This window comes from Peromyscus maniculatus, chromosome 2 (genome assembly GCF_049852395.1).
Source record: "Peromyscus maniculatus bairdii isolate BWxNUB_F1_BW_parent chromosome 2, HU_Pman_BW_mat_3.1, whole genome shotgun sequence".
Taxonomy (NCBI): Eukaryota; Metazoa; Chordata; class Mammalia; order Rodentia; family Cricetidae; genus Peromyscus; species Peromyscus maniculatus.
Window position 1 is genome coordinate 109,992,728 of NC_134853.1, and position 72,089 is coordinate 110,064,816.

The 72,089-nt window shown below is 40.1% G+C and overlaps 1 long non-coding RNA gene across 2 annotated transcripts; it reads right to left on the reverse strand.

Moving 5' to 3' along the window:
* Window positions 1-22,004: 22,004 nt before the first annotated feature.
* On the reverse strand, window positions 22,005-49,456 carry LOC121827285 (uncharacterized). 2 transcript variants are annotated; one of them, XR_006069485.2, is made up of 5 exons: window positions 49,373-49,456; window positions 38,141-38,248; window positions 26,521-26,648; window positions 23,708-23,878; window positions 22,005-22,880 (listed from the first exon to the last, which is right to left on the reverse strand). It is a non-coding gene; the product is annotated as an uncharacterized LOC121827285 (long non-coding RNA). The 2 variants fall into 2 exon arrangements; XR_013049185.1 differs by lacking the exon at window positions 26,521-26,648.
* Window positions 49,457-72,089: the final 22,633 nt, after the last annotated feature.

Genomic DNA, 72,089 nt, shown 5'->3' on the forward strand with positions numbered 1-72,089 from the left:
ATAAGTCCCAGGATTCAAACAGCCAACTCATGCAACGAGCCCAGGACCTGGCACCAATGCACAGCTGCCTCCCAAACAGATCAAGCCAACTGACTGTCTCACCCGTTCAGGTGGCCTGATCCAGTTGGGGGCCCCTCAGCCTTTGGTTCATAGATCCTGTGCTTCCATTCATTTGGTTATTTGTCCCGGTGCTTTATCCAACCTTGGCTTCAACAATTCTCGCTCATATAAATCCTCTTCATACTCACTAATTAGACTCCCAGTGCTCCACCAGGGGCCCAGCCGTGGATGTCTGCCTTCAGATTCCTCAGTCCTTGGATGGGGTTTATGGCATCACTATTTGGGTGTCTGGCCATTCCATCACCAGAGTAGGTCAGTTCCTGCCGTCTCGCGACCATTGCCAGCAGTCTTTTGAGGGGGTATCTTTGTGGATCTCCGTGGGCCTCCCTAGCTCTCTGCTTCCTCCCCTTCTCACCTTCTCATGTGGTCTTCATTTACCATGGTCTCCTATTCCTTGTTCTCCCTCTCTTTTCTTGATCCAGCTAGGATCTCCCACTCTTTCCCTCGACTGTCGCCCTTCATTGTTCCCACTCATGACCAGGCTATTCATGTAGATCTTGTCCATTTCTCCGTGTCTTTTTTGGGGTCCCGTTTTCCAGGTAGCCTCACTGGTGATGTGAGTAGCAGTCTAGTCACCCTTGTTCCACATCTAGCATCTTCCTATGAGTGAGTACATACCATATTTGTCTTTCTGAGTCTGGGTTACCTCACTCAGGATGATTTTTTCTAGATCCATCCATTTGCCTGCAAACCGTGTGATGTCGTTGTTTTTCTCTGCTGAGTAGTATTCCATTGTGTATATGTGCCACAATTTATTTATCCATTCTTCAGTTGAAGGGCATCTAGGTTGTTTCCAGGTTTTGGCTATTACAAACAATGCTGATATGAACATAGCTGAGCAAGTGCTCTTGTGGTATGATTGAGCATTTCTTGGGTATATGCCCAGGAGTGGTATAGCTGGATCTTGGGGGAGATTGATTCCCAATTTTCTAAGAAAGCGCCATATTGATTTCCAAAGTGGTTGTACAAGCTTGCATTCCCACCAGCAGTGGAGGAGAGTTCCCCTAGTTCCACATCCTCTCCAGCATAAAGTGTCTTCAGTGTTTTTGATCTTAGCCACTCTGACAGGCGTAAGGTGGTATCTCAGAGTTGTCTTGATTTGCATTTCCCTGATGATTAGGGAAGTTGAGCAATTCCTTAAATGTCTTTCAGCCATTTGGGATTCCTCTGTTGAGAATTCTCTGTTTAGTTCTAAAGCTCCCTAAAATGGGATTTAATTAGATTAGACTGGACAGAGGGTAGAAACAGTAAAAAATAAGCAAATAATATAGCATATTAAAATTAAAATATTCCAGAATAGTTGACAGCACTTTTTCTTAAAAAAAATATTTAAAATTCTTTTTCATTTACATACCAACCACGGTTTCTCCTCCCATCCCTCCTCCTGTTCCCCTCTAACCTGCCTCCCCCTCACCTACCCCTTATCTACTCCTCCAAAAGGGTAAGGCCTCCCATGGGGAGTCAACAAAGCCTGGTACATTTAGTTGAGTCAGGACCAAGACCTCCACCCCCCTGCATCAAGGTTGAGCAAGGCATCCCATCATAGGGATTGGGCTCCAAAAAGCCAGGGGAGCACCTTTTCTTTCCAAAGTCATGAGCTCCTGTCTGTGAAATTCCCACACATGGAATGAGAAGTAGAAATAGCCTATGAGGAGCACCAGGAAGCAGCATTACTCAATGACCAAGTAGAAGAGCATAATGTGAAACAGAGAGTCCAACTGAGAGGGAGGAAGGTAGCTACTAAGAATGGAGGGAACATGGGCAGAAGTGCTTAGAAACACTTTAGAGCTAATAACATGGACATTATTAGTGATGCTGATGAATAGAATTTTCAAGACTACTAAGGGTAGAAGTCACATTTCTATGTTTACAGAAAAGAATCAGAAAAGACAGGCTAGGTAAATAAAAATTTGATCACTACACAGAGGGAAAAAGTCAAATGGAAGCAAGATTAGAAAGTTTTGCTTTTCTTTTAAAAATTATTTATTTATTTTTATTTTACGTGCATTCATATTTTGCCTGCATGTATGTCTGTGTGAGGATGCTGGATCCTCTGGAACTAGAGTTACAGACAGTTGTGAGCTGCCATGTGGGTGGTGAGAATTTAACCTGGGTCCTCTGGAAGAGCAATCAGTGCTCTTAACTGCTTAGCCATCTCTCCAGCTCCTGATTTTCATTTTTTATAGTAATCAATATTTTGTTTGAAGAAAGGAGACAAAACATTGATATGATTTTTTGCTTTCCAACACACATATTTTCAAATAAAAATAAGAAAATAATAGCCAAAATTGAGAACATATTACCTATTAGACACTCCTTTATGCCTCTGGTCTGTCACTTCTTTTATTCTCCTTATAGTCATTAGAATTCTTTAGTTGAATACAGTGACACAATACAGACTCTATTAACATATCTGAGTTATGTTGGAAGTAGCCCAGATATCAAGGAAAATATTTATTCTACAGATGCTCTATTCTAGAAAAATTAAAGACCCTAGTTTTTCAAAGACAACTGTTAAAAGACATATAAATACTAAGTGATGTAGGCAAACAAGTCCATCATGATCTGAGCATACATCATCACACGGCCAGAAGTAAAACAGGAGGCCAGGCACAGAAAGACAGATTGAGACAGTGTGAAATGAGGTAAAGGAAATGAGAGATATGAGACCTTGGGCACCACTTAAGATGGATTCTCAATGGATTGAAAAATATCTCATTGTGAACAGTTAAGTAGTTTGCATGCTCTCAAAGATCAGCTGCATTCTGTGTTTAATGATGATTGTCTCCTTTTTCATAGTAGACAATACATCTTGACTAACCAGAATGATTTAAGCAACACTTACTACTTCTTGTAAACATAAAAGAATCATAAGTTTTCATTCCTGGCATCCACACTACTACCCTGTGAACTACTACTGTCACCCCTATGCATAAATACAGAAATTCAGATGCAAGCATATTAAATCCAAATATTGTGTGCATTACTAACAGAATACATATACTGTTATTTTTAATCCTTATAATGCTATTGGCAGACAGACCTTATGAAAATATGATTGCTTTTTAATATGAAAATGTAAACATCCATACACTGATTAGAAAAGCTAAATACTGGTTTCAAATAGCCAGCTGGTTCTTCTATCTCATTCTGGGCATGAGGGCCGACAGGGTCAAAAATTATACTCCCACTCTAAACAATTGGAGACCTAGACAAAATATAGGACATATCTATTTTCAGCGATTGGATAATAGCCAGGGTAAGAGAGAAAGCCCGAGAGGTGGAAGCCAGTGAGGCTTTCTGCCTGGGGAAATTTCTGTGGTGCCAGGAGAAACCTCCCTCTGCAGAGAGGAGGAGTTTGGAAAGTGAAACATTTAAACTTGCAAGGCAGACTACCCAATGAGAGGGAGCTTTCAGAAGCGTTCCTAACACCTTCCTGAATGCCTCCCTGGTTCTCTGATGGATGGTAATGTGTCAGGGAAGGCTCACAAAGCCCAGCAAATGTAATCTTCAAAGAAAAAAAATTCCAGGGGAACTTTAAGACAAACCTAGTCAATCTGGAGTTTTCTCAAATTTCACCAGCCACAGGGAAGAAATCTAACTGATTACATTGAGCATTCTGTAAAGATTCCCCAAACAAAATGTTAATTGTGGGACTAAAGACCACTCTAAAGCTGTCCTAAAAAGGCTTACAACCAATACTTTATAGAATTAATGATACATAGCTAATATAGCTGCCTACCAGAACAAGAGCCAACATTTTATTACAACATAAAATTTAGCACACAAAACATCAAACTATAGTTTATTAAATGCCTGGCATAATAAAGACTACTGTAGATGTGATAAAATAAAATACGACCTGTAATCGTAAGAGTTTCTTAATAGACTGTGAGCAAGAAATGATGAACTTAGCAGACTGCAATGTCAAAATAGCTTTTATATATATACTCCATATGTTCAAGGACGGAGAAGAAATCAGATATAGGCACAATGAAAAGAGGAATGGAAATTAGCTAGTCAGAACCAAAGAGAGGGGCTGGAGAGAGGGCTCAGTGGTTAAGACCACTTGCTGCTCTTCCAGAGGATCTGGATTGGTTTCCCAGCACCCACATAACAGCTGACAACCATCTGTAACTCCAGTTTCAGAAGATCTGATACACCCTTCTGACTTCCAAGGTCATGTGGTACACATACGTACATACATACAGGCAAGACACTAATACACATAAAAAAATAAAAATAATCTTTATCAAAGAACCAAAGGTTTAGAAAATGGAATATCTGAACATGTTGCTAGATAGGATTAATAGCCAAATACATCAGAGACAATCGGACCATAGGTAAAATGAAAATCCATGGACTCTAAAGTCTTCATTTTCCCACAGGCCTTCATACTTTATAGGGTTGTTTAAAACCCTATAGTTACCAATAAGGTCGTATTTATTCAGCCAATCAGAGGGGCTAGGAGTAGAGGGGCAAATGTAAACTGATAAAAGGAAAAGTGCTTTTAGACTCAAAACAGTGAATAAGTGAATGTGCACAAATCTGAAAAGCAAAGAAGAAAGAGAAAGGCCTACCTCACACCCAGTGCGATAATGGAGAGCGCAGGTAAGAAAGTACTATTGTTATATTTGGTAATACTGCCATTAGTCTTTTTCAATTGCTGACGGGAGAAAAGCCAGAAATTATCAAATAGAAATCAAGGAACCAAGTGTGTATCACTGACTAGAAGGCTTAGGGAGACTTGTAGTGCCTTGTGGAGGAAGAAGGTGGTCCTAGCTGCCAAGAGGGCTTTTGAACTAAGTATCAGGGCAAGTCGTTTATAAGCCAGCAGACTGGATGACCCAAGGATGGTATCCATGGATGAATACTACTCTTCTGACCTACAAAAGCTGGCAGGCATTCTAGGTGGGAGTCACATAGATTATGCCAGTTTACCTGAGGAAAAATAGATAGCCAACTTTAAACTGGGATGGATACTTTTTATTTTTCTTTTGAAACATAATGATGCTTCAAAGATCTTGGCTTTTACACTGAAACAAAATGCAGTCTGAAATCTACTTGGAAAATCCATACACTTTAGTAGGCTTTGTTTTTGTAAAAAGAAGCATTCTCATAATGATTTTGCAGAATAATCATAAGGAGGCGGTAACATCTACACATTACCTAGTATTAGTAATTTAATGTTTACTTCACCCGTTTGGGACCCCGTCATTCCTCCTTCTGTGGGGGAACTAAACAAAATCCCCACTGGCCTCTGGTGATTTTCTGGTGTCACTTCTTCCTTTCCTGAAAAATCACTTGAGGGATTAAACGAGACAACCACAGAGAAATTACTGGAACCTCTGAGGACTGTGTCACATTTGGGATTCATTAATGTGAGTTTTGAGAAAGAACTCAGTTGTCTGCATTTGTTGGTAGAACAAAGATAAAAAATAACCCATTGAAGATTATAAAATATTAAAAAACTCTGACCTTTGCTCCTTGCCTTCTTAATCAAGGCTACATTTTCCAAAGTTCTAAGCAATTACCAAGTGACAGAGTCATCCAAAAATCAATATTGCATACCTTGTGTAAGCACTAGAAAGCAGATTGCAAGACCAGTACCCTGACCTGGCCCAGAGATTAATGAGTTTGCTGAGCAACGAAGTCTGACTACTTGGTCACACCTTTTTCTTGGCACAATCAGCAGCCAGGATGAAGGCTCACTAGTGTGGAGGCTATGACCTAAAATGGTCAACGAAAATGCTGAGATCACGTGTATGTTATCAAAAGACCAGATGGGAAGCTGTCCAAATGACCTTTCGACCGCCACACCAGGAGCCCAAGTTCATGTGGATACCAGGTACTTTCATGAGCTCACAGAATTTCTGTCTCATCTACACAAGTCACTCTTCCACACAAACAAAAAGGAATAGAACTAAGACAAGGCGTTGCTACTTAAAAACTCACAAAGAACTTAGTAAGAGAGCATCATGCTGATCTGTAGACGTCTTAGCGACCACTACAGATCTGTGCCTGAAGTTTGCAGAGGGAATTGTGGAACATAGTTATTTAAACTTGTTTATTTTTATACTGGGCTTAATTACATTTATTGACATCAGGCCAACTTATCTTCATGATCTACTTCCTGAGAGCATCCTTGCTCGATGCCATCTGTCAGAGTCAGATTCACTTCGACTAGCGTAGGAAGCCGCGAAACTCAATCCACACACATCTAGTCACATAGAAAGGCAAAAAAAGAGAGAGAGCATTCTAAAGACTGCTGTTCAGAGTGGCCCCTCTTGAAATTCAAGAGATGATGGCATAGAAATGGTAAGACACAGCCAATAACAGGCAGTAATTGGGACACAGGTAGAGTAAGCTGGGAAGCTGTAGTGTCATTGATAAGCATCTTGTATGGTAATAGTTCTACTCTGTGGAGCAAGAATAAAGGTTCTTAACAAAATCTTACACACAGAAACAAATGTCCTCTTTGTCACCGTGACTGTGTAGACGATACAGGTAAGCCCCATAATGAAACCATTCATATGCCTTGGGAATATAAATGAACTGGTTCTTATTCATCCCATCCATCCTGAAGGTCAGAACAAGATTAAGATCACTCTGAAATAAACCAACTCCTAACTGGAGGTATACTGATAACTTTCATGATTGTTTGGTCATAATTGCTCTTCTTCAGTCCTCAGGATTATTTTTTTTTCATTTTGGAATCATCAGTATAAATACTGATACACAAAGAAGAAAATGGAATTGTCAAAGAGAATAATTTGTGGAAGTAGAAGCTGGGCATGGAGGCACAAACCTTTTAAACAGCACTTGGAAGGCTGAGACGGGAAAATCTTAAATTCAAGGTCAGCCTAGAGTGGTCAGTACACACACACACACACACACACACACACACACACACACACACACACACACAAATGTGCGCGTGAAATGAAGTAATTCGGGAAGTAGATACTCTGCAATGGATTAAGTACTGGGATAGAAAGTATTATAGACTTCATTTTGAGGGTTGTCACGTGGACTTTTCAGATGGTATAATTAATGTAATTTATGGCCATATCCTTTGGACATTCACATTACCTTTCCACCTGACAAAAGAAAGACGTTTCTTGTATGTTTGGGGGGTGGGGTGTTGGGATAGGCATGTGTACATGTATGCAAACATGTGGAGGTCAGAAGCAGACACTGAGAGCCTGTATCATGTTTTTTGAGAGACACTACCTGTAGTTCATCAATTAGCTAGACTGTCTTGCCACAAAGTTCCAGGAATCCTCCTGTCTCTGCTTCCCCAGCACAGGGATTATAGTTCCCACTGCCACATCAGGCTTCTTACATGGGTGCCAGGGATCTAAACACAGGTGCACATGCTTAGGCAGCAAGTGCTTTACCAGCTGAGGCGACTTTCTAGCCCCAGTGGTTACTTTTTGTTGTTCTTTTCTTTTCTCTCCCTCCCTTTTTCTTTTCCTCCCACTCTTCTCTTCTCCTTTCCTCCCCGCCCCCCATCTTTTGAGACAAAGTCTCATGTAGCCCAGGATGGCCTCCAAGTCACCATGTAGCTGAGGTAGGCCTTAAATAGCTAATATCCCTGCCTCTACCTAAGACTGTAGCCATCTGTTACCACCCCCTTCTCTTCCTTTAATGGAACACACTCACATACCTGTTCGTATTTAGAAATCCATACACCAGTGAGAAAAGACACTTGTGTATGTGAGAGAGGAGATGGGGCTAGAAAGGGAGGGGCTGAGATGGTAAGATACCTGCCTGGCATGTATGATGCACTGGGTCCCATCCCTAGTACCACTAAAGCCAAAGGCGATAGGTACAAAGTAGTTTGCCATTTATTGAAGTATAGGACAATCGCTTTTCAAAAGAAAGGCACTGATAACTATCCTGAGCGTCTAAAACTTTTACATTGGACTTTAGATGACTTGTCATTTTATTTGTTAAATGATATATCATTAAGGCCATTGGCTCAGATCCAGGGGGACAAAGGTTTTATAAGTTGAAGCTAGGTGCTTTTCTGCTAACATTAAATAATGGGCTTTTCCTAGATCATGTACAAATAAGCTAATGGAAAGAGCTTTCCAAGTTGTTAGCATTCCCCAACATAAAATTTTCTCAAACCACCGGTATGAACAATGGCTTGTTAATCTTGGCGTCTCAAGGTGATATCTGATTTGTGTAGAACAGGTAATTAAAGTTGTCACAGCAATAATTCATGATGTTCAGTTTACAGTCCATGACTGCTAGATATGTTCTTTCCCTTAAAGAAGTCAGAAAACAATAGACTAGCAAATTGATTTATTGGCAGGTGTGCAGTGTAAGGGCTCTGGAAGAAAAATCAAGGTAACCAGGCTTGCTTTTTCACTGAGGACTTAAACGAATTGAGGGCACTGGATATAATCCATGGAGGAGAAGACCACTGTACTTAGGCAAGGTGGCTATCTTTGGCAGTCTTTTCTTCCTTTTATATTTATTTATTATGTCATTAATATTATTATTATGTTTACTATTGAAAGGGAGGTCATGGTATGTGGGGTTGTGTAGGTTATGTGTGGGAGTGTGTATGTTACGACACACACGTGGAAGTCAGAGGACAACTGGTTTTCTCCACCTACCTTCATGTGGGTTCCCAGGATCGAACTCAGGTTGCCAGGACTGCATAGCTGAGCCATCTTGCTGCTCAAGTATGAAGCTCCAGCTTTAGTGTGTGATACACAATTAATTTTGAGACTTTTCTGGAAAGCAGCGTTGCCATTAATTATTCTCTGTGTTCTTCCCCAAAGAAGTATGCTTTGTTTTCAGCTTACTATATTAAAACCTTGTTTGTGAGAATTATTTTCAAAGGCCATAAACCTTTGTTCCACTTAATGAAAATCCTGGCAGTCATTTCAACCACTGTGTTGTAGATGAATTTCTAAACAGTCTTATTAAATAAGAAACACAGAGCCAGTTACAGGGATGCAAGCCATAGAGATCAAGGCAATAGCCACCAACTAACCTTAGCTTACCACCTCGCCGTAGCTTCCCAAGAGAGCCTCTTCCTGTCTGACCTGCGCCTTTATTGCCTTCCTGTTCTGCCTTCTCATTGGCTCTGAGCCCAGCCACCTCATTTCCTCATCACTGCCTGTCTATACAGACCTCTAGGGCTCTATGGTTGGTACTGGGATTAAAGGGTGTGTCACCACACTTGGTTGTGTCCTTGACCACACAGAGACTCTGTCTGCCATGTGATCAGATTAAGGGTGTGTGCTACCACCGCCTGACTTCTGTTTATGGCTGGCTATGACCTCTGATCACCAGGCAAAATTTTATTAACATACAAGTAAAATATCATATTTCAGCACAAATAAAATATCATCACATTTCCCCTTTTTTCTAATAAAAATAAAAAGGATAAAAAATTATAACTAATATAAGAAAAACTATATACAGTAAGTACAATAACTATATATAACATATACAAGCAATAAATACCTAAACAATGTCTAGTCCATTTGCATTTGACAAACTCAGAGAAAATATTCCATTATCTATCCTATTTTGGTAAGTACAAAATGTACCTGAATCACTTTCTATCCTAACTTATATTACTCACAGAGAACTATCTTATAATGTCTTTCAAATTTATACACTTTACACCTCTTAGTGAGTTTCTTTTTTGAAATTCTTAACAAGGAAAACTATGACTATAACTATCTAATCTTCAACCAACTATAACTATCTAATCTTCAACTCCCTCAGAGACCCAAGAAGGAAATGATCTTCCAGCTACACCTTGTGTTGAGAGCAGAGACATCATTCCTTAGGAGCCAGTTTTAAGGTGACATTACATCGCTTCCCTGAGTTGTCACTCCTCTCGGTCTTGCTGAGAGGAAGAGCAAGTCATTAACTTTTAGATTCTTTTATAATTTTTATTATGTCCTAAAAGGAGCTAGGAATAAATCCACATCCCAGAACACACTAGCGAGGGCTTACAAAACAATAGTTAGAGGCCAGGGAAATGCCAAAGGAAATGCTGCTGCTCACCACTGCTTTCTAGAACTCAGCCAACTGAGGTTTAAAAAGTAAAGACAGCCAAAAGTAAGGGAATGCTTAGATCTGGTTCTCAGGACAGTCACCGTGCGCACGGTGGGACTTAATGAGGTGTTCAGCGTTGCACAACCAGGAGTTGGACCAAAACTGTAAAATCTTGGAAACCTCAGAGTACTAGAGTTAATCAGGCCCGTTGACTAGAAAAGCCCCTCCGTCTTTATAGCCTCTTCAATGTGTTCCCTCAGTAAATCGCAGAACAAAACTCCACCTGCAGCTTGAGTCTAAAGAACATGCCCTACTGATCGGGCATGAAATGAAATGTCGCAATGTTACATTTTCTTCTAATACAATTTATCAACAGTGTAAGTAATCAGGAAAAGGATGGTAAAAGGAATGGTAAGCATATGAAGTTGGGAAATCACGTGGGATGTTTTAGGGAAATGTAAGAAAGACAAACAATGACTATAAGATTTGAGGCTCTGCATCATCAGCGATTCTAAGTCTTACAAGTGGGACATTTAGGTGATAAAACACAGTAAGACTAGAGTAGATAAAAGAGGAAGACAAGAATTAGGGGGTTTGATTTTATCAAGAAAACCAGGTGAGAGTTTGTGGAAGTCACATTAGGATATTTAATTGGAGGATTATAATTCTAAAATGTTAAGTGTACATAGATATGTAACTATTTATACTCAGCGGTGGCATTTGGTAAGGGAGGACAGCCAGAACTCACGGCCCTATGAGGCAGACATTCCCTGCCATAATTCTTATGACCTCAGCAATCAAGATTCATTGTAGGTTGACATACATAGACCAGAGGTACTGCATGATCAAAGGTCATGCTCGTTCAAGACATCTCTGATGTGTTCAGCCCCCCGAAGAGGATAGGCACCATCAAGTTACCACACTGAAAAAAGGGTCTGCTGCAATCCACAGCGAGGAATGTAGATGAGAAGAGGTGATACACAGAGTCTGGAAGTGTATGGTGATCTATATCCATCCCTTCTAAGCTAAGGCTACAGTAAGAAACAAGAACAAGAAAGGAAAAGCACAGAGGACAATAAAGTAGGTAGATTCTCCAAGGGGAGGGGTTAGAGACGCAGTAAGTCATAGTCACACAGAAAGTGAAGGGTGGAGAGAAGACTGTGTCCTTAAAGATGTCACCTTTGGTTCTTGATGCCTTCTGCTTGCATGTCCTGTAACATCTTACGCTTAAGGTAGCCTGAGACAGTATCTGATCCTTAAACTATGTAGACATAACCAAAACAGCTTATGTAAGAAGGTACTCTTGGAGAGCCTGGTCAGGGAGGTGGCTGCAGCATGTATGTTCATATTGGAAGTATTTTTTTTGAGACAGGGTCTTATTATGTGGCCCTGGCTGGCCTGAGACTTGCTCTGTAGACCAGAATGGCCTCAAAAGCATAGATATCTGCCTGCCTCTGCATTCCCAGTACTGGAATTAAAGGTGTGTACTACCATGTCCAGTCTTGGAGGGTACTTTATATATTAAACAGAATGTTTGGTTATCAGATACTGACTAAATATATTATAATGCAAGCCTTCATTCTGGGTATTCTAAAGATTCATAACCCACACACCACCATTTTAAAGCACTTTCAAAAATCTCTCCCTTTCTTATAAAACAAGCTGAATTATATACATCTATTCATACATGATGCTGTTTTATAGAAATGTATGGTTTATAGGATTGAGTTACATAGAAAAAAATAGATGTTATTTGGAAAGCTCAGGGAAGATTTCAATGAGGAAAAGTCAATTTTGGTACAGATAGTTTCCCATCAAAAAGGAACATGGAAAGATAATACACAAAGAAAAGATAGTATGAGTAAATATGAGACTTTGAGAATAGTTGGTAAGCCGCAGGTATCTGGAAGATGAAAGGGAAAAACAGTGTGATGGTTAATTTCCATTGTCAGTCAGTTTGACTGTTCTTAGAATCACCACGTGAACACACCTCAGAGTGTGTCTATGAGGGAGCCTCCGGAGAGGTTTAACTGAAGAAAGACCCGTCCTCAACAGGGGCAGCACCACTCTGTGGGCTCTGGTGCTGGACTGAATAAAAAGGAGAAAGCAACAGAGTACTGGCATCCCCCCTCCCTGCTCCTCCCGGCTTCCTGACTAAAGATACATTGTGACAAACTGTCCCTACTCTTGCGGCATGTCTTTCCTGCCATGATGGGTGTCACCCAAACTGTAAACTAAAGTAAAGAATTCCCTCCTGAAGTTGCCTCTTGTCAGGTATTTGATTGCAGCAAAGAAGAAAGCAACAGATACAGAGAACTGGTTCCAAGAAACGCGGTTGTCGCTGTGGAAGACCGCACTGTGGTTTGTATGCCTCTGGGGCCGATTTACAGAGGTAAGTTGAAGAATTTGGAGCTGTGGGCTGGAGGAGACCTAGTCAATAGATCTCAGGGGGCCGTTCTTGTGGGGTTTCGGAAGAGCAGGATGCTGAGAGAAAAGTAAACAGTGGAGGGACAGCTCGTGAGGTGGAGAGAACAAGGAATCATTTGGGGACTGGGCTAGAGGCCATTTGTGTTACATTCTGCCATGGAACCTGCTTTTATTCTGTGTGTATCCTAAGAACTTGAGTTGGCGCTGAATTTAAAAGTAATGGACTAATTTGTTTTGCTTAGAAATTTTCAAGACAGGAAAACACGCAGGCTGTATTCTGGTTATTGAAAACTTTTGCATTTTTCATTTTTATACTATCTTCAAAAGTCTTAAATACAATATCTCCATTAATTCTCTGAGAATTTCACGCAATGTATTTTGATCACATTTACCCCTATTCCTTCCCTTAACTACTGATGCACCCCTTCCAACCTGTTTTGTGTCCTCTTTGTTTTTATTTTATAATCCATGGAGTCCAACCCATCAGTGCTCATATCCAAGTCCGCAGTGAAAGTGAGCAAGGGGGGCAGAAAGACCAGGAAAACTCACGGTTTAAGCATCTTCTCTCTCATGTGTGGACCCTAGCTCCCCACTTTAGATTTGTGTGTTCAACTTGGAGTGGCTGTAGAGGTCAGTAAGCAAGAAAGTGCCTTAAGAGGAAGAGGAGGAGAGGCCTTCAGTGGTGGAGGAGATGGTAGATTGTGCAATATGAAATGTAGTAAGAGAGAACACTGGGAGTTAAAAGGTTAATCCGGGAGGGAGTAGGAGGAAAAAAGAAAGTGTGTGTGTATGTGTGTGTGTGTGTTTAATCTAAACTAAGGATTTATGAAAAAAAATCTTATAAACATTCAATACTTTGTAAGCCAATTAGAATTATAATTAAAAAAAAAAAGAATTCAAACAGCTATTTTGCATGGGTGAATAATGCTGCTCCCAAAAGACCAGCTGATTAAATGAAAACCTCAGTGCCAGGCACAGGATACCTCCTGATGAGTGATTAGTCATAAAGGCCCCAGAGGCCGTAAAGCAAAGTAGGCTGTCATGGCTCTTGGTTGCTCATAGGCCTAGATTGTCAGACTCTATTATGGAAGGTCCAATGCTATGCTCCTGTTCTTCAATTTGGGAATGGGGATGTTTATTTAATGTCATTGTATATTGGGAATAGATATCTTGTTTTTGATGCTATATGAGCCACACGTTAATAGATTGTGATCCTCATAAGCCTGGGAATTTTGAACAACATGGGAACTTCTAAGACTTTGAGGAATTTCAGATATGGACTAGGGCTAAGTGGATTTTGTACTGAGATAAAAATGAGACTTTAGGGGCAAGGGATAGAATGGAATGATTTAAAGTGTTTTATTTGACAAGGGGGTGGGGTCGTGATGTTGTCTTGTTGGCTTTCTATCTTTGTGATAAACACCATGACCAAAAGCAACTTGGGGAGGAAAGGGTTTATTTCAGCCTATAGCTTATAGTCCATCTTAAAGGGAAGTCATGGCAGAAACTCAAGCAGGAACCTGGAGGCAGTAACTGAAGCAGAAACAGTGGAGGAATGGTGCTTACTGGCTTGCTATTCATGGCTTGATCAGCCTGCTATTTAATAATGCCTGGGACTGCCACTGCCCTTAGTGAGCTGAGCCTGCTTACATCAACTATTAATCAAGAATATGCCTCACAGACTTGCCAACTGTCTAATCTGATGGGAGAATTTTATCAATTGACGTTAACTCTTCCCAGATGATCTGAGGTTGTGTTAAGTTGGCAAAAACAAAACAAAACGAAAAACCTAATCATAAATGGTAAATCTTCATGGTCGATTCGACTAGATTTATAATCACTATGGAAATGCACCTGTAGTGTTGTTATGAAGCTATCCCTAGAAAGGATTAACAGAGGTAGGAAGACCCACCCTGGATGTGGGCAGCACTATCCCATGGACTGGGATCCTGGACTGAACAAAAAAGGAGAAAGAGATCTGGGTACCTGTATTTTCCTCTCTCTCTCCTTCCTAGCTGCAGATGCCACACAATCAGACCTCATACTCATGCATCCATGCTTTCCCCAACATCATGGATTGTGTTGTCTTAAACTTCAAGCCAGACTAAGCTTCCTCTCTTGAGTGGCTTGTCAGAAGTTCAGGTACAGCAATGAGAAAAGTAAAAGTAACCAACACAAGAGTTTTTTCAACCAGGCTAAATCAGCGATGCATTAAGACAACCAACTATACGTTTTAGGAGGACACTTTTAGCAGGGTTGTGAGGTAGATTTGAGTTGTGTGGAGGGTGGAATAAAAGCAGGAAGAACTGGAAGACTTTATAGTGTGTAATTGGAAGCTGGGTATGAATGCAGGCAATGTCAATAGGAATGGGAATCGCCGAGTATACGTAAGGGAGACTGTTGATATGGAACTTATGGGATGTGGCACTTACTAGATGGAAAGAGGCAGTTGAGGACTGGTAAGAAAAAAAGCAAGATGACATTTGGTTCCCAAGGTATGTTAGTGATGAAGTGTTTCATCAAGATCAAAGAGGATGTCATTTGGGTGGCTGAGTTTCTGGTTTTCTACAAGTTGTGCTGGTGGCACTGTCTGCATGGCCCTGTATAGTGACATAAAAGGTGTAAAAGCCATACAGACTCCATCTTAGGGTAGGACCACCATCTTAGACCATCTGCTGTACTCAGCTCCAGGAAGGACCTCAGGAACATGCCATGACAACTCGAACCGATACAGAGCAGTATGCTTCTGCAGACATTTTGTCTGCAGGTTATGGCCCTTGAAGATATCTAGATAATCCCACTAAGAAGTCCAGAGAATCCTGCTCAGCTAGTTGTGGTTCCCCACCAAAAAGTCTAACCCAATGGGTTCAAATGCAGTTTTGCACCCAAAGTCTAGACCAATAGTTTCAAAAAAATCACCTTGCTCCATATCCCTTCTACCCATTCCCAAATTGCCAAAGCATGTAATTCCCGACTTGTGGTTCTTCCCTATAAAAACTCTACACCTGGGCTTGTGACTGCTGTCACATTTCCCTCCATCTGCCATTGCGGTGGCCCAGGTTTGAACGTGACAATAAAAGGTCCCTTATGTGCTTGCACTGGAAACCGGTGCCTTGGTGGTCTCTGGAGGTTTCTTGAAATGGGTACAACAAAGGCAATTCGAAATGCAAAACAGAAATAAAACAGGTCTTGGCTACAAAGATGTGTTTAGTGTATGCAATAGCGGAAAACCATGATGCAGATACAGAGGAAAAAAAAATGAGAAATCAAGAGGCAAAAAAAAAAAAAAAAAGGAGAAGTAATTTAAAAGATGCCTGAAGAGGAAAGGAAGGAGAGGCCAGGGGGAGACAAACACTATAGTTAGATGTCGTATATATGAAGCACAGTGTTTCAGAGGTCCAAAATGTGGGGCTCAAGGAATCTGGGGGACAACACCAGAATGACTGCTGGACTCAAGACTATTAAGTCACGAGCCGCTAGGAAAGTAAACTTTCATCTACTTGGGGGGAACAGACTACAGATTGCAAAGGGCCAAGTTCGTAACAGATCATGAAGAAGCTGAGCCAGGATTTGTTCTTTTTGCTGGAATTTAGCAAACTAAGAGAAGAATGGCCCAAAGCAGAGAAGAAGGAGTTCCAGCTCCAAGAAGAGTTTAAATTTTAGGATATGTGAGAGGGAAGAAGTGAATGAGCCTATGGAGAGAATATGAGTATTCAAGAAAAAAACCTCACAGGGCATGGTGGTACAGGCCAAGAACTTGGGATGTAGAGGTGGGCAGACCTGTGAGTGTGAGGCCAGCTTGGTCTACATTGCAAATTCCAGGCCAACCAGGGCTACATAGTGAGACCTTCTCTCAAAATCAAAGCAAAACAATAACCAATTATAAACCTCTTCATTTTTTATGGACAGTGACTTTAGATACTTCTGCAGCTCACCCCATTCATAAAAGCTATGCTCTTTCATAGGGATGAAAAGACCTGTGTGGTCCTTGCTTGTATATCTTAAGCTGTTCTTTCCCTCATTACCATGAACGTTCCAGACACTTGTTCCTGATGTACTGAAACCTGCAGCTTCAGGGATCTCACGAATGCCCTCTGCCTTATGACGATACTCATCACCCATCTCTAATTTTAACCTTAACAAATACCTCTTCCTTGGACTGTACTTCCCATATTGTTTCCATACATTATGTCACTCAAACTCCTCATATAGCTTGTTTATCTGTTTTCTTAGACTGAAAGTAGTGGGAAGGTGCTATGTACCTGACACAATGAGAATGGATCAATAACTTTTGGATGAATGAGTGAAAAATTCTATCTAATAACAGAGGAAGTTAGGTAAAGGTTTTCTTTCTGTATGTATTCGTGTGGGTGAAGGTGTGCATGGAGGCAATTAGTTAACATCAAGAACCTTTCTCAGTTGTTCGTGCTCCACCTTATTTTGTGAGATAGGGTCTCGCTCAACCTGGAGTTCATACATTAGTAGGCCAGCAATCCCTAGTGACCTCCCCCCACCCCCCACCCCATTTTTGCTTCTCCAATGCTGGGATTCAAGGCTGGCACTGTTGTGTCTGGCTTTTGTGTGTGTGCACACGTGTTGGGGGAGGGGTAAACTCAGATCCTCAAGCTTGAACTGTAAGCATTTTCCCAACTGAGACATCTTCCCAGCCCCAGGTGAGGGGTTTTTCACACTTCCCAAAACACTACTAGAATTATACTATACTATATTATACTAGTTCAATTATTGAGGCAATTATATATAATTTATACAGTTGAAAACAATTATAAGCACATGATTATTTGGAATGTGTTCAGAGAAATGTTTAAAAAATAGACACCTAAAGATTGATCATTTTAAAGTGGAATTTCTTTTCTTCCCCAGCTTGAGACTATCATCACACTTTATCACTGCACTTGCTCCCTTTGCTTTTTTTTAAAGCCTTGTCAAGGGTAATCTTTCCTTCCAGTAAACTAGAATTGGGTATCTACAACTATCCCTGCCTCCCAGCCGAGCCACAGATGAAACTGCAGATTGTTAATGCTAAATCTCTAAAGTCCATTATGTGGAATTAATTTGGAACCAGCAAATCGAGTCACTCATTTTTCTGCAAAGTTAAGCAATCAGACAGGACATTTCAAAGTATGCAAACCATTAAGCTAAAGCATGGCTCATTTCCCAGTCACTCAATTTCTCGGTTTTATTTCCTTCATTCTTCTCCCTGTAGGTATTTCTAGACTTCTTCTCTAAGTTTTGGCAAACTGTCTTTGATGATACCTTTCTAACTCATGGGTCTCATGGCACGTACATAGGCACCATAAAGCAAATGCTTTACTGTTTTTTGTTTGTTTGTTTGTTTTTCATGTAAACTAAGATGTTCCAAGTTTTCTAGACTACACAGAAAGGGTTTCTGCTTTTGTTGCATATCGCAGCTCATGCGCCTCTGTGGATGTAAAAGACCCATCTTATCTTTATGAAAGTACAAATACCCAGTGACCTGCTCAAACTCTTAAACTGACTTCTCAGCTTCTAAATGAACTTATCACAATGCTTTGGCTTAGATACCTCCCTTATTATCTGAGAAGTGGTATTAACCCTTAATATCAACCCTGTGTGTGTGGGGGAGTGCTGAGTGTGTGTATAATTTTGGGGGTGAAGTACATTAATCCTCATTTGAAAAGTTCTTCATGAATAAATAATACACATATGTCACAATGAACCACACACTGGAGAAACTTCAGGTAAAAATCTAGCATATTCTTCATGAGGCTTTCACGAACTGTTCCTCTGCATGATTTTACCTAAACTTCAGTTTTCCAAAGTTTGAGTGATGTTTTCCTAATATCTGTGATATTCACTGCCCATACATTTTCTTAATGTTTTATTTAACTTTCAATACATTAAAGCAAAGTTGCATTTTAAAAGGAAACTGGTGTGTATTTTCCTGCTATGAAATCCATTCAGGTAGTCTAACAGGAATGAAAACATTGTCTATGCCTCAGCAAAAACCAAAAGCAGGACACTGATTTTCTTGTGGTTTGGAAAATGTTTATTCTTTAGGAGATGCACCACTATGGTGGACACCCCAATCTTCTCCTCTATGTCTACTCCATACCCCTCAAGGACACAGATGAGACAAGATGAGCTTCCTATACAAATATATCTGACCTTCCTGTTACACACCGAAAGGAAGCAATTAGGATCTCCTGTAGGCAGGATTAAAGTAGAGTCATTTTGTTAAAATGTCAACTATTTCCAAAGCAAAGTTTTGTAGGAGTGTAGAACAGAGTTGGAGGAGTTTATAAAGGATATAAAATTATAAACAATTTAATCTTGTTTCTAGTTACAGCATTTGACACTTTGCAACGCCAATCAGTTAAGTGTGGGCGATGAGTCATTAATCAAGGTACTCTTGATTTCTATTTATTTGTCATATAGCCAGGGACTGGACCCATAGCCTTGAACATTAGGGAAGTGCTCTGTCACTGAGCTACACTCCCTGTCTACCTTTGACCTCTTTATGTAGTCCATACTGACCTCTCAAATAATGATCCTCCTGCCTCTCCCTCATGAGTACTGGCCTTATAGGCATGTGTGACCACACCCCACTTCAAAATTTTTTTGTTTGTTGCTTGTTTTTATTTGTTTGCAGAGCAGGGGGTGGGGACTGAACCCCTGGCACTCTACTACTGAGCTACATCTTATTCCCTAGTTCCATGGTTTTCAACAGCATATAAGTGTTAGGAGTTTTCCTTGGGACAAAGTTAAGTAGAAAAGAAGTACTTCATATTGGATGAGAACAAAAGTTATTTGCCTTTGACTCAGAATACTATATTTTTTCTTACTGAATTGGACAATAGTACAAAGCAATAAGACATTGAAAAAAAAATCTAATGACATTTATTTGTGTATATACATCAGTGGGAATGTGGAGGTCAGAGGACAACCAGGGGGAATTGGTTCTCTCCTTCCACCTCGAGAGTCCTGGAGATCAAACACAGGTTGTCAAGCTTGGCAGAAAGGGCCCTTATGTGCTGAGTCTTTTTGATGGCTTTGAAAAATTTTAAATAAAGTTAATTCCTACTAAAATCCACAGCTAGTCTCTTTTTATAGATTATTTTCCATCTTGAATATATAGTTTTTACTGCTGTTATTTTTCTTTTATCCCCTTTCTTTCTAATAATTCACATAATATTTCCTACCATTATCTGTTTTACAATTAAGAGTCAATTAAATGATCTGCCCCGAATCATGACTAGTACAGGAAAATGACAGGTCTTGGGGGCCTGCCCAAATCTTTTTGCCTTTTCATCTGAAGCTTTTTTATTACACAACACTGTCTCCAAATGAAAAGATGTCCTAATTTATAAAAATATCTACCAAAACATAAACTTAAGAAATGGATCAATTAAGACATGACCCTTTGGGTTACAGAAAGATTTACAACTCTTAAGAGTCCTATAAATCTTGGAAATTCCCCTTCTGCACAAGTAGACCTCATCGTTAGCCCGCAGGAACTTGTGTATCATTTACATTTTGACAGAAATCCTACAGAAGAGTGACTATTTAGAGGTGAAAGATTTGGGTCAACATTATGTCAATCAGTAAAGAAAATAAAGCAGCTTGGAAGTTGTAATGTGAACCCCTGGAGAAAAGATGATAGAAGTTAAAAAACAACCCGCAGTGGCAGGCCAGGGTGCAGTGCTCCTGAGTGCAGTTATATGGGCTGTTTATGTAAGTGACCTCGGAGGACAGAACATGATCACAAAACATTGTTCCAGTTTCCCTAAGCATAGACACAGTGGGAAAGCAGACTCTTTTTCATGGCTGTGGCCAACTTCCATACTGAAAACTGTGTACGAGGTTTTAAATACTTGCCCTCTGACTTAGGACTTGGGTTGAATGTTTTCAAAGTATGGCACCTTCTCAAACAGAATCCAGATCAACAGGGTGCTCATCAAAAATGAAGATGCTTAAGGCATTGTTTGGGAATCTACATTTTAAAACAGACTGAAAATACAGCATCATTCAAAAATTCAGAACACGTAAAGGTTGCCGGTAACATCAGAATCCTGACTTGTTAGCATCTCCCCTTGATGTTTCTTTGTGCTCAGCCCCCTCCATGACTGTTCACTTGACGTAAAAAGGAGAGGGCAGGTGTTTATAAATTACAATCAAGCCCTTTCAGAGGAGGAGGGCTTATCTACGCTTCAAGCTCATTTCCACACTCGGAACCCAGCTTATCAGCTGCGCTGAGGTCAAGGGGGCAATGGATATCTCTATCATTGAATGCAGTCAGAACTCTGGAAAAAGGAAAAGTTACCCAAGCTCCAGCAACTTCTAAAAACTAAGGATAGGCGGAAATAAATCTTCAAAGTCTCAGTTTTTACAATAAGCTGTAAGTTCTGGCCTATTGATTCCTTGACATTTTTTTCACCATCAAAATAATGAATGAACAAAGCAACATGGCTACCAGGTTCCAGCTGTTAATTGGGTTTCTCAAAGTCTTCATGGAAAGTGCTGCATTTATAAGGACCTCCCAGGGTTAGTGTCTATTGTTCTTTATTTCTGGCTAATAACTTCTAGAAGTGAAAGAACAAAACAAGCTGATAAATTCACAAAGTACCAAGAGAATCAAATCTGTAGATACCTAAGATCAAAAAAGTACCTAACATTTTTGAAGTCACTTAATTATCATATTGCATTGTAAATGATAATTACCCTTGTATAAACAGAACATTTATGTATAGAAAAAACAGTAGTCCAAATTGCCACACCTTTGTGCTGCCCACCTGTTAAATTAAGGGCTTTGTTCAGTAGACTCTCAAAGGCATGAGCAAGACATAATGAGTGTTTTCTGGATGCAGTAGTTACAACACCCAGCCAAGAGTGATTGTTACTTTCCCCCTTGGAAAAGCATCAAGTTAATATAACATTTAGTGCATTAAAAGCAAAACTTCCTACTAAAACTTCAATGCTTTAAAATATGAATATCAAATAGTCAAGTATTCTTACGCTAATGAGACAGTGGATAAGTAAAAGCTACAGTCTGATAGACAATGAATAACTCCAGAAATAAAGGACAGTGACCAGTATGAAGGAACCAGAAGAAACATTTGAGATCTGAGATAATTAACTGTTTGGTCTCAGCTTTTCTGTGTCTTGATGGAGAATTTTACATGCGCTATAGGTCTGGAATTTCCACTTAAGATCACTTGCTTCAAGGTAAGGACTTATGGGTAATAAAATAATTAAAACTCATGACATTTTTACCAGTATGAACACATCATAAATTTTCTAGATAAGAACTTTTCCACATGATTAAGACTAATCTCACTAACGTTACCTCAAGGATCCTGTGGAGTCAGTATTATCTTGCAACAGAAAAAATTATAGTTTAACTAAGAATACAGACGTGACAGCCATGGTGAGACTGGAGAATAACTTTTATTTCAAATATGATGTCTTTTCAATACAATATGTTGTCTTCTGAGTTGGTATCCTCGAAGATAACATATTGTGGCTCCTTTAAGATGGGTTTGTGGGCCCAGAAATCAATACTACTTATTTAGTTTTTTGTTACTTATAAACCAGTGTTTCATCAGAACCATTCATGACACAATAAAATCTAATTATTTGACACCTCTATTGCACAATAAGTTCAGGGTAGAGTTTCAAAAACATGAATTGAGGACTTACAAGTGTCAGGGTCTAGGTATACAGTGAATAAATAAGTCAAGATCGGTATTCCTTCAAAGACTCACAATCTGGTACAGGAAATAAGGTAGCAACTAAGCAAGCAAACATGTTCAGGTAGTGACCAATGTTTTTGAAAAGACAAAGCAGGATCATGAGATAAGCAGTGGCTGGGCACATGGAAGCTTTTATAGGCAAGGCCCCTATGAAAGAGTTCCCCAAGAACGTGATGTCTTCACTGAGACTCAAATGATGAGGCAGAGGCAGATGAATGAAGAGGCAGGAACATCCCTGATATGTCCAATAACAGCCCCAAAAGCCAGTGTGGCTAGAAAAGTGAGTGATTCAGTACATGATTGGAGAGAAGTTGGGATAAGCCAGACCAAGTGACAAAACCCCTACATGTCATGTATTGGTTGTAGCAAGATATGTTGGAACGTCACGGAGGCGGCCAAGCTGCAGTTAGACGGGAAAGATGGCAATATGTTGGCATAGCAGGTTCTCAGTTCAACAGCTATGCCAGCATCTTGCCTCCTCTCCGGTTCCAAGTTAGAGGAGCAGTACCACGTCTCTGGGTCGTTCTACTTTTCCACCATCTCTCCTTCCACCTGAGGGAGGGAAAACACACTGGTGAGTCGAAAGTAACAACACAGTCTTCCTTAGACTGTCCAACTTTGAAGACAGTTACGCAGAGGGAGGTCATGGTTCATTCCTCTTTTAAATGTTCCTTGAATAAAAATGAATCCCAGAATATTTGCTGCTTGTGAGATGACAAGGCAATTCTGAAGGAACATTAAGTCATAAATGCTGACAGTGATGATTACAGCCATATTCACAGCCCATAGTACATAGTGACCTCGGTACAGTATTTCCTGGAGTGCAATATTCTCTTGGTTAAGGTCAGCCACTTGGATGCACCTTCACAATATTTGGCTGTCACCTCACAGTGTGTGGTTACTTCATTGCTTCATGAGCTCTTAAATATAAAGCTTTTTGAGCCAACAATTCTCAGGGTGAAACATTTTTCACAAACACAGTGGAAAAAGTTCTGTGTTCAGAGATGTTCACTACAATATTGGTCTTAATGGTGAAAGACTAGAAAGATTGTCAGTGTCCACTAATATAACAGACACCACCTAAATGAATTATGATAACTTTATAAAATAGTGTTTTCTAGTCCTTATAAATGATTAAGGCAGAATAATGATATTATGGTATGGTAATTTCTGTGTAAAATGTATACATATATTGGAGAGTATGCTTATAACATTTTTCTTGAAGGGTACAGAAGTGATTATTTTTAAATAATGATTTATTATTTTAAAATAATTAGAATTACAAATTACTTTTGTTTTTTGTTTTAATGGATTTCTGTTAAGCAATACATAAGTGTGAGATATATCTACAGTCTACAGAGATGAAACACCGTACTCACTTGGATATAGCTAACATCAACTATGTTTTCTAGAAACCAAAGTTGGCAGCATTACACAGTCATCCAGTGACACATGGGAAGTGCATGGCATGTGCTTCTCCTGGTCAGATAGGAGCTTATGAAGACTCTATTTCACAAGTCCCCTGGCAGTCTTGCCCCGGAGCCAGGTACCTAGTGAAAAAGATACTAATTAATGTAAGAATATTTAAGAGATGATACTAATTACTGTATAGATATTTACTAGATCTTGATTTGTCCAATACAGCACATGGTTGGAATATGAATGCCAAAGAAATACAGATCAGATAACAAAATAGCCATAATATGAAAATTTCGTGAAGTAAAGTTTCTCAAAAAAAAAAAAACAAAAACCCAAAACAAAACAAAACAATTTCATTTTTTTTTTTAATTTTCCTAATCCCTCATGCTTGCAACTGAGAGACAAACACAGGTTACATCATTTTAAGAGGGCACATTTAAAAACACTCGCTGGCTGTGACCTTTTCAGATTCATTTTATAACATGAAAATTTCAGACTCATTTTTACAAAGAAACATGAATGCTGGTGATTATTTGATTTACCAGAAACAATAATTATCTGAGACCTTACAGGCTAATGATGAGGCTCACTTAGGTTCTGGAAAGACAGAGTAATACAGTAATTCATACCCCCCTTCCACTTCCTATTTCCCGCCATATTTTAAAAGGAGTAGTGGCTTACTTTATGCTTCAATTTCTAGTTCAAACACCCGGAAGAAGACAGTTTGAACCCTATCTTAGTGTCTTTTCTGTTGCTGTGATTAAACTCCCAGAACTCAAGAGAGTAGTGTTTACTTTAGCTCACAGTTCAAAGAGCAGTTCCCCATGGCAGGAAGGTCAGGGTGGCAGGGGCCTGAGGCAGCTGCTTATGTTCTGTCCATAATCAGAAGACTTCAGAGAATGTATACTGTTCCTCAGCTCTCCTCCTCTTATATGTGCAGGGAATTCTCCTCCCCATGCTTAAGATGGGCCTTCCCACATCAATCAACAGAAACAAGATAATCCCCCAGGCCTCCCCAGAGACCTCACCCAGGTGACTGCATAGTCTATCAAGTTAGTAATTCATTGCAACTATCACGCTACCCCTATGTAAGGAAGCTGTTACCATTGTTATACACTGGTTTTGTTTGTTTGAATATTTCTCTGATGCCCAGAGAACCAAGGATTCCAAGTGTCTACTGGTAATATATACCCCTTATGACATAAACTTCAAGTTTAACCATAATTATGTTACGACTAGAAAACAAAACAAAAAGTGGATTATGAATACCTGATTATAAGCCCTTAACAGTTACAGTTGAATTATGAAAAATGCTGGCAGTGAAATGCCCTGAAGAAGATGCGTGAAATGTTTATAATCTTCTTATCCTAGAGGAATTTTTTCTTTTATGTCTCAAACTTTTTTAGTATAAATGTCAAAATAAAATTCAAATAATTTTAACTTTGAAACTAGCAATCTGATTTCCTTTGTAGGCAACTGATTTGAAACCATTCTAGGAGCAATTCTAGCATGTCCTAGACACCTGGGAGCCAGGAGAGAGCCTACACAGGCTCTATCTCCTCTGCAGAGATAAGAAAGGAGTCAGCTCAACCACAGTACCACAAAACTGGCATTGTGACACTCCATGTCTCTTTCCAGACTGGAATACAATTTACTTCATGTGTCATATTTAAAATATTTTTCCTAAAGAATGCTGGCACGGGAGTTACTGATGATTATAAATAAGGAGTACAATGTACTATTTTTTAAGTACAGCATTATGGAAAACTTTGTGGTCCAATCAAGAACATAACTGTGGGGGGAAGTAACATTTACTAAATTTGTTGGGATAGCTTTTGGGAACAGACAATTTAACAGGATGTGCTTAAAGCTACTCCCTAACTGATAGAAGCCAGATGTGTGTCTGCTTTGCATCTGGTGGGCTGCAAAAAGGAGCAAAATAGAAATGTACACATTTAATATACATATTATATATGCACATGTACGCACGCGCGCGCGCGCACACACACACACACACACACACACATATGGGTTACATCGAAAAAATACTGTTTCTCAGATATGGGCAATGATAATAAGGTCACTGGAAGAGCTCAAAATCTACCAGAGAACCCACATATTAATGTCATACATTGTGTAGTCACTGCTCATTTACATATAAAAATGTCCCAATGAGAGGAAAAAAACACAAGGTGTCAGGGGGTATCAACTCCTGAGAGTGTGCGCTTGTATGCTGCCCACCCCCCCATGCACACAGCACTCATTTGTACCAGCACACAGCAGATAAAAATAAACTCATAAAAACAACAAAAAGTTTCAAGTTGCTGTACTAGAGCACTCAGCCATAGGATTAGTGAGGAAAAAAACTTGAAATGTGAGATCTTTTACAAGAGTTTAAAAAAAGAGACAATTTATAGAAAAGAAAATGAAGTACTATCACTTAGGTCTCTCAGAGTGCCTTTTCAGTAGGAGGACTGACTGTGTGCCATTGTTGTACATGCACACAGACACATCTATGGCATATACAATTTTAACTTTTTTATGGAACTCTTTCTATGGAAGAAAACTACTAAAGACAGAATTGTTTAATTTAGGAATAGTTATGAGATTCAACTGAATATTTGTAAAGCTACTACAAGTGCTAATATGCAGAGGAACTACCCCGAACAAGTTTGATCCTCTGCCTGTCCTATGGAGCCCCCGTCTTGTCTGCAGAATGACCGTAGGCTCTTCCCTTAGCCCATCCAATATCTGCTCTTCTCCCAGTACGCACCTGTGATACTATCAGGCTTGTTGCCTCTCAGGGAGTCCCATTTACCAATGTTACACCTTCTACTCATCCTTCACTTCTTTTCCTTTTTTGTATAAGTTCTTTACAGAGGTGAGAAAGAGGAAATACATCTAGAATTACAAGAAAATACATCTAGAATTCAGGACAAAGCATAAATGATAAACTTAAGCCTTCACAATCTTAATTTTTAAGCAAATTCTATACAGAATTAGTTTTTGACCGATAGAAAACGTGGAAGACATTTTAATAGGAGGATCTCTAGTCAAGAAGGTTCAAACTAAACAATTTTTTATTTGCCTACATTCATATAAACCCAGTGGGAAATAGGGGAGGAAATGCAATTAGCTTTTTTTTTTTTTTTTTTTTTTTGGTTTTTCGAGACAGGGTTTCTCTGCGTAGCTTTGCGCCTTTCCTGGAGCTCACTTGGTAGCCCAGGCTGGCCTCGAACTCACAGAGATCCGCCTGGCTCTGCCTCCCGAGTGCTGGGATTAAAGGCGTGCGCCACCACCGCCCGGCATGCAATTAGCTTTTTAGAGTGAACAGCATGAATGTTTCCCTTACATACTCCTCAGGAAAAGGGCAATGGTAGTATTAGCCCCTGTTCGCAGGAATTAGGATGATGCTGACAGGGTCTAGTGACCTCAAGGAGGTCAGCAATTCCATCAGTTGAACACTTGCTGGACATCTGCTATATGTGAAGCACTGCTTGGGTGTCTGGTCGCAATGAGTTCCCAAGTGGGAGCTGCGTCAAGGTGAACCTTCGACACAGCACAGGCTGGATAGTGCTGGCAACAATTTTCACAGCGAGTAAGAGCAAAGACAGCATTATGATGGATCCCAGACCCTGCCCTGTGACTCTGCAGCAGTCATCCTGGCCTGGAGTGAGCTGGAGGACTTGTTTTTGGTTGACCTGTGACACTGAACAGTTATGCACAAGTATCATACTCAGGGTGTGATACAGCTCACAGGACAAGACTACAATCTCCTCCCAGCCTGTAAGTGTACCGGCGATTTCATAATTAGTAAATTACCTAATTGATCTAAGCCTTGTGTCGCTGCTTACCAGAGACAAATGATATCTACCTTCTAGGGTCATGGAGACTCAGATGAGACTGTATCATAATAACTAAACATGATGATGTATACACAAGTTTTCAACAACATCTGGCACATGAAAGTTCTTTACTACAGCCTAACATACAGACCTTTATCATTTTCTACTTTTTTGAATAGATAAATGTTAACAAATTAAAGTGATGATTGTGGACTGAATATTCGTGTCCTCCATTACCCCAAAAATTGAAATCCTTCCTAACTCTAGTGTGGCAGCACTTTAAAAGATGGGGCTCCTAAGATAACTAAATTTAAAGAAATTAAGATCGTGATTCAACAAGATTTGTGACCTGGTAAGAAGTATTTGTGCTCTTTTTTCCCCCACAGAGTGGAAGTAAGGAAAAGTCTGTGAAGACAGCAGGAAATGGCCATTTGCAAGCTGGAGAGCCATCAGTACCCAGGTCAGCTAAAGCCTTGATGTCGGAATTCTAGACTTCGGGGCAGAGAGAAAGTAAGCAGTCTATGCCATTTTCCTAAATGGCAGACCAAACAGGCTAATGCCATGATGACCATGATAAGTTCCTTCTGAAAAGACCAAGGAGTATGACATTATACCTTGGATGTTTTCAGCTGTTCCACCCTGCACGGCATTTTTGGTGCCACTGATGAAGGCATATCGGCAACTTGAGCCCAACTGCCATTTTGTTCATGGAAGCTTGTGGTCTACTAAAATCTAGCACTGCCAGTCACTAACGATGACAGGGCAGTCTTCAGATCCTAAGACTTCCAAAGTGCCCAGATGAGCTGATTCTAGATGGGGTTCCAAGAAGGAAGGGGGCTTCTGGAAGGAAAATCAAAGGGAACAAGCTCAGGTGACCTATGGTAAGTCATGGACCAATCAGCACTCTGCAGGAGAGAACAGAAGTGCTTTTAGCCACAACAGCTGCTGCCCTTAGTGTCCACACTATGCAGGCTTTGCACCATTATTCAATTATTTCCAAGCCTCCTAAAGCCCTGACAAGGTTAAGCAATATTTTATTCTCTTCATAAAACTGTACACAGTTGCACGTGGTTTACGCTCTCAGGAGACTGAAGCAGGAGGACTGCTTTGAGTTCAAGCCCACACTGGTGCACACTCAGAGCAAGACCCTGTCTAAAAAGCAGATGAACAACAAGGGCATGCTACTTCCCCTCTGTCCTTTCCTTATGTCTCCTTCATGAGATGTATCTCCAGGGTCTCACACTGAGCTAAACTTTGAAAACATTGATTCCCACCAAGGAAAGATAAATACTAATGCACATGGGAGAAGAAGCTGGAATCTGAGTCTATGTGTGTATTTATATACTCCCACCAAATCACTCAAGTACTCTGGAAATACTTAGAATACATAAATCATTTCCCCAGTAAATACCCAACACAAATAATGAAGAAACAAGGAAACCCAAAGAAAACCCGGACAACCAAGGTCAAGAGCTCAATTTCAGAGAAGATGTGTGCCAGTAAGAGGATCTACCAGGGAGCCGAAGGGATGAACGGCCATGTGGGCCATGATGGCAATACTGGAATGCCATCAGTACCCTCCAACACACATCTCTCTACCAGCATCTAGCAATGTACTAACCCCAGGAAGAAGTGCTTGTCCCTGCAGATGGCAAGGAAGCCTCTGCCTTCGACATGTGTTATTTGCAGTATCAGGTATATTACTACAAATTTGTTTATTTTCTTTTTAATCAGCATGAAAAGCCATTCTTATATTCTTAGTTTTTGTTTTTGTATTTCTTTGTCTTTGGGTTTTTTTTTAGTTTTAGTTTAGTTTTGTTTGTTTGTTGCTGGTATTGAGAAGGACTGTTTCTTTCTAAAGTATTCCATCTTGATTATGATGTCAGTCTAGTAAATGTTTGCTCTGGAAGGGCAGCATGGAAACAAAGCAGTTTCATTTCCTGACAATGGCCACTAATAGATTTCATAAACATATTGACTTCTTTACAACGGAAGCACGGGAAGAACATTTTTAATTAATTTACACTCATTTTCTCTTCTGGAGCTGCAACTGGGAATTTTGGCAAGAAGGATGAAGGATGTATTCGTTGGGTAATTTCAATTCGGGTCTGGAAAAAAGAAAGTGCAACCAAAAGATGTATGGCTTACTACTTATTTAGACAGGCTATAAAAGTATCTTTATATAATAAACTTAGGGACACTTATTATATGAGAGAAATGGGTACTTTTAGAAATACCATTCTCTTGAAATTATACCTAGAAATACTATTAAAATTTACTGCCTAATTTAGAATAATTCAGCTGAGCCACGTTGGAAACATTAAAAATATGATTACCCATGGTTAAAATACACATACTTCCCAATAAACATAAATATTACAAATATTTATTTTTGTGCCTCCAGAACACAGCGTAATCATTTAACATGTACAGTAAGATGTCCATGGGTGAATCATGGGAAACCTAACTCTGTACATCCAATCATGTATGCACACAAGTATTTGTGTCTCACTAGAGTTTTATTACTCAATTTATTTCTAATTTACAAAGTATCTTAAGAACAACATAATCATAAGCAGCTAACCCAATTTCCAAATCACAAAACCAGAGTCTTTCTTCAAGATAGAGTGTGCTTTTATTTCCCCCAGATTTTACAATCTGGTAGGGCTGAGACTATCTGTCACTGCCTGGGGTTGGACTAGACCCCCACCAGATCAGAAATTCTCAGCCCTTGCTATTCACTAGAATCTCCAGGTGTTTAAACACTGCTGTATTCTGTGCACATACAGCACAGTGAATGATTCAGACTCTGCAGAAAGCACCAATATATTTACAAAAGTTTGGAGATCACATGTGTATTTGTGGTAGATTATCACAGGTAGTAGGATCTCAGATAGCTGGATGGTTCCATCATCACCAATTCATTATTAACTAGCTAATAAAGTAAGTATAGAGTAGAGAAAACATGAGAAGCCTCCATAGTCTGGGAACTACCAGGAGAAGGCTCCATCTGCAGACATGGAAGACAAGAGTCTATAATCACGAGACTGTACAACCTGGCATGACCTCATCACATCATCTAAGTGCCCAAGGTACACATCAGGAAATGAGGGGCACTACCTCAAACACAGAAGCTTTATTTTTGTGTTTTATGTTGGGCTTCTTCATGAAACTTCATTCATGAAAGGATTCGGTGGCTATCTAGCTGAGTTATATAGGGGAGGCATTCTTCAAGGTCTCTATTGAGGTGGTTTTGGCACATGTATGAATATAGGTGTTGGCTCACAGGTCCTATGGAGAAAGAACTAAAGATAATCAGGGTGATGCTTGCTCTCTGTGGTTATACACCCACTCCTGTCACTGCTGACCTCTGCGGCCAGGAGGTGTTTATTCAAGGTGCCCCCACATCCGCAGTGGTTTTCTCCCTCTCTGCATCTTTTGGGTACTTCAGGCCCTTGTGGTTTCTGCTTCCACTACTGCACCAGGCTACATTCGTTTCCAGTCATTTCAGGTTACCTGTCAAGTAAATATAATCAGCTCATTTCCCAATTACAGCCTACATTTGCATCTCCAAAATACGTTTCTAGATACGAACTTTCATTGTGGAATAAAAAAGCTAAATGTGTGCCAACGTTCTTCTAGGCTTACCCCTCCAAATTAATGCTCTACCATGGATGCTAGCCTAAAAAAAAAAAAACTATAGAGACAATTCTCTGACTACCTCTTGGGACCAGCCAGGGGAATCCTTGGTAAAAGACCAGAGGGAGGAAGCTGGGGTGTCTAGTCCCTAGGCTTTTTCCCTAGGGGGTCCAATGGGTGCTGGCTGTGGCTCTCAACCACAAGTCTCTCGGCTTCTCAAAAGGGCCTTTCAGAGTATGAGACTTGTGACAAGGCATGAACTAACGTTTGCTAACAGACTACAAATGGGAAACCCAAGGATGCCACAGGAAGGAAGCCACCTCAGCACTCCTGGAATCACACTCCTGTGGATAGTCACGTCCTTTGTCTACTACAGATTATTTCAACACAGATCTGCAGTGTCTTTTCTTTTATTATATTCTAGCAGTTTCCTGGCCACACAGAAGGAATTGAGAAGAGTTACTTATGTAACTGGTATTTATCTATTTCCACACTGCCACAGTGTTGAATATTAACTCACTTTTGGTATCAGTCCATGGTGTGGGAGGGGGTTGTAAGAGTTAGCAGAGAGAGGAGCAATCAGGAAACAATGTGCCTCCTTAGGAGAACCTCCTGAAAAGTAAACCTGTCAATGAAACCAAGTTTCCGAAGTCCATGGAAATTATTCTAAATATTAAAATCTATTCTAAACTTTTAATATATCCTTATATTTTTGTTTTGAAAACATGTTTCAGTGCTAACTATTTTAGGCCAATTATTGGGGTGGATTAACTCTGAGCTTACTCATTACTTTTAGCTGTTTTCCAAGTTAAGTGTGGAAAAAGTAATAGTCCCAAATCTAAAAGTACTTATTGCACATATCAGGTCAAGGATCACCGCACAGTCTCAATAATGCAGGAATCACATTAAACCCTGTCTATTTTACTTACCACTAAAGGATTTTATCTGGCCAAGTCAACATAGTCAGTTTTCTTCAGCATGAGCCAAACTATTTTCTTAGAAGCACATTACTTTACCTCACTTAGATTGTTCCTCTTTGAAGCCCAGGCATCTTATTAATAAGGATATTTTAATAGTTCTATTTTAGCTCAATTATAGCTCAATTTTGCACCACCTGCCTTCAGTGAGATATTCACTACAAAAAGCCTGAGCTGGCTGGAGTTCCTTTAAAGTTTCAAAAAGTTAATTAATATTCAGCAAGCACTTTGAAGATAAAATGTAAGTGTCTATAATAATTATGCTTTTTTTTTCTCTTTGCTGGGCATTGAAGCCAAGGCTTTATGCATGCTGGGTAGACTCTCGACCACTAAGTAATATCCCCAGATCTACTTTCTAAGGTAAAAATAAAATCACAGGAGCTGCCATTCTACACTCTTTCATGACTACACTTTTGTTCTCACATCCATGGTTCAATCACCTCAAAATCACAGGGCACCATACATATAAAATAACGAAATCTGTAATTTCTTTTGAGTAAATGTAAGGTCAAGCCAAATGTACTTGAGACACTGTATTACCACCACCACCACCACCACCACCCCCCCCCCCCAGCCAGCCTACATGACTGTGAAGTCCTAAGCACATAAACACACTGTTCTGAGCGTGGAGAGGGTATGGCATCACAAAGCAATGAAATGGAAACTGACCAGGTGTGGCTTGAACTCTCACTTCTGAACCTCAAGGTCCTGTTATCCCAACCACACTTCCCAAACTGTAAGCAAAGAAGGTGGACTGCATACCCTACCCCTGCCCCCTTTTCCCGGTCAGCGCTCTCTGTGCTCCCCAAATTACAAGCTCCATTTACCGTCCAGGTCGGATTATCAAGAACCATGATTCATACCGGTGGTGGAAGCTGATAGTGATATAAGTCAATTTAAACATTTTTGACATAGGTCTTACTCTACAGGCTTGTCTTGAACTTACTCTATAGTCAGGCTGGCTTTGAACTTACAATAATCCTCCTGTCTCAGCAAGCACTAAAATTATAGGAATGAGCCACCACACCTGAATTTTTTTTTTTTTTTTTTTTTTTGGTTTTTCGAGACAGGGTTTCTCTGCATAGCTTTGCGCCTTTCCTGGAGCTCACTTGGTAGCCCAGGCTGGCCTCGAACTCACAGAGATTCGCCTGGCTCTGCCTCCCGAGTGCTGGGATTAAAGGCGTGCGCCACCACCGCCCGGCTCACCACACCTGAATTTTTAAAGACTTTTTTTTTCTGAGACAGGGTTTCTCTGTGTAGTTTTGTGCCTTTCCTGGAACTCACTCTGTAGCCCAAGCTGGCCTTGAACTCACAGAGATCTGCCTGCCTCTGCCTTCTGAATGCTGGCATTAAAGGTGTGCACCACCACTGCCCAGCTTTAAAGACTTTTAAAAGATGGTATTTCAAAAGAAAAATTGCCAAAGGATCCAACAGTGAAAACTACATATAAGTAAACTATAGTAATTTCCTTGCAGGAAAATTAAAATTGTGCTGAGGGGAAATAGCCACCCACTCTCCAGGACTTCTGTTTATGTATAAGCCTTTGAGCTGAGTGACCTTCCACAGAGTTAGTTTGTTTTGTTTATTTATTCGTACACTTATTTAATGTATCAAGTCACTATAAGTATTTCTAAATTATGACACTGTTTCCAAATATTTCTGAAATGGCTCTAAACAAACTTCTGCTTTATGTGAACTCTGTATGTACGTGAACAGGGATATCCACTAAAGATTATAAAATTAAAATATGGATCAACTCTGAAAAGTGCTTAGTATGCTCTTTTTTTGCTGTATCAAATATCCAGCCAAGATTTGTGTACGTAAAGGTAAATAAACACCCCCATCTCATTAGTATGAAAATTTACTGTGTATGGACTAAATGGCAAAATTTCATGGTTTTAAAACAAGTTTCTCTGTAATTTATTGTCAGCTAATGTTATTTGAATACCTATTTCACATATGTATAAATTTCTCAGGTGAAAAGGACTCATGAGTAATAAAAATAAAAGTAAATTAAGCCTACTCTAGAAAATCACTTGGAGTCTTGGCTTTTGTGAGAAATGATGCTCAGTTAACTATATCCATGACAGTCTTTCAGCTTAGTATTAAAAAAAAAGCCTATTATCAAAGCAGACACTCAATTCTTCTAAGTTTCCTAGCTTTGATGATGTTTTGAGATCGGAAGAACCAGAGGACTAGGATGCCTGTTTCTAGGCAGTGTCTTCTAGACGGGACAGGGATGCTACACCCAGGACATCTCAACAAGACCTGCATAATGACAATAGTCAACATGCCAGTGGTGGCGGGATTTCACAGGGCCCCACCCCTAGATGGAGAACTATTGGTGGCCGCAGGGAGATGGAGAATTGGTCTTCTCCAGGGAGAAGCTCCATGATAGGCCATCCAGTCCCAAGTGGTCGGCCTAGGCTTTTGTACATATGAGCAGCTCTGAATGGACTCAGCAGGTCATGTATGTATACATATGCAAAAATAAGAAGAAGTCATGGATTTGAGAGGGAGTGTGGGGAAGGACACAGGAAGAGCTGGGGAGAGAAAGGGGTGGAAATGATGCAAATACAGTACTCATGCATGAAATTATAAAAAAAATTAAAGAAAATTCTTTTCTTTAATCTTAAAGAGTGGCCAATAGCTTTAAGACATTTCATAATTTTATTTGGATCTTTTAAAAATAATTTTGACTTTTTATGTTATTTACCTATTTTCTTTGTATTTGGTGGTAGTCCCTAAAATTACAATAACTGTTCAGAAACTCAGTGAACTTCAAAATACACATAACATTAGAGAAAATAGTAACAGCACAAAAGTAGCCAGAGTTGGCTAGGACAATAAAACATCAAAGAAAAAAATGTATTTGTTAAGGGCTCAGAATTACAACATTTTGCCAATAAATACATAAAATTTCATATATATATTAAATATCAGCTTCTAAAAGTCAGTAGCTCATGAAGGGCAAAGTATTCACTCTTAAACTTTAATTATTTAAATTAAGCATTCCAAATTGGAAATTAATAGATTAAAGAATTCCAAGGTCAGGGAAAAGCATCAAAACAGCTGTTGCTGTGTGACTGGGCCGCCAATGCCTTTCTTTTTCTTCAATAGCATTCTCTTGGTGACTGAGGAGCAATATGAAAACTGCAATTCCAAGGTCTTCCTTAAGTACTCTGTATGTTAGACTCTTAACTGAGCAAGCAGAAAAGTTTCATGTAAAGAAGTATAGTGCCGCTATGGATTGCTGGACATGTTGATGCCGTTCTCCAAAGAGCAGAACGGAAAACACACACCAAAGCCACTAGTAGATAGAGGTGTGACACAGGGTTAGCAACTGACAATACTGGAGTGGGACAAGTGTGGTCAGCTCTGGTTTGACCTTCCCTTTAAGACAAATGAACAATTTTTTTTAAGGGACCCCTTCTCCGAGGTGAACTTCTCCGAGACTTAACAAACTGCATGATGGAACAGGGACCTCCTTGGACAAAGGAAACACCGGCTTTTGTTCACAGGCCAATGGCTTGCTATACCTCATTTGTGGATTATTTCCTGAAAGTGGAGTCCTGCTCTAAGCAGTTCTAGGGAACCACGAGAGTTTGCAGCCACTGATTTTGGGAGATGGAGACTGAGGATGCAGGGGAAGAACATCTATTTTGGGGTGGTACCCAGTTATGTGACCAGACTGGATAGGAAAACTGCTTCACCAAACTCAGAGAAGTAAAAACTCGTCACCACCAACACCCCTCGTGTACAAGAAAGGCCAGATCTCCACTAAACGTGTACGCATGGTATACATCACAGTAGCGGGGCTGTGGTACAAATGGAGTGAGTGGTCAGCAGACCTGGGAGGGTACCCTCGGTGAACTCCTCTTTGTGCCCCAAACCAAGAGCCACAAGGACACGGTCAGGGTGCAGCAAACGAAATGACTTTGCAACTAAGGTTTACTTTTTAAAGTTTCATCTTGTCCATTTGTTTCCAAGGATGTGTATATGGAAACTGTTTTTGAAACATGCAAATCTGACTGTGGTGGTCTGAATGAGAATGTCCTCCAAAAGCTTACATATTTGAATATTCAGTCCCCAGTTTGTGAAACTGTTTGGGAGGGATTAGGAGGCGTGGCCTTAATGGACGAGGTGTGTCAGTGGGGCAGGCTTTGAGGTTTCAAAAGATGCAGTGACACTATTCCCAGTATCCTCTTTGCTTCCTGCTTGTGGATGAAGATGTAGCCCTCAGCTGTCCCTATCCCCACGCCTTCACTCCACCATTGTGGACTCCACCCCTCTGAAACAGAAATCCCAATTAAATGCTTTACTTTCATAAGCTGCCTTGGACATGGGGTTTTATCACAACTACAAAAAAGTAACTAAGACACCGGCTTTCTCTAACTAGGTTAGTGTTCAGGGACAATTAAGCATCTGGCCATTCATGATGCAATGGCTACATTACACATAAAAAAACTTTCTGTTTATCTTAGTTATCTAGGTAATCACCCTGTGATGTGTATTGCCACGTACATTTCACATGTGAGACAATTAAGGATCTAAGAGTACAGTGTTCTGCCAAGGGCCACAGAGCCTGGGAAAGTGGAACCAGTTTTAAACCCAGTTCTGTTACAGGCTGGCCTTTCTTATCTAGTGTCTAAGCATCCTATTCTCTGCCTGCAATCTTCAAGGTTTCCAGACACTTTCCCTTTCCACGAGCACCTTTCTTATGCCCCTTGTAGGGCTTCGCTCTTCTCTACACTTCTGGAATAAACAGAACCAACAACTAGGCCAAACGGTAGGATGGCATTTGCGGGTCCTCATCCCTCCCAGAAAACGCGTTCCCAGCACGTGACACACGGCCCCGCTCCCACCTTCTCTGCTCAACTCCGATGCGGTTTCTATAAACTCCTGCTGTGTGTGATAGGACAACCAGGCCCCGTGGCCGTAAGTCAGAGCGTATCACTCTGGTGCCTAGGTGTCTAAACACGTGACTATTTGTCTCCTCAAAGAACTTACTGAATTACACATTCTCTACACAAATGTGTTCACAAAAGCAGACTTGAAGTGCTGAAGGATGACTGCCAGGATAAACATTTGTTCAACCTTTCTATTAATAAGACTTAAACTATTAAATGTGTATGCAATTCCAAAAGACAAAGAGGGGGGAGTGGTTACATTTTTCATGGGAGTCATTGTAAGAGAGGTATTCTACATTGTGACCTGGTACCCAACGTGTTCACGACTCAAACAATGTTTCACAAAGCAATAGGTCACTATGAACAATTCACTTTAACGTTTCTCTGTCTCTCCCTTTCAATTCTTGAATAACACCTAGTGTCACCCATAAAGCTGATTCCATGATATCCTAATGGGTCAGACCCTCATGCTGAAAGACTGTAGCAGAGGACTATCAAATCCTGTGCCGTCACTGCCTTTATCTCTTTCCCACAGCAGATACCATTACTGCATCCCAAAATTCTTTCTGAGTTCAGCCAAACGAGCATTCCCAGCAGCAAGTATCACTTGGACAGAGCTGGTACAAAGACATCACATGGCCACTAATTACTAAGGAGCCAGGGAACAAGGACAGAATAGCTAACTTCTGTTGTTTGCCCTCTCTACATCTCCAGGGTTTGCAGAGTCCAGCACATAGCAGGCTTTCAAGCGTCTGCTAAAAGTGGAACCAGAGGGCGAGTTTTGGCCCCACAGACCCTCTGTGGCCCCTCTCTGTCCCCATGTGACCCTACAGACTTTAAATGTAAAGTGATCTTGAGCACTATATATTCCCCCTGCTCTCCAGGCCATGCCTTCTAATAGTTATCTGCACAAAGCTACTTGACAGTATCTATTTCTCTCCAAAACAGCGGGTCTAGATCTAAAGATCATGAAGATAAAGTCATTAGATAAGCTGGTCCAAGAAGGAAAAGGGGAAACTTACAGGCTAGGACCTGAGCTGGATACTGATGCACATTCTCTCATTTCAACTCTTCAATCATGTGATCAGTTTCACGTCATTACCTCATTTTACTGGTGGGGAAACAAACCCCTGGGGGAAAAAAAGACACCAATCATATGGTTAGCGTGTTTGGCAAGGCTAGAATTTAAATCAATCAATCTCAATCCCTGCCCCCGCCACCACCACCCCTGCCTTCTCTCTCTCTCTCTCTCTCTCTGTCTCTCTCTCTCTCTCTCTCTCTCTCTCTCTCTCTCTCTCTCTCTCTCTCTCTCTCTCTCTCTCCAGCTGCTCCTGAACACAGAATATAAGATTACAAAGAAACAATGACCCAAAGCCTCAAACTCGTTTCACTTGTGTGAATTTAACAGGTTATCACACTGAACAAACAAAACTCAATATCTTAGTAATAAACTTCATCATATAACTTTCCTTTTTCTTCACCAAATCTTTGTGAGCTATTCATTGCGGGGTATGTTTTTCTTGGCAGCTGCTAATCTTGGCTGAGACATAAATTCTTAATGTGAAGCAATTCAGATATATTAAGTTCTCTATTACACAGAGAAAATTAGGATTGCCTGTGTGTTTGTGTGTGTATGATGGGCCAAGTCCAAGGGGAAGTATAAAAAAGAAACACTATGTGAACTGGGGGTGTGTACATAGGGCAATTAAAAGAAGTTAAAAGCAGAATAAAGAATTGTAGCCTTTGGCTCTCCTTAGAAGCAATATGAGGAAATGCTGCAGAATTGAGTAGTATGGGTCAGGTTTAACTCATATCCACCACACAAGTGCCTTCTGCCTGGTGTAGATACAGGGTCTGCAGTGTGTAACTTGCCCAGTCATGACCATGAGTCATCGTAAATGTCACTAAGAAGGTCTTTCAAGAGAGTATATTTCTGTTACAAGTTGACAACAGTAATTCTCAACCAGGAGCAATTCAAGTATTTTTGGTTGACATAGCTGAGTGAAGAACAGGAATGGTGCTAGACACCATACAAGGCATGGAGGTCATCTCCTTCTTACAACAAATTCCAGGACCCAAGCGTGAGGAGTACCAAGGTGGAGAGCCTACACTGTGGAGTTCTCCCACCTGCGAACAAAGTGCCTGCTTGGACGGATGGGTGGTTGTGAGCCCTGATCTGTTTTATGTGAAGTGTTTAGAATATCCTTTGGTGTTGTAACTAATAAATGAAAGCTGTTTCATCTGCGTCTTCATCACATAAGTGCCGAACATTTCAGAGATGTATTCTCTGGCATGACCTACTTATTAGGTAGACTGGAGAGGGGCACTCTGTGGCCAAATGAATTTTGAAACTGGTGGGCCAAAAAAGAAAAATAATCAAACAAATATAACATGGAAATTATCAAAATATTTATTTTTATTTTATGGTTATTAGTGTTTGCCTGCACATCCCATGAGTGCCCAGTGCCCACAAAGGCCAGAAGACAGTATCAGATCCCCCCCTTTCTTTTTACTGGAGGTAAAAAAGATGGTTGTGAGCATCTATGTGGGTCCTGGGAACTGAGGTCCCTGCAAAGGCACCAAGTGCTTCTAAATGCTGAGTTTTATTTAAAATCTTTAATAAGTGAAATACATTGCATCCAGTTTTTACAAGGGACATGACCAGTGAGTCTTATGTAAAACTTTGTAGAAAACACTCTAAAGAAAAGTTGATATGTTAAAAAAAAAAGTAAAATTACAAAGTTATAGACTCTTGAGTCTACCATTTACCCTTTCAGGAGCCTTGGAAAATACCTTACCTTCCTTCACCTCGATAATCATTAACCCAAAGAGAATCTGGGCCCCTCCAGATTTGAAAATTTCTCTCTCTCTCTCTCTCTCTCTCTCTCTCTCTCTCTCTCTCTCTCTCTCTCTCTCTCTCTCTGATGAACATGTGTGTGCAGGTGCATGTGGTCCGTGACCACATATGCGCAGGGCAAAGGAGTATGTTAGGTATCTTCCTATTGTTCTAATAATATTTTTTTAAAGACAGGGTCTCCCATTAAACATATAACCAGCCTTTAGACTAGCCTGGCTGGCCAGAATCCTGGGGTTACAGGTATGCACAGCCATGCTAGGCTTCTTAAGAGGGTGCCAAGGATTTGAACCATGTCCTCCTGCTTTCGTATCAAGCGTGCATATTCATATTCATATCTCCTTTGGTGCACATGGTTGTTGCATGTTACTAAAACCTTAAACACATGCTTTCTCGATGTCAATGACACCGTGATCAGATGAAATGAAGAACAATGTCAAATTCCCAGGATGACCATTCCTCTAAATGTCTATTATTGAGGAACCTCAAGTAACCAACACTGGAAATTGAGATGAAGACCATGTAGAACTTCAATACTCGTTTATGTGCTGTGCTTTTGTAAGTGAATCTCAATTCTTTGATTTTTTTTCTTTCTTTCTTTTTTTTTTTTCTTTTTTTTCTTTTTTTTTTTGGTTTTTCGAGACAGGGTTTGTCTGTGTAGCTTTGCGCCTTTCCTGGAACTCGCTTTGGAGATCAGGCTGGCTCGAACTCACAGAGATCCACCTGCCTCTGCCTCCCGAGTGCTGGGATTAAAGGCGTGTGCCACCACCGCCCAGCCAAATCTCAATTCTTTAAAGCACAAAGGAGAAGTAGAAGAGAAGACTCAAAAGATACTCTGGCATAACCTTCTCAAATATCTCTTGTTGGGTGCCAAGTAAAGTTGGCAGAGAGTATGGCACAAGAGTAAGGACTGAAGGAACCAAGACAGCTGAGGGCGGGCACACACACACACACACACACACACACACACACACACACACACATTGGGCATCTAGTAAGTGCTTTGAGGAGGGCTGAGCAAAGATCCCAGTGGGCAGAGCAGTCTCAGTCACAGTCATTTTTATGGCTGAAATGCATTATGGCAAATACATGAAATTTAAAAGTAAAATACAAACATCTGCCTTTTTTTCATGTGTTTCCAGATAATCTCTCTGATGGCCTTTGCTCTGGCATTGTCTAGGTTTCCAGAAGGTATTAACACAAGCTGTATGTATCACTTACCATTCACTATGATCATCACCCCTGGAAGTAGGGTGGCACCGTTTGACTTGCATCTTCCAGGACAGACAGAAATGGCACTTTCCTGGACTACAGAATGGAACACTGTGCTTTGCATCACACAAGGCACTGTTTTCATCACAGTATAACACGAAGAGTTTTTTTTTTTTTTAAATTTTATTTTGAGACAAGGTCTCACTATGTAGCCCATGTGGGCCTTGAACTCATGATCATCTTGTCTCTGCCTCCCAAGTGCTAAGATTACAAGCATGTACTACCATGGCTGGCTTTTTTTTTTTTTAAATGTAGGTCCTGGGGTTTGAACTCAGGTCGTCATGCTTAAAAAGCAAGCACTTTCTATCTACTGAGCTATCTCCCAAGTCTCTATATGTGATTCTTTATTAATAGATTAAAAACAGGTCTAATAGTAGTTTTCATGATTACCATAATGTCAAAGATATGCCATTCATAAATCATTTCAAATATCAGGAACAACTATAATGTGCTATTAAAGTATCCCAATCCACCCATGATAAAGTTAGAGTTATGGTAAAACTGACTAAAGTACTGATAAAATGCTAAATTTCAATTAGAGATTAGTAAAAGTCAACACAATTTTTATAGTTTTACCAACTTCATACCACCTTGAATTCTACCCACAGAATCCCCCATAATCTATGGACTCCAGGGAGGGAACACTGCATCCAGGTGATTTCATGAAGACTCAAGAACTTTGAACAATGAAAAGAACAAAAACACAGATTCATTGTCTTGTCTAATTTCTTTTCATTAGAACCAAACTCTGCATGTATATGGTTTTTGCATATAAAAAGCTCTTTTGATATTCTCTGTGAGGAAAACATTAATCTGATTTCACAAATAAGGAAGGTGAGGCGGGGAGTTTTAAGTCTTGCCCACGTTAACACACATGAGAGCTAAGTGCTGATCTGGGACTGGAATCCAAGGGTCAGTCTGATGTCTATATGTACAGTCCCTACCTTCTGCTTGGAATCTCTGAGGGGTCGTGTGGAGCAACATTAGGTATATGCTAAGGCTATTCCATCCCCAGCAACCTTCTTAAGTCGATGCTGCTCTGACAGAGTAGTCCTGGTAGCTAATGAACAGAACTTGCTGACTTCCTTGTTCATTCTCATACTGTGCATAATCTAGTGTCACTTTGTAGAAAGCCATGTATTCTGGGAACTCCATTTCTGATAATAATATTGTCTATTCAAGTGTTTTCTTTCAGAGCTACAAACTACTGTGTAGCCCCTAATTTCCATAGGCAAACACAGAAAGAAATAATGGCTTCCCATTTGCAAACCGCAATAGACCCAACACAGTCTTCTGTGTTTGGTTTGGTTGTCCTTGGGATGATGAGGCATTGCTTTCCTGGAATATATCCATTACCACTCAGTGAGTATCAAAGAGGTACTCAGTTAAAAACTCTAAAGCTCTAAGTATTTTTGCTGTCTAAAGGTCACTTATACATTATGAGACTTATAGTCTACATTTTTATTTTTAATTTAAATTCTCTAATCTTTCCTTTAACTTTTGTTTTGACCTCGAATTTATTTTAATCTCCCCCTCCACACAAATATTACCAATATTCGTATATATTAAAGTTCTCTTCTGCACTGTAATCACTGTTTTATTTATCCTGAAGCTCTGTCTATCCTTTAGTCAGAAGTTTCTGTTGTTTTACTATGTCCCCCACACTGAGTTTCAGACACAACAAAACGCTAGCCTTGAAAGGGGTCTTTGCACTTGTACAAGATCTTTAAACCACCACCAAATACAAACTAACTAGTATAACCATTGTTCTGTCTCAGTTAGATACCAATGCGAAGAAAAGATAAGAACCTTAAATCCAACTATTGCAGGACCTGAAACTTGTGTGTGTGTGTGTGTGTGTGTGTGTGTGTGTGTGTGTGTGTGTGTGTGTGTATTGACACACATATGCCATGACTCATGTGTGACAGTCGGAGGACAGTTTGTGGGAGTCAGTTCTCTCCCTCCCACATGTGAGTTCTGGGCTAGCACTGAGAACACCAGGTTTGGCAGTAGCAGGCACCTTTATATATTGAGGCATCTCACCAGACCTGCCATTACACTATAACCCACATACACATTAGAACTTTCTAAGTCAAAGGAAGTTGTCCTTTTAGTCATTTGTCAAGGTTCAGGGGGAAATTTTTCCATATGTTTTTCATGGGATAATCTCCGGAGAAAATTTACAATCTATCTAAAACAGTAGAGTTGGTTCCCTGGTTCCCTAACTCTCTCTCTCTCTCTCTCTCTCTCTCTCTCTCTCTCTCTCTCTCTCTCTCTCTCTCTCTCTCTCTCTCTCTCACACACACACACACACACACACATCACACATATGTTGCTCATAAAAGCAATTATCTATGTCTATCTCCTGCATCTTGATAGACGTGGACATGAGCTTGAACCAATTCTTATAGTCAAGGAAGAAAAGAATACACACACTGTGATATAATGATTCTCAAACCATTTTTAAAAAAGCTTCACAAATAATCTGCTTAAAAATAATGATATACAGCAAATCTAAAACAGAGATGAGTTAGGAAACACACAGGTTAAAAAGATGAGGCTGTGCCGTTTAGGAGAATTCTGGCATCTTTAATCTTGCCGGGCCAGTTTTCTAGTCGGTAAAACAGAAACAGTCATGGCAGCTAAATCACGGGTGCTGTGGAGATAGATGGTCTCCCACAGCACGGACGAAGCACAGTGCACAGAAAACCACCCCCAGATGCAGATAACCACTGCAGTCTGCACTGCTCTGGTATCTAAGGCAGGTGAGACACATATTTTATTTGATGCCGACAGAAAGTTTTGGATGAAGTTGATTCCCTGGCCAGTCAAGAAGGCAATTCTGTGTGAGCGTTAGTTAATATTTGGAGATGGGTTCTGAATTACAAGTGAATAATAATGACAGACTGCATTTATATTTTCATATTTCCAGCATGAATTATTTTTAGTTTAGCTAATTAGTGCTAAAGCCTGTCGTCTTAACAGTTCTTTCTAAATACACAGTTTTCTTATCACTTCTAATTTAGAAAATTTTGCAAAAAAATCTACTAACACTTGTGCTTAGTAAAGTGGATTCTTCAAAACAAAGACTGGCTTTAAACGAATTTGTTTCTTCACTGAGACTTGATTTTCCATTTTTATTTATTGTTTTGATCAAGTGTTTAAATGAAACAGTAAATTCTGGACATCAGCTTTGAACAATTATCAAATACATTCATTTTTAAAGGAAAGTGGATCTTTCAAATCCATCCTTTGTCATTACTTCAGATGTATGGTTGTTTCTCCAGAACTTGAAAACCCACAAACAGGAAAAGTCACATGAAAGATTTAGTTCTTTAAAAATTAATCCAATTAGTCTTTATTTTACATTTTTCTCATTTTATCTTCATGTATTTCTCTTTTTCATCAAAATATTTTCAGTTACTGCCGGCTGGAAATGATAAATTGCTGAAAGGAAACATTTTTGGGCTAATTTGACTTAATATTTAATAAGATCAAGAGGACTTAAGTAAAATTTTCCTTTTATATAAAACTAGAAATTTGTCTCCAGAAGTTAAAATGTTATAAAATTTTAACTACTTAATTATTAGAAGCAATTAGAAGCTAGTCATCATACACCAATCTAGGTATAATTTAACTTTGGAATACAATCCAAACTTTTTTCACATACACATGTTGTGCCTAAAACATTACCCTAATCCCAACCAACTCCAAAGACAAAAAATACCAACAGAGCTAATGCTTTAATCTGTCACTGGGAGCTAGGTACAGAGTGTTGTTTCACAATTCCTGATCAGGTTGAAAACTGGGGTTTACTTCTTTTTCTTTTTTAAGTTAAGTTCCACACTCTATCCATAAAGAAGGAACACCATTTTGAGTTACAGCACAGGACAGGACCGGAAACACCAGGCAATAGAATGACCAGCAGGAATGTGAAAGTTCTGGTCTCAGGCTGCAGGAATCCTAGTTTAAAAGGCTCCCCTCACAGTGTAGAATGGAAGAGCCGAGACTTCCATCCACCCACTGCTGCTGGGTCTTACTTTTAATCTGGTTTTGTTTTATTTCAGTTCTGGGGATTGGAACCTGGGCTTTGTGGTGCAAAGCAAGTTCACTGTTCTTATTTAAGACTCACAAAAAAATTAAGTTAATGGAGTTGAGATAATCACTAAATGGCCAGGCTTAAGTCAGGAAAAAGTTAACAAAATCCACAGGTGATTCAATAGTGACTTTATGAAAGGGAGTGTGCACTATAATTTAACAATCCCAGATTTTGTTAGGTAGGAGATCTCATTAGTTCGACTTTTGGGCTATCAGTCCCTTGCCTGCACTAAAACCCTAGATTCTAAACAGTTTTCAATACAGATTTATAACAATATTGGTCTTAACTAAATATTGCCTCTCCCATTTAAATTAGAAAAAAAAGTCACTCAGCCCACAAGTTCTGGAACATGACTTTTAGGGCTGAACTCTCTAAGTTACTCAATACACATTCAATTTATTAACAGGGCCAACATCTATATGAAATTGACAGAGATGATTAAAGATATCAATTATTAGGTTAGTTTGCATTTAGACAGTGGGGATTTCCCCCCCCCCCCCTTTGCTGCCAACCTGGTTCAGAATCAGAATTACTTCAAAAGAACATCAACTTAAAACATAATGAAGAGAATCCATCATAGAATTACCTCAACAGTAGAAAAATTATACCAAATTGAAAACTAAAATTTACTACTTTATTATAATTCCCCATCTTCCAAATTGTATAATATGAAGCAAATCTCTCCCTCTCCCTCCCCCCCCCCCCTCTCTCTCTCTCTCTCTCTCTCTCTCTCTCTCTCTCACACACACACACACACACACACACACACACACACACACACACACAGGAACTACAATGCCAACTATAAACAATTCAAAATAAGTGAAAAAACTAAATGTATTCTTGAGCCACAGACTCCTACACACTACCCACCCTGGAGGACTTATAATTAAATCATACTATGTCTTGATTTTTTTCCCCAATTAGTTTGAAAGCACTTTGAATAAGGCTACTGCCTATACACAAATGGCACTCATTTTCCCATTTGGGTCTAAGTCTTTAAACTACAGTTGTTACGCCCCCGGCAAGGAAGTGAAGCTGAGTTGGACAGGGCTAAGAGACTCCATGGGCTTGATTTGCTATAGATCATGAAGTCCGCTGTACAAATGGCGGCACTGACTCCTGCCTCCACCGTCTGCTCTCCGAATCAGTAGAGCCATGGGGTTAAACTCTAAGACTTGTGGTTCTGAATTCATGCAGACACGGGCTGACGGAAGAAAGAGTGTCAACATGCATTGCTTGTTTTATTAATTTCCCCCAGGGTCTCCAGCACTAGACTGATCTGTCAGATGCAGCGCAAATACAGAAACGTAAAGTGGGTGAAAAATACCCTTACTAAGAGCATTGACAGTCAATATAAACTGTATTTCCCCTGCTAGAAGCATATTTTTAAATTACCAGAGGTACTGTTTGTTCAAAAGAGTGGTGCTATTTGTGATACTGAAATAATGGTGTCTCAGAAGAGTACCTCTCTCCAAATGGAAATCACTTGGTTAATTCTGTGTAATGTGTAAGTTGGCCCCAAGTGCTCAGTCGCTAGGAACAGTACAGAAAACACAGAACAGAGCACATTTGATGAACCGTCATCAAGGTTTCAAGGATTTCGGATGAGTCCGTCCTCCCCCTCCCCCAGGATCTGATGTCATGCATGCAAGAACTGTATATTGGCTAAAGTGTTGATTATACAATAAAATAGAAAATGCTAGAGAATCTATAAGTAAATCTTGACCTGAAACTCCACCTTTTAACCTCCTTACTGCTGAAACCAACACATTTTCCCCATAGCCATGCCTAGACTTTCCCCCTTGCATCTCAAACCTCCTCCTGATTTTTTTTTTTCATAACTTCCTAGGGTCTCCCTCAGAGAAAAGCACGGAATGAAAGCATGTTGGGGCGCTTACATGTACAATTTAAATAACTGATCTTTCTACACAGTGCCATTGTTTAAAAGCCCCCAGTGAAAATGTAGCTCACAATTCAAAGATCAGATTTCACCATTTCTTATGAAGTTGAATCTACTTGAGATTCAACAAAAGGCTTTTTTTTCTCTGCATTACAGAACTATGTTGTAACAAAATTTCTCTCTCATTAAAACTTTTGAAACTTTTGTGGGTTACTTTTAAGGAAAGTCATTAAATACACCAAGAAGATGTTAAAGATTTATTTTTAGTCCTTTCTTATTTATGATTAGAGAATTATCTATCCTAAAGTGTCTTCAAATTCTACATTATCTTTTAATACTATACTTTATTCCAAAATATTAATACTCAGAGACTACATTTTAGTCTTTTTATAGTTCAGAGCCCCCACAATGTTCAGATGCTAAAAATACTTAGACACAAGTCATGAAGAGAAATTCTGACAAGCGTGTAATATTTAAATGGTGTCTAATCTCAAGATGTCAATATCTCCAGCAAAACACATCCCACGAAAACCTATCACTGAAGAAAAGTATTACTAGAGTAAATCCATTAATGTTCTGTAATTACCCTAAATACTTAACAATTGTCTTTAACTGTAGCTTCAATTCTAGGGCAAATGAAGAAAGCTGATTTCAAACGGAAGGAAAATTGATCCACAGGAAAAGTGGTTTTTTTTCTTTCCTTTTTTTTTTCCACTTCCACTTTTTATAAAGATGTGCAAATAGTAAACATTTCATAGCTTTCTTCTTATAATAACCTATTCTTATAATTAACCTATTTAACAACCCAGCTCCACGCTGTCAGTCAAGTATTTTGTTGCTACTACGTACTCTTCAGAACTTGTAAAACTTCACCCAGAGTCTACTAGATACTTTTCAAGTTTCTTGTTTTCTCTCACATCTACCATGAAACCAATAGCTACATATATAATAAAGACCTAATATGATGTAAAGAAAAAATTCCCATAAGGCCCACGCCTCCAAAAAAATCTATTAAACACAAACCAAAAATGCCTATTTGGGGCCCAACCTAATTTTCAAGAGACTCTGTACAAGGTACAAAGGAAAAAAGAGACTAACTATATTACTTCTTTGGCGGGGAACGACTAAACACTATCATTTTGACCCTTTTTGATGATAAAATTAAGATAAAGGCCTTGTCCAAGGAATTACCTCTGGAGACACTGAAAAATACCCAGAATTAACAGTGGAAAACAACTTTAAAAGTTAGCATCCACTCCAACCAAACACAAACTCACTACACCTAAAGTTGAGCGTCACTTTTCAATCACTTAAAGCAAAAATCAAGTCAACCAAAACTTTCTCAAAACAAATTACAAAATTGGGCCTTGTCGAAACTTCTGCCCACCAAGCATTTTAATCCACAGGTAATAAACTCCGCACGAAAATCTTGGGTTTTTTTTTCCCCTCCCTAATTCCACTTCAAAGGTGCTAAGGCTTCAGTGCGGAAGCTGAAAGGCCGGATTCGGATTCCAAAAGATGTCCCCAGGCAGGAGGGTGTCTGGCCAGAGCCCCAGACACTTGCTCCAACACTAGGTGCAGGTTCTGAGCCCTCATTCCTAGCCCAATTGCCTTCAGGGCAGGGACAAAACTATCCCCAGAGAAGCTTCTTAGGAGGCCACTTGTGCCTGACCCGCTGCCTCCCGCGCTGCCACTGCCTGACCAAGGGAACCCTGCAACAGCTGTCTCCCTAGAGAAGGGGCTTTCCAGGTGGGGTCGCCGAGCGAAGAGGCAGGGGCTTCCGAACATCCCCACCGCACGCACCGAAAGTCAACCAATCGTCCTGGTCTGGGTTTCCTCGCGCGCGCCTGATTTCTGTTCACTCTCCCGGAGCAGCCCGGGAAGTTTCCAAGCACCCGGAGTTTGGAGTGGTGCGTGGGCCGCGCGGGGACTCCCCAGCGGAGAGCGCTAGCGGCCACCGCGCGCTCCGGTCCCCTGCGCGCTCGAGGATCGCGCGCGGCCCCGGGCGTGTGGCCGAGCGCGGGCGGGTGTGCGGGATCGCGCTCCGCTCCCCACGCGCCCTGCGGGGCCACTTCGTCCCTGGTCCCGCGGGTGCTCGCCGCGCGCCCATCCCCACGCCCGCTTACCTGCTGCGGCCTCCCCGGGGGCCCGCGCGCGCTCGGCTTCGTCCCGCGTTGTGCGCAGGTCGGAGACGCAGCGGGCTGTGCCACCTCCGCTCGCCCACACCTGCCGCGCGGCCCGACGCCCCGCCCCGGTCCCGCCCCGAGGGGCCACCGGGCCGCGCCTCCGCCATGGCTAGCATTAGCGCAGCTCCCGAGCGCCACGGCACGGCGAGGGACGTGACGGCCACCACCCGTGCTGCAGCCACCACGCCGCCACCTGCGTGAGCCGGAGCGCTCCGGATGTGCTGGCGGCTCTGCTGGCAGGTCCTCTGAAACATTGCTGGGTGGCGACCCTCCCCGGAAGGCGGGCGTGGGGTGGCGAGGAGGGGACGGTGTCCAAATGGCCTTCAAGCATGAGAGGAGTTCTCCTATCCCTAGTATTCCGGAACCTGGCCGCCTAGAGGCCTTTCTGGACGGTTTTTCCCAGGTACCCACCAGCGCCCAGTGTCTTGCTCTTTTCAGAGCAGCCTGGGCGCTCTGAATCTCTCTACCGGCCTTCTCTTTGGATGAAGGTTCCCTTTGCACTGCCATGTCTTTTTTTTTTCCCCCCATGAGTTTTACTGCTCAGGAAATCCATGTTTAATACAATAGCATACAGAGATGTGTGCTTCCCTAATCCTTTCCAGCCAAATTTCAGTGACCTGAAGGTAGAGGCTAAGTTGTCCATCTTGAAATTTTCCAAGTAAATAGAGAATTATATACACAGCAAGGAGTTTTTGTGTATGGTCTCTGAAAGCACAGCATGAGGCCGTTTATGCTGATGTAGGAGGGGTGGAAATAGTCTTTGTGCAAGTAAATGCAATTACATCTTACCAAAGGCACCATTACCCCCGAGAAAAATTCTAAAGGTGGGATGCAGAAAGGAGATGAGCAACCGTCATAGTGATGTTCTATTAATTAAGTGATGACATCTCAGTGTAAAAATTATTTATTCAACCCAGGTGAAAATTATTCACCAGATGTTCACTAATGGAACGGTACATTGCTTAGCCAACTGTAGAAAAGGGAAGTCAAGTAGGGTTGGCTTATTACAGAAATTGCACTAACATGAGCATATATGTGAGCCCAAGACTTAATGTGTGAGACTCAAGTTTAGTTTTTCCTTATAAAGTAGGTGCATAAAATGTTTCTACACTCTCCTACACTGTACTTATGTATTAGGAGGTCAGTGGCACTTAATGGTTATGGTTAATAGTATCCAATACACAATAGTAGGAATCATTACACTTCACTTAAGATGGCTGATTCATAAACAGAAAACTCGTAAGCTATCTTGACTACCTTGATCAAGAAATAAGGATCAACAATTAAACATGTTATCACTATTAAAATTGTCCTGAAAATTTATGAAAGAAAATTAGCTTTCAAGTTTGTAGTCATTGTGCAGAGGAAAAATCAAATACTTCCAAATCGGGAAGAGCATGCCTTGAAATGTGAACCCAGCTAAGCGTTTGTTTGGGGAGAAACACGTAGTTAAATCTATTCATAGAAAACCCAAAAGCATTCTTTGAAGTGCAAAAGTATTACTCTAAATTTATTTATTGAATCATTATAGCACCAAATGCAGGTAGACACTTAATACAATTCTTTTGGTGAAATAGGGGGAGATCCTTTTATATGAATTCCCCCAGGAAATACTGTCAGAATCCAGCAGAGTACCCAATAGATGAGTAAATGCAAGCACTTCATTTGTGGGACTTTTTTTTTTTTTTAAAGATTTTAGACAGGAGCCTAAAATAATATTATAGGTAAGATTTTCTAATCGCTTATCCAAAATTATGTATCATGATACTTTGCATAGAAAATAGTCAAAGAAGAGATAGTACATCTCAACTAATAAATATCAACATTAAAAATAATCCCAAAATTTGTCTTTCAGACTTTTTGATCCAGGCAAACAAGTTGTTTGTCCCCAATCAAATACAAATGATGGCATCATAATTTTGAACCCCCGAAATGCTGCACAAAGCATAGGAAAGAGGCCTCGTCTCATCCATTAAATTTCCGTTGAGCTTCTGAGCGGAACGTGCCAGATGATCTCAGTGTTGGTCATTCACTCAACCAACTGGTAATGTTGTCAGTTTCTTAGACGTTAAACATGATTTTTAAGAAATATTTCTCTTTAGTGGAAAAAAATCTAAAAGACATCATAATAGATATCTATGAATAGTGTTAACATCTGTTAAAACTAGGTGGTGGTGTATGACTAACTGAAAGTATTTTCAAATGTCTTAGTTTAAAGATGAGATTGAAGCAAATGAAAACATAACAGTGATGAATAAAACACTGAAATCTTTTTTTTAAAAATAAAAAGAACCAACAACTGTGGTTCCTCATTTGTCCTTATAAGACCTACAAAATTGTCAGACACTTAAAGGAATTATCTTCCAGTATTAGATTAAAAAAAAGAAGGAATATATTTGGGGTTATGTGTACCATGAAAATGAAAAACCCTAATGGAGACAATGTCATGCCTTTCACATTAAATATCATAGGTAAATAGAAACATGCTGAGGGTGTTATCTGACATTATGTCTTTTATTCCATACTGGGTTTTAGAATGTTACTTTACACAATTAGTGTTAGTTTCTCTAAACAGTAACTCAAAAACACATTTTTGTTTCATCTAATTCCATACAGAAGAACAGTAAAGAAGTACATAAATTATTGAAATCAACTGAGGAAGAAAAAGAACCATATCCAATTTTGTTCCTTAAATGAATTTGTTAGAGAAACATGTTCAAAAAGTGTTTGTTTCATTCCATTAAAAATGAAGTGGGTAAGGAAGGGATCTTGTCTCATGACCTAAGCTTGATTCCTTAGACCCACATGGGGGAAGGAGAGACCAACTTCTACAAGGTGAACTTTGCCCTTCACGTGCGTGTCATGGCTCTCTCATGTGCATACACACACACATACACACACGCTAAGTAAATAAACATTATGGTACTAATTTTAAAAACTGAAACGACATCTTTGGATTACCTGTAGATGTGCAAAATGTTTTAAATGCTAAATCAGTTTCCAGACTTTTTCAGCATTGCTCACTCAGCTCCCATTTTAGGAACTGCCATGAAATTTCTCTTTATTGAAAACGTAATGAACAGCACAAGCTGCTAACACGTAGAAATCTCTGAATCTTTCTCACAAACTCATCTTTCTGATCCATGGTCTTATTCATCTTTGAGTCATCCATAATTTGAAGCCACAAAGGATAACAGTGAGAAGGAAGTAGTTCTCAACTCCAAACACACGAGGAAGCTAAGAGTAGATCTACACAGGCTCAACATCAATTATTAACTGGGCTGTGGCAGTGTAATTTTCGGTACTATCTAACTCTGATCTAACTATCATCTCTTGAAAGCAATATTGTAATACCTTTAGCTAGGCTCTGAGCTGCAGGTGCGAGTCACCCATATTCATTATTTGTAATCCACTTCACAAATTATAGACATCAAATGTTAAGTATCACAAAAGCAGAGGAACATTGAAACCGGGCTGTAATAAACTTAAGACCATTTCAAAGAAAAAAGTCATTCTTCTTACCCAAAACCTGGTAATGGCTTCCAGTCTGTTAGATTTAAGTTTAAGCGAGTGGTGGAGTGGTGACTTGGAGTGGCATATGGATATATATATGAGAGAAAATGGGAGGGGCTGCTGGGAGGGGCTTCGTACAATAGATGTGTAGAATTGGCTCCACAGCTAGAGACTTCCTGCTCACTAAGAGTGTGCCACAGACCAGCAGCAGTGGCATCACCTGGGAATTTGCTTGAAGTGCTTGCTGAGCCAGAATCGGTCTTTCAAGAAGATGCTCGGTCTGAGAGCACATTCACGTTTGGAAAGTGCTGACTACGCAGATCACAGAATTAGATAAATGTTGCCTGTCTGGTGGTTTTGGCTGCTGGTATCTCTAACTGGAAAAAACAGAGAAATTCTCATGCCATTAAAAATCCTGGGACTTTTTTTTAAACAAGAGCCTCAAATATGGTAAAAGATTTCTCAAGGTAAGGATTTTAGAAGAGTCTTCTGAAATCATATCATTAGGACCACAGGCTTGGTAGAAACAGTTGCTGGGAGGATGCATGTGATCTCGGCTCCTTGTTCTGGACAGTTTTCTTCAAGTTCTTCAGAATTATATGAAAAACCGTGGGTTGCGATTCTTTTCAGGTTTTAGAGACTGAGAAAACCAACTGAATGTATAGTGTGACTCTGAATGCTTACTTCCCTAAAAAGGAATAAACGTATCAGCTTCTCAAACAGTCTGTTGCTGGCTGTTTGAGAGCCGTGTATCTCCTCCCTTTAACTCTCCATCAACTCCACCCTCAGACCACCGTTTCCCTTATTTCCAATCAAAACCCTGCCTGTTTAAATAGAGCTCTTGCTCAGGTTATTTGCAGCATGATGTTTAGGACACTTAAGAACCATCCCCCACCCCCAAATTCAACTGAACAAAATATTTTCTGTCAAGAATTTTTTTTCTTAAGAACTAGAAATATGGGGCCCACGGAGGTAGACGGGCCCAGCAGCAGCCCGCTGAGGTAGACGGGCCCAGCGGCGGCAGCCGACAGGGACATTCAGACCCAGCGGCAGCCGGCAGAGACATTCAGGCCCAGCGGCGGCCCACAGAGGTAGACAGGCCCAGCGGCAGAGACAAGCAGACACAGGTAGGCCTGCGGCGGCGGCCCGCGGAGGTAGATGGGCCCAGCAGCAGCCCGCTGAGGTAGACGTGCAGCAGCCGACAGGGACATTCAGGCCCGGTGGCGGCCCCCAGAGGCAGACAGACCCAGCGGCAGCTGACAGGGACATACAGGCCCGGCGGCGGACCACAGAGGTAAACAGGCCCAGGGACGGAGACAAGCAGACACAGCTTGGAACAGGGACGCCCCTAACCCCAACATCTGGGGAAGAAGCTATCTCCGTGGGTCAGAACCAGAACGAATCTGAACACTCCGTCTGAGGACAACCCAGGGCCCAGCTGCTGAACCTGTGAAACCCAACAACTTGGAGGTGTTGGTGAGATTACCCTGCTCAGCTGAAACCCATCTGGGAGAGGATTCAGACGCCTACAGTTTAAAGTCTGAAGAAACAAGATCAGCTGAGGAGTTGACAAATGAACAAAAAGTGACCTGAGAACACAGAAGAAGGCGCTACCCAGACACCAAACCAGATCACCAGAATCATAAGTATATAATTCACCGATCGAAATCAGCTGCCCCTGAAGAAATAGCCCAAAAGCACCAATTTAACCAAGAACCCCTACTAAACCAAGACTAAAAATTAGAACAAGAGAGGCACTCTCAGACACAGACACCACCTGCACCTCACAGAGGAAGAGATGAGTAGGCGCCAGTGCAAAAATACAGGCAACAACATAAAGACCTATATGGCAACATCAGAACCTAGTGATTCTACACCTGCAAGACCTAAACATACCATGACAGAAGAAACAGAAGAAATCAACCCTAAAAATGACATTAAGAAGATGATAGAGGCCCTTAAAGAAGAAATAAAACATTCCCTCAATGAGGAAATAAAAACTTTCCTTAAAGAGGAATTGAAAAACTACCTTAAAGAGGAAATAAAAACTTTCCTTAAAGAGGAAATAAAAAACTCCCTTAAAGAGGAAATAAAAACTTCCCTTAAAGAGGAAATGAAAAACTCCATTAAAGAGGAAATAAAAAACTCCCTTAAAGAAATGGAAGAAAAAACGAACAAAAAATGGGAAGAAATTAAAGAAAGCCAAGAAAAAGCAATTAAACAGATGAAAGAAACATTCCAAGATCTGAAAAATGAATTTGAGACAATAAAGAAAACACATGCTGAGGGAATGCTGGAAATAGAAATCCTGACAAAACGAACAGGAACTACAGAAACAAGCATAACCAACCGATTGCAAGAGATGGAACAGAGAATCTCTGACACTGAAGACACAATAGAGAAAATAGATTCGTCAGTCAAAGAAAACAATAAAGACAAAAAAGTCCTAACACAAAACGTCCAGGAAATTTGGGACACCATGAAAAGACCAAACCTAAGAATAATAGGGATAGAAGAAGGAGAAGAATACCAACTCAAAGGCACAGAAAATATATTCAACAAAATCATAGAAGAAAACTTTCCTAACCTAAAGAAAGAAATACCTATGAAGATACAAGAAGCTTACAGAACACCGAATAGGCTGGATCCAAAAAAAAAGTCCCCTCGCCACATAATAATCAAAACACTAAACACACAGAATAAAGAAAAAATATTAAGAGCTGCAAAGGAAAAGGACCAAGTAACATATAAAGGCAAACCCATCAGAATAACACCAGACTACTCAATAGAGACTATGAAAGATAGAAGATCATGGACAAACCTCATGCAGACACTAAGAGACCATGGATGCCAACCCAGACTATTATACCCAGCAAAACTCTTAATCACCATAGGCGGAGTAAACAAAATATTCCAGGATAAAACCAGATTTAATCAATACCTGTCCACAAACCCAGCCCTACAGAAAGCACTAGAAGGGAAAATTCAACCCAAAGAAGCTAAACACATCCATGAAAAATCAAGCAATAGATAATCCTACACCAACATACACCACAGAAGGACAACACAACACAACCAAAAAAATAACAGGAATTAACAATCACTGGTCATTAATATCCATCAATATCAATGGTCTCAACTCACCTATAAAAAGACACAGGCTAACAGAATGGATTAGAAAACAGGACCCATCCATATGCTGCATACAAGAAACACACCTTAACTCCAAAGACAGACACTACCTCCGAGTAAAGGGCTGGGAAAAGGTTTTCCAAGCAAATGGACCTAAGAAACAAGCTGTTGTAGCTATCCTAATATCTAATAAAATAGACTTCAAACTAAAATCAATCAAAAGAGACCAGGATGGACATTACATATTCATCACAGGAAAAATCCACCAAGATGAAGTCTCGATTCTAAACATTTATGCTCCAAATACAAAAGCACCCACATTCATAAAAGAAACACTACTAAAGTTTAAAACGCACATCAAACCCCACACATTAGTAGTGGGAGATTTTAACACACCACTCTCACCAAAAGATAGATCTACCAGACTGAAACTTAACAAAGAAATAAAGGACCTAACAGATGTTATGACTCAAATGGACCTAATAGATATCTACAGAATATTCCATCCTAACACAAAAGAATATACCTTCTTCTCAGCACCCCATGGAACCTTCTCAAAAATTGACCACATGCTTGGACACAAAACAAATCTCAACAGATACAAAAAAATTGGAATAACCTCCTGTATTTTATCAGACCACCATGCCTTAAAGTTAGAACTCAATAACAACAAAAATTATAGAAAACCCACAAACTCATGGAAACTGAATAATACCCACCTGAAACATCAATGGGTCAAGGAAGAAATGAAGACAGAAATTAAAGAGTTCCTAGAATTCAATGAAAATGAAAGTACAACATACCCAAACTTATGGGACACTATGAAAGCAGTGCTAAGAGGAAAATTCATAGCTCTAAATGCACACATAAAGAAGATGGAGCAATCCCATACCAATGAATTAACAGCACAACTGAAAGCTCTAGAACAAAAAGAAACAAACTCACCCAGGAGAAATAGACGCCAGGAAATAATCAAATTGAGGGCTGAAATCAACGAAATAGAAAACAAGAGAACAATACAAAAAATCAATGAAACAAAGAGTTGGTTCTTTGAAAAAATCAACAAGATAGACAAACCACTAGCCAAATTAACCAAAAGGCAAAGAGAGAACACCCAAATTCACAAAATCAGAAATGAAAAGGGAGACATAACAACAGACAATGAGGAAATCCAGAGAATCATCAGATCATACTTCAAAAACCTGTACTCCACAAAAATGGAAAACCAGGAAGAAATGGACAATTTTCTGGATAAATACCAAATACCAAAATTAAATCAAGACCAGATAAACCATTTAAATAGACCAATAACCCCTAAAGAAATAGAAACAGTCATCAAAAGTCTCCCAACTAAAAAAAGCCCAGGACCAGATGGTTTCAGTGCAGAATTCTACCTGACTTTCAAAGAAGAACTAATACCAATCCTCTTCAAAGTGTTCCACACAATAGAAACAGAAGGAACACTACCAAACTCTTTTTATGAGGCTACAATTACCCTGATACCCAAGCCACACAAAGATGCAACAAAGAAAGAGAACTACAGACCAATCTCCCTCATGAACATTGATGCAAAAATACTCAACAAAATATTGGCAAACCGAATCCAAGAATACATCAAAACAATCATCCATCACGACCAAGTAGGATTCATCCCAGGGATGCAAGGATGGTTCAACACACGGAAATCAGTCAATGTAATACACCATATAAACAAACTGAAAGAAAAAAACCACATGATCATCTCCCTAGATGCTGAAAAAGCCTTTGACAAAATCCAACACCCCTTCATGATAAAGGTCTTAGAAAGAATAGGAATACAAGGAACATTTCTAAACATAATAAAAGCAATTTATAGCAAGCCAACAGCAAACATCAAATTAAATGGAGAGAAACTCAAAGCGATACCACTAAATTCAGGAACAAGACAAGGCTGTCCACTCTCCCCATATTTATTCAATATAGTACTAGAAGTCCTAGCTAGAGCAATAAGACAACAAAAGGAGATCAAAGGGATACAAATTGGCAAGGAAGAAGTCAAACTTTCACTATTTGCAGATGATATGATAGTATACATAAGTGACCCCAAAAACTCTACCAGGGAACTTCTACAGCTGATAAACTCCTTCAGTAAAGTGGCAGGATACAAGATCAACTCAAAAAAATCAGTAGCCCTCCTATACACAAATGATAAAAGGGCTGAGAAAGAAGTCAGAGAAACATCACCCTTTACAATAGCCACAAATAATATAAAATACCTTGGGATAACACTAACTAAACAAGTGAAAGACCTTTTTGATAAGAACTTTAAATCTCTAAAGAAAGAAATTGAAGAAGATATCAGAAAATGGAAGGATCTCCCATGCTCATGGATAGGTAGGATTAACATAGTAAAAATGGCAATCTTACCAAAAGCAATCTACAGATTCAATGCAATCCCCATCAAAATCCCAACACAATTCTTCACAGACTTGGAAAGAAAAATACTCAACTTTATATGGAAAAACAAAAGACCCAGGATAGCTAAAAGAATCCTATACGATAAAGCAACCCTTGGAGGCATCACCATCCCGGACCTCAAACTCTACTATAGAGCTATAGTAATAAAAACAGCTTGGTACTGGTATAAAAACCGACATACGGACCAATGGAATCGAATTGAAGACCCTGACATTAATCCATGCACATATGAACACCTGGTTTTTGACAAAGGAGCCAAAACTATACAATGGAACAAAGAAAGTATCTTCAACAAATGGTGCTGGCATAACTGGATGTCAATATGTAAAAGATTACAAATAGATCCATATCTGTCACCATGCACAAAACTCAAGTCCAAGTGGATCAAAGACCTAAACATAAATCCAGTTACACTAAACTTAATAGAAAAGAAGATAGGAAGCACTCTTGAACGCATTGGCACTGGAGACCATTTCCTAAATAAAACACCGACAGCACAGACCCTGAGCACAACCATTAATAAATGGGACCTCTCAAAACTGAGAAGCTTTTGCAGGGCAAAAGACACAGTCAATAAGACAAAAAGACAGCCAACAGATTGGGAAAAGATCTTCACCAACCCCACATCTGACAGAGGATTGATCTCCACAATATATAAAGAACTCAAGAAACTAGACATCAAAGCACTGAACAGTCCAATTAAAAAATGGGCTAAAGAGCTAAACAGAGAATTCACAAAACAAGAACTACAAATGGCTGAAAGACATTTAAAGAAATGCTCAACATCCTTAATCATCAGAGAAATGCAAATCAAAACGACTCTGAGATACCACCTCACACCTGTTAGAATGACTAAGATCAAAAACACCAATGACAACCAATGTTGGAGAGGATGTGGAGCAAAGGGAACACTCCTCCACTGTTGGTGGGAATGTAAACTTGTACAACCACTATGGAAATCAGTATGGCGGTTTCTCAGAAAATTAGGAATCGAACTACCTCAAGACCCAGCCATCCCACTCTTGGGCATATACCCAAAGAATGCTGATACATACCATAAAGATACATGCTCAGCTATGTTCATAGCAGCACTATTTGTAATAGCCAGAACCTGGAAACAACCTAGATGCCCATCAACGGAAGAATGGATGAAAAAAATGTGGTACATATACACAATGGAGTACTACTCAGCAGAGAAAAACAATGAAAGCATGAAATTTGCAGGCAAATGGATGGAACTAGAAAAAATCATCCTGAGTGAGGTAACCCAAACCCAGAAAGACAGTTATGGTATGTACTCACTCATTGGTGGATTCTAGATATAAAATGAACAATCAGACCACAACCCATAGAACCATAGAGGCTATATATATAGCATGGAGGTCCCTAGGATGACTGTGGCATATAATAAATTTCAGTTTTACTCAATTATTGAAAAAAAATAGCCAAATGAATGGAAACACATGAACTATGAACCAAAGACTGAGGGGCTCCCAGCTGGATCAGGCCCTCTGAATAGGTGAGACAGTTGATTGGCTTGATCAGTTTGGGAGGCATCTAGGCAGTGGGACCAAGTCCTGTGCTCATTCCATGAGTTGGCTGTTTGAAACCAGGAACTTATGCAAGGACACTTGGCTTAGTCTGGGAGGAAGGGACTGGACCTCCCTGGACTGAGTCTACCAAGTCGATCACAGTCCTCGAGGGAGGACTTGTCCTGGAGGAGGTGGGAATGGAGGGTGGGCTGGGGGTAAGGGGAGGGCGTGGGAGGGGGGAGAATAGGGGAACCCATGGCTGATATGTAGAACTGAATGGTATTGTAAAATAAAAAATATATATCACATAAAAAAAAAAAAAAAAAAAAAAAAAGAAAGCCTGAGTTCAATGCCCCAAACTCCCTGAAGATAGAAAGGGAGAACTGACTACAGTTATCGCCTAACCTCCACACACATCCTAGCAGCCATGCTAAAGACACAGTCACGTGAACAATATATAGTATGAAGAAAAGTGTTCAGCATTCCTTTCAAAACTGTGTTGTATAATATATGTATGTAACCAGAAAAAACTAAATAACTCACCTATTAATTGCAAAAAAAAAAAAAAAAAAAAAAAAAAAAAAGAACTAGAAATATGGAATGATCTAGCTAAACCCACAAAAAGTTGGGATGCCCAACTCTTAATGTTTGCATGAGAACATAGTAAGCCAAGACAAAAGCAAAGAACATCTGGGCTTCTTCCAATACTGTCAGGGAAGTCAGTCAAGTTTTCTAAATATCACCCTAAACTCGACTCACCCATTTCTTATTGTTAAAAAAGGGGGGGGGTCAGTCGCTTAAAGAATGCAGTTATTTGCAAAACGAAAAATAAAGAATTGATACATTGTGCTTTGAACCATTTTAAACAGGATAAATAATGGTCAGCTGCTTCCATTGTGAAAATAAAGTCCTAGAAATCATGTTCGAAGGAATTGATGTTTTTGCGTTTATAAACTAAACCAGGACTACACCAATGAGTCTTAGGCACCTTCTTATACTGCATTATAGGGTACAAGGGAAAATACAGTCAGGCCTCATAATGAGCAGATGTCATGGATTAATTCCCAAGATCCTAGTCTCTTGGTTTGTCAAGCAGGAAAAAAAATGGTGAAAATACTAAAATACTGACATTCTGTAATCACTGCAATAATTAAACAAAATACCGTGCATGAATTGTTTAGCAGAGTTTAGTTCACATTACTGAATCAGAGAGAAAGAGAGAGAGAGGAGACTATAAAATGGTGTTAATGTTGTTGAACCCAAGTGTACTGTACCGTATGGAGCACATCAAAGCCTTCAGATGTCTTTGGGCTATTGGTTTTAAGGCTAAAAAGCCAGCAACATTTGGAACCACATCAAGGATTCCATTCCATTCCCACTCCCCATCCAGTGAATGACTAGTTAAAAGGCCATGCCAATATGCATGTTGGATACAAGAAAAAACAAGTTCATAGCCAAGGAAACCTGGCACATTTCTTAAATCCTTGTCCAGCCATGGGAAGAGAGCAAGAACCTAAGCAGATGCCCAATTAAGACACAAATTTATGTGTGGGCTCCCCCACCCCCAAGTTGTGTTAAAGAAATGTGCAGATTATTGTTCCTTATGGCCTCTATCCACACACACACTCCAAGGAATGACCTAAAATGGGAGCTGGCTGTCTTTAGGGATGATGAGAGGCAGGAGGCATTCTTATTACTTGGGTGTGCTGGGGGGAGAGGGGGTGCTTCCAACACTCAGGAGACAGAGGCAGGTGAATTTCTGTGCATTCAAGGCCAACCTGGTCTACATAAAAAGTTTCAGGTCAGCTAGGGATACATAGTGAGACCCTGCCTCAAACTACTAACTAACTAACTAACTAACTAACTAACTAACTAACCAAATAAATAAATAAATAAACAAATGGGGTCTTTCCCTCAATGCTGCCTGTTTAATTCATCTCTCTTACCTGACACACACATTGATGTATTCTTGAAGCTGGACTTTGCCCCAAGTGGTCCTCACCCGCCTCTGAATCTCTGCTCAGTTCTTCCATCTCCTGTTATCTCACATTGGCAAAGCAGACCAAAACAACTCTTCCAGCCGCGTTCCCTGTCCTCTGCTCGCCTGTCACCAAAAAGCACTCTTCCTTACTGTGCTTTGCCTGATTAGTTTGTCCCATTTTCGAACAGCTCATTTGTCCCATTTTCAAACAGTCCCATTTTCAATACGTTCAGAACTAAATACCCTGTCCAGCACTTCAATTTTCAAACTTGATATTCTATTTAGGTGTTCTGTGAAGATGAAGAGAAAAAGACAGAGGTTCGAGATATCTTGTGTGTTTCTAAAGTATTTAATATCATATGAGTCCCCAGATATTTTTTTCCGTATCCTAACAAGCGTTATAGTCCATGCCTTTCTCTATTGGATGCTCTCCCACATTTTCTGTTGTTTAGTAATGGATAGTTTGCAAAACTCAGCCATAATGAAAGCAAAAGGAATTCACACACTAGGTAGTTGTTTTTTTTTTTTTTTTAATGAAAGTTTTTTTTTTTCTGAATTAGAAGGAGTAACTGTGAAGTATTCAGCTCTAAATGGATCATTTATGTTACACCTCCTCCACACATGGTCCAGGGAACATTGTGGAGGAGGGGGCTGGAAGATTATAAGAGCTAGAGGTTGGGGAGGACTGTTATGAGACAATGTCTCCTGGAGATGGTGTTGCTATTGCTCTCATGAACTCCCAGCAGTTGTGGGTACCTGCACAAGGCCTGCACAAGATCACGCTAGTCTGCATAAGATCAAGTCAGTCCAAACATCTGCATGGACTTGGGAGGGGCTCATAAGGCCCCATCACTAGCTAAGGGCTTTTGACAGTCAGGATACTGGGGAGGGAGAGTCAGTTTTCTTCAGGGAAGTGGCCCCTGGTAGGTTGCTCATGCTCCAGTATGTGGCCTGCACCCATGCACACATGAACAGCACTGGTGGGATCCATTTGGGCTATGGCAAGAGGACATGAAGTTGTGAGAGGGACATGACAGGGGGTGTCTGGGAGGAGTTGTGATGGGGTTGATAGGATCAAAATGTATCATATACTTGAGTAACATTATCAAAAAATACATACATTTTTTAAAAAGGAAAATCTGTTTCTATCATCTAAAATACACTTTGAAACCATGAAGATAGTGGATTATATCTTCGTGGCAGTTATGAAGAGAAAAACCTCAATACTTTCAGGTGGAATTCAAGATCTATTCACATATAACCTCAGGAAAATGATACATATTGATATCAAAATTCCCGTTGTTGTGGAGAGTTCAAAGCTAAAGTAGCCTGGGTACCTACCAAGGATGATGGCTAGTGGCAAAGCGGATATTATAATCCTGGTCATGCAATGCTCAGAGGACTCCAAGTGAAGGAATTACTGATAAGTCGACTTTTGCCAACAAATTCATGACATTTTCCTAAAAATGTTTAAAATAAATACTCAGATATATTTTATATCACTGTTATCTAAATAAATCACCCTGGGGTAAACTGAGGTGCAATACAATGTTAGTAATTTACTGTGTAACTATTACGAGTCACCATGTACCTGAGGCAAATTTTAAAGTTGAAATGGGCCCTGATACATACAAGAGTCAAAGCTTATTTAAAGGGTTAATTTAGCCGGGCGGTGGTGGTGCACGCCTTTAATCCCAGCACTCGGGAGGCAGAGCCGGGCGGATCTCTGTGAGTTCGAGGCCAGCCTGGGCTACCAAGTGAGCTCCAGGAAAGGCGCAAAGCTACACAGAGAAACCCTGTCTCAAAAAACCAAACCAAAAAAAAAAAAAAAAAAAAAAGGGTTAATTTATTATGTTGTATATATAATAACAAAGTGAACTTTAATTGTCTTATGTGAATTGAAAGCAACTTAAGCCTTTTCAACTCAAACAATATAATACACAAATCCCCCCCCCCGTGTGTGTGTGTGTGTGTGTGTGTGTGTGTGTGTGTGTGTGTGTGTGTGTAAGAAAGAATGAGAGAGAGATCAGGAGCGCCCCCCCCCTTGTTTGCCTGCTCTAGTTTTCTCTTAGCAGGCAGCGCTAAGTCTATAGAGATATTAAAGTGGATATTGTTAGCTATTGGTGGGCTGTCTTAGAGCAGGCTTAGGCTCATGTCACAGATGCAGTGTTTTTACATCATTTCCCTGCAATAGATCACACTGGATAATCTTTGTAGATGTGAGAATATACATGGGCTACAAAAAATAGAAGGTATACACTTTTTTGAGGGCTAGAAAAAGATAAAGATAAAACTATTTGTGAGATGAGCCAGCATAGAATTAGTGCTTAGTATAAAAGATAGACCTAAGAAGATAATTGATGATCTTGTTTTTGGATGGTTATTGTTATTAAAATAATAAAGAGTTTAGACATAATCTATGATTTTTCAGAATCCATGAAATCTGAGAAAGAATAACAACAAAAAAGCTATTTGTAGATTAAAAATCAAGAATGATGCACAAACAAGATAATAATTGTAAAAACCCTTCAGTTTTTGGAGAGTTTTTCATTTATATTAATCATCAGTCTGGTCCCTTTCAATGCTAAATGCCATAGAAATATCATTCCGATAATTGACTATCTTGGTAACACAAGAGGGCATAAAAATGTATTAGTAAGTTCTAGCTGACAGAATGCTACGGTATGGAGACACTTTTCCGAAATAATCAAGTAAAATAGTTTTTATCGAGGTTTTTAACAGAGATAGAGAATATTTTTCTTTACACATATGTGAACTTTTGTATAAAAGAGAAAATACTTCAACTGGTGCAGCCTGGGAACAGAGGCAGGTTGGATTTAGTTGGATCCACGTATTTAATGAGCTATAAAGGAACCTAGACGTTTTGGGAGAGGGCATTCCTAGCTTTTCAAGCAACAGAGAGCCACATAGAGAGGCAAAGTGCCAGGGTGAGAGTTATCTATTTGCACAAAGTCATGTTTCTTTTTGTAAGCTCCCAAATTTGCTGTACACAAATACTGCTTTGTATAAACACTCATCGTGTTTTTAAACTAAATTAGAGTAGAAAACTGGATATAAATTGATAAAGTGATATTTTTCTTAAGGAATGGTTTTTCTGCCTTGATCCTTGTTAAAATTTGTGAAGAGAAAAAAAACTACAGGTTCTGAAATGAAAATAGCTCTATATTCTCACCATTTTATTTAAGTGCATTTGAGCAACCAAAATCTAATTGTTGGAGCATTAATACCAGTGATTTTTTTGGCCTTTTTTCTGTATGTTGTAATTCATATGTTAAAGCTTTGCTCAAACCAGATTGAGTTACTGATTTTGTACTAGTCAACAAACTCTACTTAATGCATTCTTACTAAGATATCTCTTTCTCTGTCACTTAAGAAAAGTAGGGCGTGCTAAACTAATATGACATCATTCTTTTTCTCCACTCGTATACAAATTCTGGTTTTTAAGTGCTTTCTTGGAAATGTGTTCTCCTCATACTGCCTTGTCAGCTTATTTTTAACAAAATCTTTTAAGATGCATTTACAGTACAAGGTCGTCGTTAAAGACTTCTAATTAGAGAATGGCAGAAAATGGAGACGGGACAGCCCAGCTTTCTTAAGACTAAGCCCTTGCCAAATGGAATTTCCTCTGTGTAGAACTCAGTGTCATTTGAGTTTATTTCCTTGTATAGTTCAGGATTTTAGAAATTACCCTCAGCCCTAGAAGTTCTAGGGCTATTTTTCCATTTCCTTTTCTGCTGTCCAACCTAATGCACAAATGTAATTAACTAGAACTTCCTGTTTGTACTGTGTGCACGTTCCTCCTTGCTATTGCTGTTGGAGAAAGAAATCTTGGCTGATATAAAAATGAAGAAATGAGGAAATTAACTGTCTTTGCAATGACAAGGTGATAAAATGGAACAGAATCCCATAGAGATAGAAAGATGGAACTTAGAGGCAATGTATTTAAATTTCAATATATGTTGTTCAGGATTTCATCTTTACTGCCAACAGTGGAGCTTCCCTTTTCCCATCAAGAAAATCTGAAACAAAGTATATTTTCCTTTAGAAAAACCAGAATTAAAAAGCCAAAGCAAGAATGGCGCTACCACCATCAACAAGAGGTTCGGCTACCCCTAGGAAGGAAGGGGACCCTGAGAGTGAGTGGGGAATGAGAGAGGAGCAGACTTTCTTCAGAACCATCCATAGGCAAAAGCAAAGGAGACGATAACAGAATGGAATACCAGACAAGGAGAGTGGAGGAAAGTGTCACCAAAATGATACCCATATGGACACATGGCATAAGAGTAATTTGCTTGTGATTGTTTACCCACTGGACACCCAATACATATTCTGAGTATAGATGTGTAAACTAATACCCTTCAATTACTTAGCATCTGGTCAGCGGACCGAACTAGCCAGGGCACTTAGGTAAACAGCGATGCACAGTGTTCTTTGTTTAGCGTTGGAGTCTGGAATTAAGTTAGAGAACTCAGGCAGAGAGAACTGCAAGCAGACTGGTGACCTGAGAGCGGGCTAGCTCTCCGGTCCCTGCTGCCAGTTCTCCCAGTCATGGGCCACTGGGACCCTTATAATACCCAGAGAGATGAAGAGTGACTTATCTGGAATAACTTAGGTTTTAAAGGGCAATTTCTAAAAGTGAAAAGAATCAATATAGCCCATAGGACAGTAAGTTTGCTCTCCATTCCAAATTCTCAATACAGAATTTATAGAGCTTGAAAACAACAAAATATGTGCTATTGTACAAAACTCCACTGAAATTAATTTGATTCTCTTATTGTCTGTAATAGAATCAGAAAAGTGAAAGGAATCTTGGAAATCATGTCATTTAAATTTCTGACTTCACGCGTGAGTCAACAAAGCCCCATCAGATGCAGGTACGTGAGCTGAGTCACACAGCCAGTGTTCACCAGACTGCATGTCGGCAAACTGGTTTCTTAAGTACACTGTACTCTTTCTAGTTACAGTGTTTTCCAACTTAAAATTATATGCTTTCCATGTAAATAACCTACAAATTTGTAAATTTTAGGTTACATTATAGCAAAAAAGTGCTCAAATTGGAATCAAACACTGTAAAACTGGAATCTTGTTCAGTTCATCTACTGACCCAGGAGAGGATCTTGACAAATCTATTTATTCACTTGTCACATGGTGTTGATCACCTACCATGAACACCTGCCGTGACTCTCCACCTTTTACTTTAGGTACAGAAGACAATAGCAAGCAAAAATCTTTCATTCTTGGTAAGTGTAATTAAAAATTAGCAGATGTTGACACTGGTAAGTCAGCCTGGTGGTTGAGAACACTTTTGCTTTTGCAGAAGACACCCAACACCCAAACGGTGGCTCAAAACCATCCCTCACTCCACTTTCAGGGTATGAGATGCCTGCTCCTGAACTCTGATGGCACTAGGCATATGCACATACGTGGTGGCAAAACATTCATGCACATAAAATCAAGTAAATTTTAAAAATTTAGGAAAATAAACATATTTAATATGTCAAGTGTGATGCATCTAGGGAGAAAAATAAAGCTGAATGAGGAATAAGAATGGCAGAAAGTTTTATAAAGGGTATTATTAAATGTCTCTCTGAGAATAATAGCTATTTGACACAGGGGACAGTAGAGCTTTATGTATCAGTCTTCAGCTCTTTCAGATCTTACACTAAAAACTGGCCAATGAGCCTTGGCTTTGTTTTCACTCACTGAGGTAAGTCCCGTGGCATCCCCATGTAGTTGATGCAGCTGATGAGAAAAACTGAAGAAAAACTTACCCAAAGCCATGAGCTTTGAAGGATGCAGACTTAAGACGGTCAGTTCTAAGCCCAGTGTCCTCAAACCAACATATTCTGCTTGAGGTAAGTTTTCAAGTTTTACTCATTTAAAAGAAATTAAGAATTGCTATATATTGGGGACAGAATTTATACCACTAGATCCAGACAGACCATATTTGGAGATTTTAGCCCTTTTGTTAACACTGTACGTCTGCTGGGGCTGGCTGCTGTTCCCTGGGCCTCCTCCTTGCCTCATACTGAGGCCAGTTTGTTTGTACATGCCTTTTTTTTTGCCAATGGAACTTACGTTGGAACTCTGCTGATTAACCCCCTTTCTACTTTTGAGGTTGGTCTCTGAATGGTGCTTTTTGCCTTAGTCTGTATCAGGAATTTATGAGATGAGGTCAGTGTGCTTCATAGTTCCCTTTCAAGTATAGGAGGAATGCCCAGGATAGGCAGATGGAGTCGATTTTCTGGACGGGAAGATGGACTATAACAATCAAACACCTCCAGTGATGGCGTCTAGAGATGGAGGATACCAGTCACATCTAAAAAGCCTCAGTCATCTCGTTCCAGGGAACTGTTTTCGAACCTGCACAACAGGCTTGACCGCTCTGTTCTCTTCATGGAGCTTCATTTTAAATTGCCTTCGATACTGCATTTGTTCCAACTGTGGACAGCAGTTCACCATGGCAAAGCGCTTTCATAATAGAACCACCCAAAAAAGGCTCAGAAATGAGTGTCGGAAGAAAAGAGAAAGAATGGATTCTTACAGATATATTCTGCAGAATTGGAGGTCGTATCTGTAAGAAGAAATCTCCCTCTGTGGATGCTGGGCATGGAATCAGTTCTGATTCAGAGTTCTTCATCGTTCTTCTACTTTGGTCAAGTAGCCTACCACACTGAGTTTGGTTTCCCTAAAAAGTATCCAGAATTATTTTATGATATCTATAAAAATGCATGCACTAAATAGAACTGTTTAAAATTGTTGAGTAAATATGCAGTTCAGTATAATTCCCCTAGTGGTAGTAACTCATATAGGTGCTGTGACAGACACCACTATAAAGTAAAAATCAATCAGGTAAAGGGTCACCCACAAGCTAGTGTCTAGGTGGGATGTGGGGGAAGCTGGAAGATTGAAGCCAGGATCCACAATGTTCTGAGCTCCCTAGTTAGAGATATTATCTGATTCATTTCCATATTTCAAATGTGGATCATAGTGCATATTATATAATAGTTTGTTTTTCTGGGCAACTGAATAGCTTGCTTCTGCTGAGACTCAGTAGGAAATCTGATAGTTAAAGGAGATTATCCAGCTTCAAAGTAAGTGGTCCTGCATTGATGAATGGAGAAAGAGATAAAACTAGAAAATAGGCTAGACAAGGTAGGAGAGCTGAGTGAGCAAGACAGCAGTGATTGAGAGCAGGAGGACATTAGTTTGAGTATGGCCAAAAAGATTCCTCTCCTACAGACATTAGTGGCAGCTGCTGTGTTATAGGCGCCCATGCTGAGTGGCTTCGCAGTGCTCAAGACGCTGTGATTATTGGGTTGGTTGCTCATTTTCACTAGCCCTTAAAATAACGTGTATTTGTGTCAGGATGGCCGAGCTTCCCACAGAACTAGTTCCATAACAACATAATAGAGAGCTTGGCAAAAAAGAGTTGTATGAAGCAAATACTATCTGACTATAATTTAACTCATGATTCTCAAGAGTCCTGTGTCCTGATTAGCTACAGGACCAGTCTTTAACCTGGATCCAGTTTCTGTTAGAATATGATGATGATGAGAGTGATAATGAAGAGGATCAGGAGACAATAGCTAAAACCTACCGAGCACTTACTATGTGCCTAGTACTATGCATATATTTGCTAATTTTGATACCATCACACTTTCCTAATTCTTAAAGTAACAGAGTGTACAGTTTATAGTGTGCACTATCTATGAGCAGTATTTTCCTTGCTGGGCACATTTTTGTCCACAATGAACAAAGAAGGAAAAGGTTACTGTGTTTGTGGTTACATATGATAAAATTGTGCAATGCTGAATTATGTCTATGTGGTGTACAAATACATATTCTCCTCTGATTCTTGCAGACTTGAAGCAAGCAACTCACCTGCTCTTAACCTTTACTGGCAAGAAGACTATAATTGCATCTGCATCCAAGCTGTTGTTGGAATTCAGAAGATACACATCCAAATTACTCATTTCACTGTCTGAACCAGTGAGCTCCCTGTAAATATAAAATGTTCTGGACAGTAATCACAATCAGAAATCTGTGTCCTTTCTTACAAGCAATCCCCATGCTGCAGTTAGAAAGTCTTTATTAACAAGATGAAGTTACAGAGTATACTCCATCTTTATCTTCCCTACTCTAACAGAAACATGTGGTTCTTTGTCTCAAAGCAAAATGAAAGTTGTTTTTCTTTCCACTACTGTATTAATACCCTTGGTTAGAGAGTAAGAAAGCCATTGGTCAATTTCTGAAGTGTGAATAAGCAAACAGAGAGAGAGAGAGAGGGGGGGGGGGGAGGGAGGGAGGGAGGGAGGGAGGGAGGGGGAGGGGGGAGGGGGAGGGGAGGAGGAGGGGGAGGGGAGGGAGAGGGAGAGGGAGAGGGAGAGGGAGAGGGAGAGGGAGAGGGAGAGGGAGAGGGAGAGGGAGAGAGAGGACACCTGGGTTTGTTGAACAGACATTGTCCATTCTAGACCGATGACACAACTTTGAGTTAAGAATAGCGAAGATAGAGAAAGCGGTCACACACAGAAAGAGCTCACCACAGTCTTGCTAGTAACTCCCATATTCTGGATTCAAGGCAGGGTCTTCTCAAAGCTGATGACTGTCATCTCAGAGGTGTGCCTTTAAATGAATTGGGAAAAAGCCCTGAAGAGAAAGCTTGCCTTTAGTGTCCCCCACCCCCACCTCTGTCCCTGGTGATTGCAGGCATGGGGCTATCATCTCCACATCTCCCAGCTTAGGTCTCCTTTCCCGGGTGAAGTTACTTTGTTTTGGTGTCTCTGGGAGGCTTGCCAACTCTGGCCTCAAAGATCCAAAATGATGAGACAGAGAGTTCTGAGACCGTGTTACACTGGCTCTTCTTCTCCAAGCTTTTCTTTGCTGATATCCCTGCCGGGGTTGACATCTTTCTCTTGGGTAGTGTCTCTTCAGCCAGAGATATTGAAGTCATAGAATCAGACAGTTGGCAAAACACCAAGAGTACTCAAACCCAATTTCCAATGTAGGAATCTCTCACAGCAACTTCAACTTACTGTTATATGCACATTATTCACAGGGGAGAATTTCTTAGCACATTAGGTGCTCATTTCATTTAGTTTATAGAAAGTTCTTCCTCATGATCTTAGATCTTATACTTTTAGCTAATGAAGGTGTGTCACATACTTGTGTGATAAGTATATTCCTTTCTCTCCTCCATGACTTCTCTGTTTCAGATTTAGAACACCTTTCTTTCTGAATATTATGGATAAATTAAAGTGTGGAACTGGACAGTGATTATAAAAATTTGCAAATCAATAAGCTTTACTTGGCTCATTCATTCATTCACAAACTAGCTATGAGCCAAGGCTTTGCAGTAAATTCTGGGGATATATGATAAATATTGTCCTTATAGAGTTTATAGCCCAGCAAGAAATACAAACATGAGAAAGATTACCCTATCATGTCAACAGAATCAGTGTGCAGTGGGGAGCAACTTCATACACCAAAGAGTTGTTAGACTTGGAGCAAGGGATATGGAGTCTTCCAGGATGTATCAGGGTCTTGCTGGGCCCTGACCTTTGCTCTCACAAATAAGAAACCAAAGGAGAAACTTAAGCTGTGAGTCAAAAGGTTTCATACACGTTACCACCCTTGTCCCACTTACCATTCTGCTTCAGATGGTAAGCACTACCTCCAGGTGGGACCCTGAGAGTCTGCCAGAGGCTGGGTCACCTCTGTATTTGCTCTGGACAGTCGATGGTCACATCATACTTACTCATTTGCTTGAATGGCCGGCTTCTCACTCTGAACTGTGCTATACAGACCTGTGGTCAGTGGAAAACAATCCTTGTTTTGCTTTGGCATTTTGATCCTAGTTGGCTACACAGAGCTTAGCTGCAAATGACCCCCAGGTTGAACTTAGACATCTAGAAATGATTTGTTTTCCTCCTCTGTTTTTCCACCGTATATAGCCTGTCTGATCAAAGACTTTGGATTACAGTGGGGTTTTCCTCTCCTTAACTCTATACTTTTTCTAAAT